Below are 72,089 nucleotides of genomic sequence, written 5' to 3' on the forward strand. Positions count from 1 at the left end.
GGGGCCAATATTTGGCACACTTGTGCATGGTGGTGTGCCCCACCCTTTTTTAATTTCTCTTTGTAGGTTGGTTTTTTCATTCATGGTGATCCCATGGTTGGGAGGTGCCGATACTAGGGTTTTAGGGTCAAAATGGGTCTACCATGGCCTAAAACATACCAAACCACCTTGGATGGGGCCAATATTTGGCACACTTGTGCATGGTGGTGTGCCCCACCCATTCGCTCTTTGTAGGTTGGTTTTTGCATTCATGGTGATCCCATGGTTGGGAGGTGCCGATACTAGGGTTTTAGGGTCAAAATGGGTCTACCATGGCCTAAAAAATATCAAACCACCTTGGGTGGGGCCAATATTTGGCACACTTGTGCATGGTGGTGTGCCCCACCCTTTTTTAATTTCTCTTTGTAGGTTGGTTTTTTCATTCATGGTGATCCCATGGTTGGGAGGTGCCGATACAAGGGTTTTAGTGTCAAAATGGGTCTACCATGGCCTAAAACATACCAAACCACCTTGGATTGGGCCAATATTTGGCACACTTGTGCATGGTGGTGTGCCCCACCCTTTTTTAATTGCTCTTTGTAGGTTGGTTTTTTCATTCATGGTGATCCCATGGTTGGGAGGTGCCGATACAAGGGTTTTAGGGTCAAAATGGGTCTACCATGGCCTAAAAAATATCAAACCACCTTGGGTGGGGCCAATATTTGGCACACTTGTGCATGGTGGTGTGCCCCACCCTTTTTGGCTTGGTGTTTGTAGGTTGGTTTTTGCATTCATGGTGATCCCATGGTTGGGAGGTGCCGATACTAGGGTTTTAGGGTCAAAATGGGTCTACCATGGCCTAAAACATACCAAACCACCTTGGATGGGGCCAATATTTGGCACACTTGTGCATGGTGGTGTGCCCCACCCTTTTTTAATTTCTCTTTGTAGGTTGGTTTTTTCATTCATGGTGATCCCATGGTTGGGAGGTGCCGATACAAGGGTTTTAGTGTCAAAATGGGTCTACCATGGCCTAAAACATACCAAACCACCTTGGATGGGGCCAATATTTGGCACACTTGTGCATGGTGGTGTGCCCCACCCTAATAAACTTTCTCTTTCTAGGTTGGTTTTTGCATTCATGGTGATTCCATGGTTGGGAGGTGCCGATACTAGGGTTTTAGGGTCAAAATGGGTCTACCATGGCCTAAAACATATCAAACCACCTTGGATGGGGCCAATATTTGGCACACTTGTGCATGGTGGTGTGCCCCACCCTTCTTAAGTGGCTCTTTGTAGGTTGGTTTTTTCATTCATGGTGATCCCATGGTTGGGAGGTGCCGATACAAGGGTTTTAGTGTCAAATTGGGTCTACCATGGCCTAAAACATACCCAACCACCTTGGATGGGGCCAATATTTGGCACACTTGTGCATGGTGGTGTGCCCCACCCTTTTTTAATTTCTCTTTGTAGGTTGGTTTTTTCATTCATGGTGATCCCATGGTTGGGAGGTGCCGATACTAGGGTTTTAGGGTCAAAATGGGTCTACCATGGCCTAAAAAATATCAAACCACCTTGGGTGGGGCCAATATTTGGCACACTTGTGCATGGTGGTGTGCCCCACCCTTTTTGGCTTGGTGTTTGTAGGTTGGTTTTTGCATTCATGGTGATCCCATGGTTGGGAGGTGCCGATACAAGGGTTTTAGTGTCAAAATGGGTCTACCATGGCCTAAAACATACCAAACCACCTTGGATGGGGCCAATATTTGGCACACTTGTGCATGGTGGTGTGCCCCACCCTTTTTTAATTTCTCTTTGTAGGTTGGTTTTTTCATTCATGGTGATCCCATGGTTGGGAGGTGCCGATACTAGGGTTTTAGGGTCAAAATGGGTCTACCATGGCCTAAAACATACCAAACCACCTTGGATGGGGCCAATATTTGGCACACTTGTGCATGGTGGTGTGCCCCACCCTTTTTTAATTTCTCTTTGTAGGTTGGTTTTTACATTCATGGTGATCCCATGGTTGGGAGGTGCCGATACTAGGGTTTTAGGGTCAAAATGGGTCTACCATGGCCTAAAACATACCAAACCACCTTGGATGGGGCCAATATTTGGCACACTTGTGCATGGTGGTGTGCCCCACCCTTTTTTAATTTCTCTTTGTAGGTTGGTTTTTGCATTCATGGTGATCCCATGGTTGGGAGGTGCCGATACAAGGGTTTTAGTGTCAAAATGGGTCTACCATGGCCTAAAACATACCAAACCACCTTGGATGGGGCCAATATTTGGCACACTTGTGCATGGTGGTGTGCCCCACCCTTTTTGGCTTGGTGTTTGTAGGTTGGTTTTTGCATTCATGGTGATCCCATGGTTGGGAGGTGCCGATACTAGGGTTTTAGGGTCAAAATGGGTCTACCATGGCCTAAAACATATCAAACCACCTTGGATGGGGCCAATATTTGGCACACTTGTGCATGGTGGTGTGCCCCACCCTTTTTTAATTGCTCTTTGTAGGTTGGTTTTTTCATTCATGGTGATCCCATGGTTGGGAGGTGCCGATACAAGGGTTTTAGGGTCAAAATGGGTCTACCATGGCCTAAAAAATATCAAACCACCTTGGGTGGGGCCAATATTTGGCACACTTGTGCATGGTGGTGTGCCCCACCCTTTTTGGCTTGGTGTTTCTAGGTTGGTTTTTGCATTCATGGTGATCCCATGGTTGGGAGGTGCCGATACTAGGGTTTTAGGGTCAAAATGGGTCTACCATGGCCTAAAACATACCAAACCACCTTGGATGGGGCCAATATTTGGCACACTTGTGCATGGTGGTGTGCCCCACCCTTTTTGGATTGCTCTTTGTAGGTTGGTTTTTTCATTCATGGTGATCCCATGGTTGGGAGGTGCCGATACTAGGGTTTTAGGGTCAAAATGGGTCAAAATGGTGATCCCATCCAAGGTAAAACATATTTTATTAATGTTGTCCATATTTACATATCAACATTGTTCATGATAAGTATAGACTATAATTTTGTTGTTTAATTTCGTTGGCCCAACATGGACCAACCAAAATGCAATATGCAACAATAATGAAAGTGAAAAATGTTATTAACAAAAGGCACAACCCGAAACGGCGGATGGAAACGCACCATTACGATCTTCACGCGCGCCACGATCTTATCGTGCATGGTTTGCGCATGGCATGTTCCGGAAATGACGGACGACGTGGTCGGCCTATAAAAAGGTGTTCGTGCTGCCGTCATTGAGATCGTGCAAACCCTAGCTACAGCCGCCGCCACCGCCACCGCCACCGCCACCGCCCGCGATAGCCGCTCTCTCTATTCTTCTCGCCTCCTCCGTCTCCAAGGCTCTCATCCCCGCCACCGCCGCCATCTGCAAGGCACCCTCACCCGAGACCGCCGTACCCGGGAATCTTCTCCACGCCAGGCCCAACACCGTCACCTATATCTCATCGGAGACAGACCAAGACGGTTCCAACACTGCCTCTTCAAGTAAGTACACATCAAGACCTTCCTATCTACATCGTATGAAGCAACTAAAATTTGTATAGTTAGAGTCGCCGCTCCTCTAGAGTCGCCGCTCCTCTAGAGTCGCCCTCCTCTAGAGTCGCCGTGTGTCTTCATATTTGCGCTTGTTAGAATAATTTTCTTAAGTGTTGAATCTGATTAGGACTTGGAGTTGTTGTGCTGGTTGTGTGCATGCATGTGCACACCTGTAGTCAATTCGTTTAGGTTAAGTAAAACTTTAAACCTAAACGACATGCCCGAATACGTCGGATCCAGTCGATCCTTTGTCAGCAGTTTTCCTATATATGCATCGCTCTTGTAGCATGAAAATAGCAAACACTGCAATTATCGGTTTTTAAGATGTAAATTTTATTGAGGGGTTTCATATATAGGCCGGGCAGATGTTTGCTCTCAATTTTTTTGTATAAAATTTCACCATGATTTGTCTGTTGAAAGCATATCATCTCACACATCGTATGTACAATTAATAATGTCATCCCACGCATCGTATGTAAAATCATGTTGTATTCAAGTCTCCCTCTTGCACATTTAATTTAGTTTTTTGTACGTGACATATTACTTTCGTAATATAGTGTTTTTCCTTGATAGAATGGACGAGCTTAGGGGTGAAGTTTGCTGCAACATCGAAAAATGGTGTAGGCTCATGGCCCGTCTTACCGTGGATCAACGTGCTAGACTAGCTCTAACTAATTTAAGAAGTATGATGATGATTCCTTCTGTGAAGATGCGTACAATATTGATCAGGTACACCTTCTCACATGTATATTACGTAATATTTCATCACATGTTCATATGTCATTTGTAATTCGTGGATTATTTTTGCATAGTACTTATTGATTCATCTTCATTTTTGTTCCAGGTTCATGCTTGATGTTTTTGACCCTGCCACTGCTACATTCGAAATAGGAGAGAACAATGGCGTGGTGTCTCTTGGTTTTGTTGATGTTGAGTGTCTCCTTGGTCTGGTTAATGAAGGATTTTCTGCTGGGGAAATACTTACCGAGGAAGGTGAAGACGTGAAGCATCGCATCCCACCACAGTTCATAAGCAAATCAACCGGTAACATCGTTATCGACGAATTAATTGACGACATCATTAAAAGTAAACTTGCCGATGATGACTTCCTGAGGAGGGTAGTGCTAGTGCTTCTGGGAACAGTACTTGCTCCTATGGCGACGAAGATTGTCCCACACAAGTTCTATGCACTAGTAGAAGATGTGAACCGAATCTCAAAAATCAATTGGAATGCATTCACTCTTAGGGTTCTGTTGGATAGCATTAGGCTGGTAAGAAAAGGTAGACAAATCCGTCAGTGGCCAAAAGGGAACTTAGGAATGTTGCAGGTATGTATGGTCTTATGTCGGAGTGTTGTGCATACTACATCTCACTGCATTTTTCACGTATAGATAATTAATTTACTCTCCTTTGTTTACATGCATGCAGTACTTGTACTGGGAAAAATGTCAGCCGCTAGAAGGCGACTGTGCATTTAATCCTAAACTGTCCATGCGCCCTCTAATGAGGAACTGGAATGAAGCAATGCCACGCGGAGAGACAATTTTGACTATGAGAATGGTCGAGGTCGTGGTAACGTGAAGGTACTAATTTCAGTGTTACGAATAGGCACACTTAATTTTGTAAATAATCAATTCAAAACTGTAGTACTTAACTCTTGCATTATATAACGTGCAGATTGATGAAAATATCACTGAAGAGTATCGGATGATGGAGCCAGTTGTGCCAGATCCTGTGGCTGCTCATCGAATAACGCCAAGCCCGCGAGTCTTGTTCCAAAAAAGAAACCGGCTCCAAAACCCATTGATAACGGTCGACGGAAATTCGATAAATCGTTTAACGGGTTACCTAGATGCACAATTGCGTAAGATGTTGGCTACCATCCCTGCCTTATGTGCTCAGGTGAAACGCCTAATTGTTGTGTCATTTTCTTTTGTTATTGAAAATGCAATCGTTCATGAACTTATATATTTTTGTGTTGCAGAGAACATTGGAGATGTTTAATAAGGAAGGCGTGACTTACAAACCAGCAGCCGCACCGGTTTCCGGTAACATGGAGGACCAGGAAGATGTCAACTCTTTCCGGAACGGCCCTCGTGATAAAAAAGAGTTCATGTACAAGGAAGAGAGCGATTCAGCAGGAGGTGGAGATTCTATTCGTATCATTGACATGAACCTGGCTGATGAAGTTGATAAATTGGAAAAAAAATTAAAGGAGCCTGCTAAGAATGGTACTACCAAGAATGCAAATGATGCTATGCGCACACCTGACAAGGCTGGTGGACTGAATGGTACTCCAGCAGGAAAGCCATTTGGCGATGTTGGTAGCACACCGGATAATCCGTTCATCATTGAAAATGCTGATCCGGTGACATCAGATTCAGAAATTGATCTCGACGCAGTAAGTATTAGCAAGTTCTTATGTAAATCAAAGGAAGATGAGTTGGCTGGGAAGAGGAAGCGAACAATTCCCAAAAAATTTCAATCTCCCTATGCTCTGAAACAGACGCACCAAGCGTCAAGTCCGTGGTTCATCCACAAAAGGTAGTTTATTTGTCCCATTATTTTTAATATTCTCTATAAGAAATGTTGTATTTGCTAATCATTTTCATATGCATGCAGCTCTGAATTTCGATGATAAATCTGGAGCAGATAAAACTGCAAAACCGGATGCATCATGCGATTTGACGGCTGAACTTGTAGACGCAGCTATAGTCTTCCTCGAGATTGCATCTCGCTCAGACCAGCACAAAAAAAAGAATGTTTACCGGAGTGCCAGGGGCGATGAAGTTAACGCTGAGCGGCTACGTGTTGTTCTCGACGAAAAATGGTTGTCCGATGATGTAAGTGTGTAGAACACATCTATTCCATACATTTAATATTTACATGTATGTTATTAACATATAATGTCATTATGTTATTCGCAGGTCATTGATGGTTACATTGGGCATTTGAACCTCCGTGTTGGGGATGATCGCTTCTTGTGTCCGCATGGAGATCAAAATATCTAGTAGACCGGGCAATTGCCGGAGACAAACCCAAAGAATCCAGCAAGAACATGGATAGCGCGATGGTAAGATCTGGCGCGGTTGGTAGAGTGTTGACGGAATACACCGTCCGTGACAAGGTACGTAATATATGATTGTTATAAAATATTGTAGTACTCTGCTAATAAACTTGCCGAATGACATCTCATTTTTTTCATATGTTCTAATTTTTTGCAGGTTTATTTTCCACTCAACATTGGCAATACACACTGGACGACCGTTGTCATGCACACACCGAAGCAAGAATTCCAAGTTCTCGACTCGCTTTATCCTCTAGAGTTTACGTTGGAGACTGTTGAGGCACTTGTAAGTGAAAAACAAATTGTCCACATTACTTCTAACACACTGAATTGCGCAAATTAGCATAAGCTGTTATCTCTCTACAAAGCGCCAAAGTGCAGATGACATGCAAGTGGCCAACGAAGTCACGAGTGGAAATCATCCCGACGTTTCAAAGTGGCCGATATTAGAGTACGACATGCCGCAGCAACATGACGGGTGAGTTAATGTTACACCAATTTAAGTTTATGATCAATACATGAGAGGATTAACGTTATCGAGATTTTGCATTTACAACAGGAACTCTTGTGGATTGTTTGTGATGGAATGCATGGAGCATTGGGATGGGGACCGGATGACTGCAGAGATTTCACAGGTTTGTTAAAAATCGTCTGTATGTACACCCTTGGATTAACAAAAATGTGTTACATCTAACCCATATTTCGTAATATTGTTTAGATCAAAATTAATGGAAGGCGAAGACGAATTGTCGCTGAAATGATGTTATCACCTTCGAACACGTTAGAGATGGTGAAAGAGAGAATTCGGTCCGTCGCTTCCAGGATCAACAAGAAGACATAGAAAATGGTAGATAAAAGTTTGAGTGGTTAGGTTTTAGTCCCGAAGAAGGTTTCCTGACCATGAATAGCTTTTTTCCTTCTATCAACTATGTTATGTTGTCAAGTGACCATGAATACTTTTTTCGTTTTGTTCAAGACATATGGCTATCCTATTATTTTGTTTGCTTAATCATATATTCTTGTTTCTTGTTTTATTGAGGTGCACATACGTACACACACGTACATATTTTTTGATCATGATTTCTTGATGATTTTTCGATTGCACACAAACACCGAAAGTAACATTTAAGCTACATACACAAACACAAAGTGTACCAAGTCGGTATCATTTTCGTTGTGCGATTTTTTTCAGGTGTAGACACACGCTATGCAAAACTAAAGAATCATACACCAACATAGTAGCCATTTTTCAGCTACACACTCACACACACAAGAAATTTACACCTACACACATCAATTTCGTTGAAGATTTTTCAGGTGCACACACACACTTTGCATTTAGTCAAGTAGTTCAACCCATTTACAAAACCGTAGTATAAACATACACACTTCACATAACATAGATCTATCTAGGGTGTGTTTGGGGCAGCACCACTCCAATCTATCTTCGGCTTCTTCTCCTCTGGCCACTGTCCCAAAGTGGCCCCCACGAAACGAGGAGGGCTTGTTTGATAACACATGGGAAAACTCCAGGACGCGGCAGTCCAATATTCATGCCCATCGCTGATGCGAGTGTGTGTCCACGCTTCATCCCCACTTGGGCGCTTGGTGCCAGCCAATTCTTTTCCTTTGCCTTGCTCGATGAAGAAGCCTTTGTGCCGCCCGTTGAACTGGGTTGCAATGCAGTTGGTGTTGCTTGCGGAGGTAGCCGGTGGCGCTGTCCATAGTTGCATTGACGGATTATATGGTACAGTTTGTACGCCACAAACCCATCTCTGGCTGCATACTCCAGATTAATTTCATCGAGGGGATTCTTCTCCCAGAACTTGTGCTGGACAGATGGGAATTCTTTCTTCATTCCTTTGTAGCTCATATCGATGAGTGCGGCTGCCATGTCAGCCATCCCAGTCCTGTCGCGTTCAAGCTGGAACAAGTCCTGCAGATCGATGTGGTACTCAATTGGTATCTCAATATTCCAACTTCGCTGCATTGCTATTCTGTCATTTCTGATATCGACGCTAGCAAAGTGGACACCACTGCGTAGGAAATCCATGAGTTTGGGACACCACGGTTGGCTACTGCTCCACCATAAAAATGGAAAAGATTAACTGGTAAAATATTGTTGGGAAAAAATGCTGAAAATGAGTTGTGAAATGCAATGAAATTATGTGATAATATTTCATTCCTACGTGTCATTTAACATTTTTTGTCTGAACTTGAATGGAAGTACATATCATGGTTCATATCAGTACATTCAAATGGATTTAGAAGTTCAGATTTTATCCTTAAAGATGAATGAGTACCAGTACTATGTTTGTGAGGGGGATTTACCATAACTACAGGCACATGAGTAACTAAATAACAACTAAGTAACCACATCAAAAATATCAAATCACAGAAATGAACTAGCATGAAGCATCAAATCAAGATGATAGAGGTTATGTAAAACCGGGTTTCATATTTCAAGTTTGCAAGAGCCACTGTAAAAATCAAATATACATACCTTGACCATTGGTAGACCAATACGTGTTCTTTCATCGCCAGTTGGACGACGGCGATCCGATAGTCACCTTTGTACTCCGGGTCGCAGTACTCGAAGTCCAGGCCCATGAACTTGTATTCATCCTTGCTCAACCACTGCTCGTACATGTCCACAATCTCGGCTGCTTTATGGTTGTCGTCGGTGTAGACAACCTCAATCTCAGTTTGATGTGCGACAATCTTCCGGATTTCAGTTTTGTGACTGGTAACCTCCCATTCCTGATCCGTGTCACTGCTCTGATTGCTAACCTCCCTTTCCTGATCCATGTCAGTGCTGTGATTGCTGAACTCTCTTTCCTGATCCATTTCGAGAGGTAGACGAAGAGGGCAGTGTGGAGAAAGGAGGAGAAAGAAGGGGAGGGAAGATGAATCGGTGGGAAATGCACTGCAGAATAAATGGCAAATGAGGAGGAGAAAGAAGGGGAGGGAAGATGACTCGGTGTGAACTGCCCTGCACAAAAAATGGCAACTGCCCAGCCGAAATTAAATCACGTAATGTGGGAACACACCGAAATGGGCTACCTTTTTACGCGGGCCCTGCACAATATGGCCTAGATTTGGTGCATGATGACGCCACTTTTTATGCAGTGCTTATGTGATCGATTAATAGGAAACACCACTATTTCATGACAATAAAACATGCGTAAATCATTATTGAAACATAATATGCAGCACACACTAATGTCATGACAATAAAACATGCGTTAACAATTAATCAAACATAATATGTAGCACACACTAATGTCCATGTTTCATGACACAGTTGTCATGTGTAAGCATTTAAAATACGTGGTGATTTCATAGTTGATCAACTAGGAGCTTCAGACCACCCTCCTTGCTACCACGAAACCAGAATATGTAGATGTCACCAACTTGCATCTTATTTTGCTTCACAACATCCATCCAATTTGAGGTAATCATGGCAGTTTTCCCTACTTTGCTCAAGACCATCCTAACTTTAGCAACTTTTCTATTCCTGGAAAAGACTTGAATTTCGGATGGTAATTTCAGATTCTTCACAATGTACTCCATGGTGTAGGCCTTTGAGAAGTACTGCAAAAGGAGTCAATGAGCAATCATTTGTTAGCAAAAAATTTTGACATACGCTTGGACAATAATGATGGCTTATGATTTATTCAAAAATTGATTACCATTTTGGCTTTGCCCTTGATGATGATTGAATTTTTTATGGTGAAGACATAGAGGGGTCTACTTGGGTTGTGCTTACAAACTACACGCTTCAGTCTAGCAAGTTGTTCATCATCCATCTCCACCAGATTGGCAAACACACAGAAGGAGTCAAAATCTGCATTCCCCATAATTCCTGGACCTGAATGCATAATTTTGGATATTAATGAACAATAATATATGTACTGAAACATTTTTGTTGGAAGGATCATTCTTACCTCTCATAGTAATTCTTTCTCGCGCATCCCCAGGAGCAACAACTTCAGTACGTGAGCGTCCATGTTCACCTTCATACCATTACGAGTGATCAAACATAGTTATAAAAAATGCATTTAATGTAACATTCATGATGATCTATGACATATGTTACATGACAACTTCAATAGTATGACCTCAAAATGTACAAGATTCAATCTTTTAGTACTGCATGTTACTGTAGCAGATCTAGGTGTTGTCGACAAATAGATGAGAATCTGATTGCAGTTACTGTAGCAGATCTAGGTGTTGTCGACAAATAGATGAGAAACCGATTGCGATTCATCGTAGCTAATGTAGGTGTTGTCGACAAATAGATGACAAAAATGAATGCATATTAGGCCCGGGACATCGATGAAAAACAGATCTAACATGGCGCATGTCTTGGGCAATAATTGCTGCAGCCTAATGTATGAGATCTATGTGTTGTCGACAATTTGATCAATTGTCAGAAACAACCGCACGGAGAATAGAGGGGAGATAGATGAGCAACAGAGGGGAGATAGATGATCTAGTTCCGGACGGATATGCATAGGGTTTTATCATACCTCTCACCGACGACAGCTCCACAATGGTACGCAGGGTTCTGAGGCGGCGACGGCAAAAAAATGGGAATAATTTATCAGGCAATCCCACGATTAGGGTATAAGAAAGCGTTGAGCTTGTATATAGGTGCGGGATGGGCCGTCGGCCATTATTTTTTAGCTTTTCAATTTGGGTATCTTTGGGCCACCGGAACTATTAAGTTATCCTAATGCGGCCCGATCGACTCAACTCATTTATATTTTTATTCTGTAATTTTGTATTACAACTATGCACATTACGGTGCAGACATAGCTACCGTGGAGAGGAGGGCAACCAAGGCGACGCAAAGTGCTCAAAGATGCAACCACCGCATTCCGAAGCCATCAGCAATTTTCTCGGCACAATTATGCAGATGACAAGTTGCACCAGATGATGCATATGGATGTAACATGCAACCACCATCATTCCAAAGGCAAGACATAGCTAAGCATCAAGACACCAATACATACATTATACTTAATTACATAACTTAGTTCCACACATATTCACAAAATAAGACCATCAATATAATAGATGGTCACACTAGGTAAATAACTTAGTTATTTACAAAACTAACTTTGTTCAACACTCATTACGACATAGTTCAACGCCATAAAGCAAAAGCAACAACATCACATCAGTCCACAACATCTAGGCATCATCCTCGACAGAGAGCACCACCAGCAGTCCATAATGCTGTACCCTAATCTGCCTAGAGGTGCCAGAGATGGCTAGCTCCTCGGCATGCTGCCTCAGATGATCAAGCTTGCCACCCTTCGGCTTCGACTGTGCCATGGACAAGTACTTCCCACGCTTCTTGAAAGGCAGGTCCCCATTATGCAGCTTCTCCAGGAGCTTCCTTTTGAATGACCCCATGTTCCTGCGTCGTCAACCGACTCCGCAGAATCCCGTGAGTCATACTAGACAAGAACAATGTGTACAAATTACAATTACAGATGCAAACCAAACAAAATGAAATAGATGGAAGGGTACACAACTAAATATATTGCTCACCTCCGAGCCATCAGATTCCTCCAAGTCCTGGTATGGACCATCCACAGCACCACCACCTCCTCCTGGTTTGCGGCATCGCATCGGCAGGTTCTTCCTCCTCCTGGTTTGGTGGAGGCACAGGTTCCACCACCTCCTCCTGGTTTGCTGCATCTGCAGAACAGGTTCTTCCTCATGCTGGTTTGGAGGAGGCACAGGTTACACCACCTCCTCCTGGTTTGCTGCATCAGCAGAATGTGTTCTTCCTCATGCTGGTTTGGAGGAGGCACAGTGTTCCACGTCCTCCCGCTTCCTCTTCCTAGACCCTTCGCCAACCTACATACCAAAAAGATAAATCCACACATTAATCCCCTCAAGGAAAAAGTCATCAAAATAGTTTGCATACCAAAAAATCAAAAAGGAAACAATAATCCATATCATATTTAACATTCTTTCATTGTATCATCTTATGTATACTCCTAACTCCTAAGTCCTTATTATTAATTACAAACAAGTAATGGTAATCATGTCATACAGAAATGCTTTATTTATTATTCTCGTAATAGAAATGATTTTGATCAACATTTATAAGTTGCTGTATTTTCCTACGGCGCGATAAATAAATTTGATAATAAAGTACCGAAACATGGAATTTATAAGCTAGGTTATGTGGACCATATCATGCAATTAGTAGTACCTATTGCAAAAGTAAAATACTTAAAAGGGTTAGACCTAGTGTAAAAACTAAGAATCACTATCATGATTTGAGATTCTAACTTGTGTTATGCATTTGTAATCAGGCATAGTTCATTTACATCAACTACTCCCTCTGATTTGTACAATAGAGATCCTTGTGCAACTATCCAGCAGACATGAACAAAATGAACAAACATCACTAAGACAAAGCATAGAACATTAGTTAAGCTCCATAGTTGCTACCGTGATAACGTCGTAGTAAACCCCGAGCATAACCTACCCAAAGTATCAACATTATCGTAGCAAGTAATTAAGATGTTGTTTGGATAAGGTAGCCTGGTAGACCCGTTAATCCACAGGAAAAAAGGGGCAGAACGAGCGATTACCTCCATATGCAAGTCCGCTTCACCTCCGAGACGTCGCCGGACGCCGGCGCAGCGAGCAGATCCGGCACGGCCTTCTCCGCCAAGGACGACGAATCCTCCTCCGCAGATTCCTCCGCGTCCAGATCCGCCCGTGCCGCGACCACCGGGCCGACGACGACCGACCCGATGACAGAGGCATCGACGACGGTGGACCTCGCAGCGACCGCCGTAATGCTGGACTCTCCACCACCGCCTTCGCCTCCAACCGCCTCCGCCGATGCAGCATCATCGACGGCCGCCAAGTTCTCCAGATCGTCCGCGCCAACTGCTACTCCCGCAGCTTCCATCGCCGCCGACCCATCGGATCGGCGATGAGATAACATAATCTAACGGCGGAGCGAGGTAGATGGAGAGGGAGAGGGGTTTTTTGGCGGAGAGATTCTCGGAGAGGTGGGGAACGGGGGGAAATGGCCGCAGATGTGGGAGACGAAGCTTTTATATGCGCGGACGCCTCAGGTCCCTCGCCAGGTAGCTTTACACGTCACCATAGCCTCCTCTCCCTTGCCACGTTGCTCTACAAGTCATCGGTTTAGGTGCTTTTTTTTTTTTTTTTTTTTTTTGAGAAACACAAAGACAAACGCGTACGCTCATATACACGCACATACACTCACCCCTATGAACGCACACACGCACACCCTACCCCTATGAGCACCTCCTAAGATCGAGCCGGCGGATATGTTTGCCAAACATTACTTCAAATACACGATTAATATTTGTATTAGATTAGTATCATTATAAAGTGTATTTTCAATGTGAATCCAACGATACTATATACATATATTATAATCAAGATTTTGTTACTCAAATTTTAGGGGAAAAGTTTGTATTGGCGCGTGCACCTTATCCCTAGTATCGGCACCTCCCAACCATGGGATCACCATGAATGCAAAAACCAACCTAGAAAGAGAAATTAAAAAAGGGTGGGGCACAGCACCATGCACAAGTGTGCCAAATATTGGCCCCATCCAAGGTGGTTGGGTATGTTTTAGGCCATGGTAGACCCATTTTGACCCTAAAACCCTAGTATCGGCACCTCCCAACCATGGTATCACCATGAATGCAAAAACCAACCTAGAAAGAGAAATTTAAAAAGGGTGGGGCACACCACCATGCACAAGTGTGCCAAATATTGGCCCCATCCAAGGTGGTTGGGTATGTTTTAGGCCATGGTAGACCCATTTTGACCCTAAAACCCTAGTATCGGCACCTCCCAACCATGGTATCACCATGAATGCAAAAACCAACCTAGAAAGAGAAATTAAAAAAGGGTGGGGCACACCACCATGCACAAGTGTGCCAAATATTGGCCCCATCCAAGGTGGTTGGGTATGTTTTAGGCCATGGTAGACCCATTTTGACCCTAAAACCCTAGTATCGGCACCTCCCAACCATGGGATCACCATGAATGCAAAAACCAACCTAGAAAGAGAAAGCCAAAAAGGGTGGGGCACACCACCATGCACAAGTGTGCCAAATATTGGCCCCATCCAAGGTGGTTGGGTATGTTTTAGGCCATGGTAGACCCATTTTGACCCTAAAACCCTAGTATCGGCACCTCCCAACCATGGGATCACCATGAATGCAAAAACCAACCTAGAAAGAGAAATTAAAAAAGGGTGGGGCACAGCACCATGCACAAGTGTGCCAAATATTGGCCCCATCCAAGGTGGTTGGGTATGTTTTAGGCCATGGTAGACCCATTTTGACCCTAAAACCCTAGTATCGGCACCTCCCAACCATGGTATCACCATGAATGCAAAAACCAACCTAGAAAGAGAAATTTAAAAAGGGTGGGGCACACCACCATGCACAAGTGTGCCAAATATTGGCCCCATCCAAGGTGGTTGGGTATGTTTTAGGCCATGGTAGACCCATTTTGACCCTAAAACCCTAGTATCGGCACCTCCCAACCATGGTATCACCATGAATGCAAAAACCAACCTAGAAAGAGAAATTAAAAAGGGTGGGGCACACCACCATGCACAAGTGTGCCAAATATTGGCCCCATCCAAGGTGGTTGGGTATGTTTTAGGCCATGGTAGACCCAATTAGACCCTAAAGCCATACAACCCGCACCTCCCAACCATGGGATCACCATGAATGCAAAAACCAACCTAGAAAGAGAAAGCCAAAAAGGGTGGGGCACACCACCATGCACAAGTGTGCCAAATATTGGCCCCATCCAAGGTGGTTGGGTATGTTTTAGGCCATGGTAGACCCATTTTGACCCTAAAACCCTAGTATCGGCACCTCCCAACCATGGTATCACCATGAATGCAAAAACCAACCTAGAAAGAGAAATTAAAAAGGGTGGGGCACACCACCATGCACAAGTGTGCCAAATATTGGCCCCATCCAAGGTGGTTGGGTATGTTTTAGGCCATGGTAGACCCATTTTGACCCTAAAACCCTAGTATCGGCACCTCCCAACCATGGGATCACCATGAATGCAAAAACCAACCTACAAAGAGAAATTAAAAAAGGGTGGGGCACACCACCATGCACAAGTGTGCCAAATATTGGCCCCATCCAAGGTGGTTGGGTATGTTTTAGGCCATGGTAGACCCATTTTGACCCTAAAACCCTAGTATCGGCACCTCCCAACCATGGTATCACCATGAATGCAAAAACCAACCTAGAAAGAGAAATTTAAAAAGGGTGGGGCACACCACCATGCACAAGTGTGCCAAATATTGGCCCCATCCAAGGTGGTTGGGTATGTTTTAGGCCATGGTAGACCCATTTTGACCCTAAAACCCTAGTATCGGCACCTCCCAACCATGGTATCACCATGAATGCAAAAACCAACCTAGAAAGAGAAATTAAAAAGGGTGGGGCACACCACCATGCACAAGTGTGCCAAATATTGGCCCCATCCAAGGTGGTTGGGTATGTTTTAGGCCATGGTAGACCCATTTTGACCCTAAAACCCTTGTATCGGCACCTCCCAACCATGGGATCACCATGAATGCAAAAACCAACCTACAAAGAGAAATTAAAAAAGGGTGGGGCACACTAGCATGCACAAGTGTGCCAAATATTGGCCCCATCCAAGGTGGTTGGGTATGTTTTATTCCATGGTAGACCCATTTTGACCCTAAAACCCTTGTATCGGCACCTCCCAACCATGGAGCATCCACTAGGTCTTCCAAAATATCTAAAAATGAAAAATATCTTCACATTCCATGATTGTTTGTGTTACATACCATGTCTACAAAATTTGAGGTGATTTGGAGGAGGTCGAAAAAATCACTTGCTTAAAAAATGGGGATAAAGTTATACCAAACGGTCCGTCGTAGAGCAAGTGAATTTTTCGACCATCTCTAAATCACCTCAAAATTTTTTTATAGGCTCCCATGTATGTAATATCAATTATTAATAAAAAACATTTAAAAATTAAGTTTACAAGAATATTGTGGGGTACACCATGGTTAGTTGCACCCAGACACCCGAAACATGCATTTTTTGGGTAAATCAGGTAGATGGGCATGCTAGGGTGAGGCCACACTTGCACATGCCTGCACCATTCACTCTACAAGAATATTGGCCCCATCCAAGGTGTTTGAATCTATTTTAGTGCAAGTTAGACTCATATTCACCATAAAACCCTTTTCGCCACATCCTAATTCAAAAATATTCATAATGATAAAAATATCATCACATTCCATGTTTATTTCTGTTACATACCATGTGTGAAAATTTTGAGGACATTTGGAGGAGGTCGAAAAATAGGTTGCTTCAAAAAATGGGGCTAAAGTTCCGAGCGGATATGCATAGTAGCCTTTTTTCAGCTACAAACTCACACACAGTAGCATTTTTCAGGTACAAACAAAAACACACTTCCATTTCATCTGAAACCACATTTAATTTTTCATCCACACACCGAAACACACTTGCATGATATTTTGACATGACCACATCATTGGAAATAATTTTTTCATCTTGACATTTCCAATTACACACCTGACTAATTTGAATATGTTGCAAATAAAACAACTACTTGAAATGCTTGCATATTATTCCTACTACTAACCCAAACATTGCAACACACATTGTTGCTAGAAAGCAAATAATATTGTCCTTAGACTTCAACACTTTTCTCTGCATTTTCAATTGTATCTTCAAGGTTTTTTCTTTGTCTTCATTTTCGTTCTGCACCTTGTTGATCTTCTCGGATAGTTGCCCTATCACATATCTTTCTCTTCCTTTCCATTCACTGTCAACCCACTCTACATACGCGCATGTATGTATTCCCTGAAAGAAAACATATCATATGAAAACATAGCATATAAATAAAGTTCAAACATGAAATTATATGGTTTGAAAGTATACCTCATATGGACAACCCAAAAACCGTCTTCCAGTGTCGTAACCGTCGTTGCAAACACGGCGAGCAGGGAACACCGAGTGGCCACACCTGTTCTTTGTGTTCTTCTCAATACCGTAGTACAATGGATCAAACTCGTACTGCGGCAAAACATCAACAAACTGAACCATGCCTTCGTCATCATCCTATATTTCATCATATCAGATTATGGGTTATGGAAGAATTCTTTTATAAAACAGCAAATAATCAGGTACTAACCGGCTCAACTAGGGTATGTGCTGCCGCAGTCTTCATCTTCCCTCTGTTGTAATGCACAACAGATGTAAGCTTCGCCCATCCGTGGTCGCCGTCCATCGGATCCGCTCTATCCGATGAGTTCACGATCGCGTGCAGCCGCCGATCACCCCCGCGGCGAGACATAGGCAACACAGACGAACCCTAACAGCGAGTTAGGGAACACTTTGTTAAATAGAAACGGCCCATCGAGTTAGGCTTTATATTTAATTGGGCCGCCAACTCTATCGGCCCAAGACATGCTATACCCACCACGTAAAGCTCAACATCCACGCATGCAAAAAAAATTGTTGGTTTATTATTTTAACATCATTTACGAAAGATAATTCTTTGTGTTATCACAAATTTGTAATGGAATCGAAAATATTACGATTTATTGTGAAACATTATAGGAAAGAATAAAACTATAGTACAGAGAACCAACATGAAAGCAAACAATAATATAGAAAAAATTGAAGAAAAAAACAGGATACATAAAAGAGAAGCCACCGAGTAGAAATCAGCTTTACAAGAATTGAGTTAATTGACTCATAAAAAGAGAACATAGTTCAGTACAAATCACTCATAAAAACATAATAAACACAGTAATCCTTCCATGATTATTGAAGTTCAGCAAAAGAACATACAATTTCACATAAAAAGAGAGAGGTAGTTCAAATAGTCGCGACGATTACATAGATTAGCACAAAAGACACCAGAGTGAACATATCCACCACTTTACAAACAGTAGGTTCGAGTAGTGTAGTAGGTTCATCGTCTGAAACTTAAACCCCTACATCTTACTGGAAATATATAACAAAGTACGTGAAGTAATCAGTCGATCACCGCTCCTCCTCGATCACATCCTCGATCACATCAACAGACATAAAAAGCATGCCCTCCATCTTAAAGAACAAACACAGGACTAACAGGCCAGCCACCAAGTTATTCTTAACACAGAAGTCAATCCAACCCGACTTAAACCTGATTCTGCCATCAACGGATGTGTAGTAGACAGCATGGCTGTCATCATCATCCTCACCCCTCAGAAAGTAGATATCACCACTACGACGAACGTCAAGAACAGATACAATAGTCTTCGGGATACGCTGTGATAGAATCAAAAAAAAAACCACATCAAAAAGACAATCATTCAAAAATGAACAGAAAAAAACATATATCAAGGAAATTACCAGTGCATTGGAAGCAACATCATATGTAGATAGGCGATGTACAAAAACACCGCCAAGGCCCAGACCACGGTCGTAAACACGGCTGTTGATATTGATGATCTCAGAATTTTTAAGTTCAACAGTTTTTGAGATAAAGATGGATTTAGCATCTCCTTCAAAATAAAAAACTTCTGCAGGAAAAAACAATGAGAGAAAAATCCATGATAAAAAGAGCAGTTTGTTAAACACAAACAACAGATGAACAAAAAAGTGACAGCAAATTACCTTTGAATAATTCCTTGGAGTAATCTTCAATGTCTAGTGCAGTAACAAACACATTTTCTTCTTCCTCTATGATATCAAATCTTATCTTCTCATTCAGATGCATATCATAATCAGTGAGGAATTTCTTGTAGTCAGGACCAAAAATACGAGTCTTCTTGTCCATCTTGTCCAGCAGAAAACTGTAAACACCCCTGTCCCCAGACTCAACAGTCAAGGCATTACCAGTAGACTTGTTTATATACTTCCTAACATAGCAAGGGATGTTCTGCAACAAAGTTCACATTAGTAATCTTCCAAACCTATTTTCCGTGCATAGAATATTTAGCTGCATGGCAAATTAAGATTGTGGATGCTAAATAAAAATGCAAATCTGCTGGTTGTGTGAAGTGATCTCATTTCACATTGTCTACAGTACTGTCTACAAGCTAACACCACAATTTCCAGCAAAGAATGAAGCTAGCAAACCTAAAAAAGCCAACCACCAAAAATTTCTTTATTCAAATATATGTGCTATATTACAAAACAATCAGTTCTTCCATCCACCAAAATGATACTGATGTATAACAACAACAGTCACACACTTGTGATGTTTGTTCAATCTGAAAAATAAATGGGGAATTGATTCTAAATACACCAGTAACACAACAAGCATATCAAAATAACTTACAGAGTATTCTTCAAAGTTTGTACGCATAGAAATGCAGAAGAACTCTGGTTCCTTCAGCTTCATGTGGCAACCACCATCAGGGTTTCCACAGATTGGACACTTCATGTAATATATGAATACAAAATTATTATAAATGATACAAATGGGCATATCTAAATTCATACAAGAAACCATATTCAACAAATGAACAACACTCTTGAGTACACTGGAAAAAAATGAAATATCATAATTTCTCTGCATACCAAAAAGAGGTGAACAACATCTGAATGCTTACTTTACTACATTGTTCATATTGTTACTCAAATAAATCCTAAACCATTATGAAGTGCAAAAAATATAAATTAGACTCAAACCCTAAAGTAACAATCTAATTAAGAATTCATGCAGACCATAATTACTAGAAAGAAATGCAGACCACAATTTAAAATGGTTATAAGTGATGCTATAAAAAAATATTAAAACATACATAATCCCATTATGAGTAAGAGGAAAAGTAAGAGGATAAGTTTTACGATTTTTCTCATCTTAAACACACATGCTGCATACAGAGAACAGCTCCATTAGGACCCAGCATAAATAATAGGGATAGAAAAGTAGGGGAAAGTAATACAAAGACAAAGACAAAAAAACAAGTACGAGAAAAGGACCACACCAGTAGGACCGCACAGCACGTGCACATACAAAAAGAAGGACTTCCAGATCTGGGTGGTGGATAGAAAAGGAAAGAAAAAAGAGGGCTTCCTCTGACAAGGAATTGATGAAAAGCGTCACAGTCACTAGATCGAGTACTAAAACCGTCCGATCTGCTTGGATTTACCTTGTTCCCTCCTCTGCAACAGCCGGTTCAGACGGCCACCTCCAGAAGCTCCGACGTTGACCAGGAGAGGAGAAGAACAGTCGACACTAGTGGATGGAGAAGAACCGACCGGTCCAGGAATGGGAGGCTTGAAGCAGACTTAAATATGAACGGCCCAACAAAATGAAAGACAAGGCCCGCCGGTAAAAAAGCCCAGTAAACACGCAGTCACAAAAAAACCCAACCCAAAAGCCTGTCCCCGGAGCCCAACCCACGAGATAATGATGAAACATTTGCTGAATTTTTGTTTATTTGTCATTTCTGTTTTATTTACTGAATAATGGCTAAACCTTCAAAATATTTCAAAAACTTCACCTGGCCACGTTAACTGTTTACGTGCATAATTAATTAGTAGTGCTGATTGTAGTTACATGTAGACCTGAAAAGGTATTGATTTTATCACAGTGTACAGATATGCATGCTCACTACTTAGGCCACTATTAAATGCAACTTAACATGGAAAAATCTTCGTGTACAAGCTATAAGAGTTGCCATTCAACATAAGATGATGCATGAGTCCACTGCTGATGCCGCCAGTACATATATAATGGTAACAGTTCTTGTACTACCTGCATTGGAAATTACATGCTAATTATAAAATGCTACTTTTGTTGAATTATGTAAGTAGGACAGCTTATAGGCACTCACTTGTTGTTAAGTTTGCATTTCTTGCTGCGCCGGTTGTGACCTGGCTCTTTGCAAGCCCCGCACTTAATTTTGTGCTCGTCGTACGATAGAGGTCTTCCATTTTTAGACTTGGGACGGTTGTCATCATCTGAATTATGTGTACCTTTGCTCGATACTTTAATAGGATCCTGGACCTTAACCATGTTTCCTTCTCGGTCCTCCACATGTTCAACTGCTAATGAGCTTAGACAAATCGGAACAGCACCCACCGTACCCTCCTTGTCGTACTCAATCGCCTTTGCTATCACGTCCTTTAAACTGTCCCAGAATCGAGCCCAAAGTGTTGGGTGTTTGCATGCCGCATGCATAGCTTGCGAGGATAACACACTGACCTTGCTATATTCAATTCTATCCGCTGTACCTGACCAACCTACTCCAAACATATCACTCGTTCGCCTAGCAGGCAGTCCATTTCTTGCGTCTTTTGATAACCGACGAAGAACACAACACTTTGGAATTTCAGATATTTGCAGAACACATAGAACATGGAATATATGTTTGCAAGGGAGTCCTTTTCGAATCATTCTCCTGCAGCTGCACTTTATAGTTTCTTTAGGATTTCCCGGTGTATATTCCACGGTGAACTGCCTCTTTGGTTTATTATGCCATGCCACGACAAAAGTTTCAGACCCACATCCCAGCTTTCTTTCCAAAGTCACTATGCCGCCAACTGACCTCAAATCTAGCTGCAATATATAGAAGTTTGCCGGCGTAAACACGTGGGTAGCAAATACCTCCAGATCCCTGCAGCTTGTTACGGGCACAGGTAATGTCTGTGAGGCCGTGCAGTCATCATGCGCCTCGTTCTCACGGATGCGGGTAATGCAATTCTCATAGTGCAATATCATGTCCACCAAAGTCATTTCTCCATCAAGGTGCAGGTGAAGGCAGGAATTCAGACTTTCACTCCGCTGGTTGCTCTTCATACCAAGCCAAAAACCCTCTGTCAGAAAAGCTGCAGCCCACAGGTGCCTCTTCCTGTACATCCTCCTCAACCAAATTTCCGTGTTCTCTGTCTTCCATCTTTTTAAAAAAGCCTGCCATCTCTGCTCAAATTCGGCTATGGACGTGCTATAGTACAACATAGACCGGAACTCGCCCAACGACTTGTGATCGAGATGGATCTTCATATTTTTTTCAACATGCCAAGAACATATGCGGTGCCAGACATCGGGAAATACAGTGCGGATTGCCCTAATCATCGCTGAGTCGGCGTCCGTAATTACACTCAAAGGCTTCTTCTGACACATTGCCTTCAGAAATGTTTGCTGGAACAACACATAAGTTTCTTCTTTCTCATCTGAAACTATGGCACAACCAAAAACCGTAGTCCTACGGTGATTGTTCAGACCAACAAAAGGTATGAATGGCATACGATAGCGATTCATCTTGTACGTGCTGTCAAACACAAGCACATCTCCATAGTCCTCATAGTCCTGTACAGACTGCGAGTCACACCAGAACATTCTCTTCAGCCGTCCTTCTTCATCCAAGTCATAGTCGAAATAAAAACTTGGGTCCTTCTCCTTTCTGCTGAGCATAATGCCTATGGTCGTGGCAGCATCACCCTTCGCAAGTAGTTTCCTCTTTTCCTTGCCGCAAAGGTTGTACAGATCCCGTCGGACGTACCCAACGCCGCCATACCATCCACTTCTGCTAATCATGGAATCCATTATGGTGTGCTTCCTAATACCTGCAGCTCCCATAGCTAAGATCTCAGCCTTCTGATGATCTCTGATTTTTCTATGCGACCAAAGAAAAGGTGTTTCATCCGCTCTTGCTAACGTATGACTGTGCTTGTCATCAAAACTATCAACATACCAGAAACCAAGTTTTTCATTCAGCTTCACAGTCATGTGCGCCTCACAGTTGCATCGAGACAAGGTCCGAGCCTCCGGCTATGTCCCTCTTCGGTCATCAACTTTGGATCACGCTCACCTTCCCTTGAACACAAAAAACGCCTGTAACGCCTATGTTTCGTAATTTTTTTGCTATATCTGACCTTATCCAATCTGATGCTGAATCCATTATCGTTGGCATAGCTGTTGTAGAATTCGAATGCAGCTTCTTCACTAGGAAAAGTCATCTCCTTTATCATCATGTACAACTCTATCGTATCCTCTGCCTGACAAGCTTGACTGAGGTTCGCGTCATCACCATCATCAACATGGGACTGTCACATAAAAACATAGCAGTCAAACTCTAATTTTTTTATGTGGCTATTAAAAAAAATTTGGTTTCCACAAATAATTAACCAATACGTACCTCATTGCTATTCGACGGCTTTGCTTCCACATAATGTTTGCCAACTGCTGACTCATCATAAAAACAATTCTCCCTGTCGGATTCACCATAATAGTCATACACATTTTCAAGTCCAAATATTTCTGCAAAAATTTAAGACAACAAGTAAATGTACCTCATTACTGTTTCCCACTTTCTAATGGTAATCTCATTTCATTGCATATCAAATAACAATTACACTACATGTACCTCATTGCTGTTTTCATCCAACTCAACATCATCACTAATATCTCTCTCATAATCATTGTCAATGTCGTCCATCTACATATTCAATGATAACATGACAATGTTAAAACATTTATCCTTCGCATTTGCTTTCCATGAAAAAAATTGAATATATCAAATACACTTACATTAATAATTGCTTCCATCCCATGCTCTGAGCTCATGGAATTATCTGACCTTGAACCAACGAAAATATTCTCCCTCCCTGACAAAGATTCATTACCAAGCCCCGTTCTAGAATTATCTGACTCATCTCCATCAACTCCAATTCCAGGAACATTCTCTACCTCACAAACAACAGACATCGTCTCATCCATTTCCTAGCTACAACAAAAATCTCAAATTCAGTACATCCGCATCAAATTCTTTCACAAGTTAAAATGACCCAACAAGAGGTGAGTTATCATGTACGTACCTACCAATCGATCGATGCGCCGGCCGGAGTAAATCTACACCCACCACAGGGGTCGATCGATGCGTCCGAGGAGGAAGAAGCCGCTAGGCCACGCTCAAGGGCAAGAGGAGCCGGCCCTAACCCTAGCCGCGCTCGCCAACACTTATCTGGTTGGAGCGATCAACGGCGACGGCGGAGACGGCCGGCGCGCCAGCGGCAGATCCCACCCGGGAGGAAGAGGAACCCTACCCCCACCAGCTCGGTTGATGCGTCGGGCTCGCGCTAGGGTTCCAACTAGGAGTAAAATGCTCACGGCGATCGCGGCAACAGAAGGGGACGTGCACGACGGCGGAGACGGCCGGCGCGCCGGCGGCAGATCGATCCCTCCCGAGAGGAAGATCAACCCTACCACCACCAACTCGTGCTCGCGCTAGGGTTTCCGACGACGGAGGAGTACAACTTCTTCTCACGACGATCGCGGCAACAGAAGACACATGCACGACGATCGGCGAGTTTAAAGCGGATTAGATCTTAATTAACTGCTCACGTGATCACCTTTTTTTTTTAAAACGTCACGTACATATACCGTATCCATACATATGGGTATACACGGGCTGGATATGGGTTCGGGCTAGCCCAACGCTTTAAAAAAAAAAAAATCAATATGACCCCTCAACTTCACTTAGGGGGGAGCACCGGAGCATCCCTCCTCTGACTGATCGACCAAAATCACATACCAACGACGAATTATCGCGATCAGGTGTGTACGGTGTACCTGATGAGCAAGCTAAGAGCACGTTGTCAGCTAAACAGTCATCATGGGTGCATCTGCGTTCGCGCAAGCCAAAGCTGCATGGACGGACGGATGTGATGTGATGCGTAATAACTGAAACGTTCGGCTTAAAGTGAAAGCTTACAATGCATGGTGGCATGCATGCTCTGACTCCACACTGTGTGCGCTGCGCTGCCCTGCGTGCTCTTTGACCATCGTCGTAGTACTACCATCTTCGCAGCCTCGGGATCCCATCTAGCTATGCAGCCTATGCTACTGCAAGTTGAGAGAGAGTGTGATGAACAATGTGACCATGGATATACGCATCCGAGGATATGGTGTGGAGTTGAAGTAGGAGTTAACTAAATAGCAAATTAGCACAGATCTTACATGCTTAAGTAAACCTCATTCTCTGCCTGCCCATGGCCGTCAGCATCGATCTTGGTCGCTGAACTGGCCATCTGGTAAAGCAATTTTTAGGTATCCTGCTCTTGTCTGAACATAACTTTCGAGCTTTTCCTCAGGGCAGAGGAAATGGAAGTGGGCGTAGTACATGCATCAGTGAGAACTGCACATGCACACAGACGCTGCTTAACGCTGGTAAGCAAACAATGAAGACTATTTCGTTTTCCTGGAGCAAGCGAGCCCGTACGGCAGACACACAGTCATCTCAGAAATCTCGACATGGTTGCAGCCAAACCATCTACGATCTATGCACCAACTCTGGAACAAAGGGGCAGCGTCGGGAGATACAGCAGAAATGCTGAGCATAGCTGCTAGGGCAGAAGAAGAAGAGATCTCTGGGGGTCTCGAAGGCGCGTAGAACGCTAATCCTTCTTCATGCATGTGACTATGTGAGGGCATCTCCAACCGGGCGACCCATCCCGCGCCCGCGCGTCCGGATGGGTCGAAACGGACAAAAACCCGGCCCAACGCGGGGACGCACCGCAAAAGCGGACGGCGCGGCGTCCGGAACGACGCAAACCCGGCCCAAATCTGGGCTAGGTTTGCGTGGCCGCGGATGGCACGCGCCGTCCGCTCGTGTCCGCGCGCTGGTCGCCTCGTCTCCCTTGGGCCCACCTGTCGGTGACCAGGGAGTCTAATAAATGGGGACTGGAGGGGATCTGGCCCTCCACTCCAGTCCCCACTCCACTCCCCGAGCAAAACCGCCGCCATGGCCCCGAAGCGACGGTTCGCTCCCAGAGCCAATGACGACGAGGCCAGCAGCAGTCGGCGTCGGCCGCCGGCGCTGCGGGCCGGAGGGAACCGCGGCGGCCTCCACATCGGAGAGGCCGCCCGCGGCGGTGCGGCATTGCCGCAACCGCCGCCTCTCCTCATCGAGCCCAAGCCGGAGTCCTCGGAGGAGGACCCGGACCTCCGCGCCGCCCGATCATCTCGGCGGTGGAGGAGGAGGCGAAATGGCCGCACCTCCATGCGGCCATTCGCACCTCCGAGATGGAGGAGGCGGCCCGGCAGAGGTCGAGGAGGCGGAGGGCCGGGAGCTCTACGCCCAGGCCCGCCAGCGCGACGGGAGGAGGAGGAGGCGGCACGGCGGGAGGAGGCCAGCGCCGCGCCGACGAGCAGCGCCGCCAGAGGACAGTGCCGCCGCCGGAGGAGGCGGCGCCGGGAGGCTGTGCGCCGCCGCCGGGCAGAGAGGCGCAGCGCCTCCAGAGGAGGCGGCGCGGGTGGCTCCGGACCCCCACTCGCCGTGGGAGGAGGCCCCGTGGTCTCCGTGGCCGCAGCCCCGGCGCGGTCGAGCCACAACAGCGCCTCGCCGCCCGGGGTCGTCGTCCACGACGACGACGTCGCCGACGACGCCCACAGGGGCTAGGCGGCGCACCGGCGGCCACCGCGCCGCCGACCAAACCCTAATAGAGGGTTTTTAAATTAGTTTAAATTTAAAAGCCCATATAGGGGCTTCTTTTGTTAGTTTTATTTGCCCAAAATAGGGCTATGTACTAAATTTGCCCAAAATAGGACATATGTTTAATCAAATATCGTTTAAATTTGCCATTTTCATTTTGTTTTCGTGTTTCTCCAATTTGATGCGTCCGCGCGTTGGGCGCAGCGCGCGACCCAAACGGACACGCGGACGCGGGGCGCTGTCCGCGTGTTCGGGCGGCGACCCAAACGGCCCAAAACGGACGGCCCAGCGCGTCCGTTTGGGTCGCGCGGCTGGAGATGCCCTGAGACACCCACGACGCAACGGTACGCTGCCGAGGTTCCTCCTGCATCCATGTCGTGCGACGACGTCCACACGACCACACCACACGTACTACCTGATCGCGCGAGCTTTCAGAGATTCACAAGTTTGCATGTGCGCTCGCAGGCGATGATGCGCTTTCATCTTTTGGCAGTGGTGCCTCGTCCACGGGGGACAGGCAGATTGATTGCCAATTGTTGGGGGACAGAGTTTTTATTTTTTGAGAAACAAGGTACAATCGTAGACGTTCACGTACACGCGCATACACTTACTCCTATAAATGTATGTATGCATACTCTACCCCTATGAGCATCTCCGGAAGACTGAGTCAACGGATTGGATCTTGAAATTGACGAAGACATCACGTGCGCCTCGCTGTCGACGGAAACATCATCTCCCACTGAACGAATATTTCGCCTTTATGAGACACACAAATGTCAAACCTGAGGTTTATATTCTGGTGGGTTAGGGGTACAACCATCCTCCTAACCACCCAATCTAAGGTTGGTTCTCTTCCCCCGACTCCTAAAATTATCATGCCGTTGTGGGCTTGTGGCGCAACGATTCACCTATTTACGCCACTCGGAAAATCTCAAAATCATATGTAGACATAAGCATATGCATAAAAATGATACATGTGTGAATTTTAACATGTTTGCACGTACTACGAGATTTTGAACTTCGATTTGAATATTTTATGTTAAGAATTTAAATTATTTGCATTTTTCTTACGCTGAAAGTACTTTTTGGAGGCCGTTTTAAGGGGCGTCGGTGCTCCAAACCCGCGACAATTTTTTTCCGGCTGCCTCAAAGCGCTTGTCCGGCACTATCGTCGGATGGCATTTGGGATATGCTCCAGCCTCCAAGAGATCATTCTCCATATGAGTCACAAGGGGAGAAGATTCCGTGCATAATAACATCTTCACTCGTAGGTGCCTCCCAGGACGAAATCCGACGCTATTTTGCGCTGAACTGGAGGCAGGTTTTACGAGCTTCCAGACACTTGCATCGGTCGGCCCTAGCCGGTGAGTTATGGGCTGAATTGAGGTAAAAAAAATGACACATAGTTCGGCTGGTTTTGAGCCAAAAGTGATACATAGTTCGGCATACAAAGTAATACAAAGCAAATAGTTCAACAAAACAAGCTTATAATTTAACAAGTTTGTAAACACTAGTTAGAACACATCAAACTAGTTTCTACCTTTGCGGCTCCACAAGCAAGCACACATGGGCATTCATCACCTCCCATATTTGAGTTTTCGACCATGTCATGGCGGGAAACCGGACAACTGCAAATCTCTATTGGAGCACACCAAATGCCCGCTCGACATCCTTTATGCAAGCTTCTTGTTGTGTGGCATAGTTGGAATGTTTTGGACGAAGAGGGCTCGAGATAGTCTTCACAAATATTGACCACCTTAGATAGATGTCATCTGCTAAATAGTATCCCTTGTTATAGTGGTGCCCATTGATCCCAAAGTCCACTAGGGGAGCATGTCACTCAAGAAGCTTGGCAAAGATAGGGGAACGATCCAACACATTGATATCGTTGTGCGATCCGGCCATTCCGAAGGAGTGCCAAATCCAAGTAATCTTGAGTGTCCACTGCTTCAAGTATGACACTGCAACCTCCCTTGTGGCCCTTGTACATTCCCTACCAAGCAAATGGACTTCCGGCGACCTCGCGCTGAGCCGCCACGGTGAGGCTTCTCATTCTGCGCACATAGGCCGGCCAGGTAGGTGAGGATCTGCATATGTTCCTTGTCCTCCGCGATGTTTACCTCGGCCTCCTCTTCCATCAGCTCGGCGAAAGCCTCCTTGTCATCGTCGTCAGAGCCCCATTCCATGGCCTAGCAAGAAAAAGGCCGAACATCTCGCGGGCATGGCGAAAACGTGGCCGACCGTGGAGTTTCTGCACCGGCGAACAGCCGCGGGTAGCAGGGCGGAATGTTGGGGCGGCGTTGAACAACTTTTCTATGGAAGGGGGAGAAGCAGAGGGGAGGCGGTGGTGGAGGCAATGACGCGGTGGCGGAGAGGTGGGGAGAGCGAATCTGGGGTGGGGGTAGGGGGAGTGCGCTAGGACGCTGACATCTCGCCAACTTGCTTTTTTTACTTCCTCCGGAGCCCCTGACCCCCCCCCCCCCCCTAACTCGTTGGGTTTGGTCTACGATCGCCGGCGGAAAAATGGCCCAATCCGGCGAAAATTTGGTTGTTGGTGCGGGGGGGGGGGGGGGGGGGTGAGAGAAAAAGGCAGCCAGCGATTAAAAGGGGTTCTAGATGGCCTCTTGTAGGGTTGAAAATGAAACGGAAACGGACGAAAACATGTTTTATTGTTTCTATTTCCCTCTATCTTGTCGAAATCGAAAATGGAATCGGAATCCCCGGAAACGAATGTGAAAACGGAAATCATCGGATATGAATACAAAACGGATACGTAGCGGATACATTACGAAAACGAATATTTGCGAATACACAATGCGGCATGATACCTTGGTTTGTAGACCAAAAGACACACATAAGGAAAAAGACAATAAAACAAGATATAACATTTAACTTCGACAAGCGGCAATTCACATAAAGTAACTCACATAGTTTAACAGCTGCATGCACACACACAATTGTACATATTGATTAGGGTTAGAGTACTTAGTGGACTTGATACGTGGCCAAGCCTGGTTTCATGTGTAAATGTAGGCCTGCTAAATGCACAGGCCTTTCTAGGTTATATTTCCGGAAATTTTCCGTATTTATTTTTCCGGAATTTCCTCTGCCGTTTCCGTTTTTGTCGGAAAGGGCTCCCTCGTTTTCTTTTCCGTTTCCGTTTATGATATTGCCATTTCCGTTTCGTTTCCTCAATATGCCGCTTCCTTTTCCGTATTTGTCCCTCCATTTCCATTTTCTTCGGAAACGGATGGAAAGTTTCCCTTTCGTTTTCAACCCTAGCCTCTTGGGGGAGAGGGTGGAGATGCTCTAACAGCTAGCGGGCTTGTTACGTAAAAGGCCCAACCCTAGGCCCAAAGCGGTCTTGTCAGCCTTCTTACTGTGATTGTAACATTTAAAAAATGTCAGTTGTAGACTTGTAGTTATATTTCCAGATATCCGCAGGGCTGGAAGCAAAAAATGATCGACGTGTGGAGAGGAGTGCGGTTAAAGGCTGAAAAAGAAGGCCAATCATTTTGATTACAAAAAATGAAAAACAGTATGCCAATGAAAAATATGATGAATCATGTCATAGCAGAAACTATAATCTCTACAATTATATTTAGACACGCATCTGCATAAACAGAATACATCCCTGTTGATCTCACTGCTAGACTAGAGAAAATGCAAACAAATTACAGATGCCACTTGGCACTGGAAGAATAATATGTAACAGCGTACAAATGGGTAAACAATGGAATGACACATAAATGCCCATCAAGGAATGCGGGACGTGGTTTAGGAGCACCATCCATGCTGTGCCGGTCATGATAATCAAACAGAAAAGAAGACTAATAATCTTGGCTCACGTGTGTGGTCATCGAAACCATGTGAAATTGTTCATATCAGTCATCATTAAGATAGCGGCAACTGCAGCCAGAGTCTCCATAGAATATATTACATATAAATTTAGCAAATAAAGCAGCTACTAGAAGTAGAACCCTGCCCAACAGGACTGTCAACAAAATGCAACTTTGTCTAGTCTTCAGAGAGCATACTCCTACACCTGAAACCAGCGCCTAGTCTTCAGAGAGCATACTCCTACACCTGAAACCAGCGCCTAGTCTTCAGGAAAGGCCTCAAAAGGATCATCAACTGACAAATCTGATCCCGCTTGGAGGCTCCAAGAACCACCTCCTATAGGATAGCAACTCATCTTCAATTGCACTTTGCAGTCCTTGCTAGCCCAATTAGTAGAATAAAGAGCCCCCACTCTGGCAACCACCACTTGCCTCTCGGTGTCGTTTAGGCCATTTTTCATCACGATGAACATCCTTTCCAACTTCGGCGCATTCTCCGCGATAAACATGAGGAAATCGAACTCGTTATGATCCCCTTGTACCTCATGGAAAGCCAAAGTCTTGAGGTGCGATTGGACACACTCAATAGAACTTGTCTTCCGCCAGATCTTCGGACTAAGGTTGCTGCTAGTGGGATCGCGAAGTACCAGAGACTGCAATTGAAATCCGTAAACAGTTCAGCTACACATAGTGGAGATTATGCAGCAGCAATCTTATGCAATATAGTGATGATGATCCGAATGTCAATGAAAGGGCTACGCGATGGTGTTACCTCGACAACCAGCGTCTCAACCCTAGGAAAGCATTTGAGGAAGCTGGGAAGCATCTTGACTTCACTGCGGACTCCAAATTGCAGTTGTACAGCCAACATCTGGACGCTTGACACAGTGGTGTGTGTGCTCGCCTTTGTTTCAGCCTTCGACGCACAAAAAGAGCACAAATCAATCACACTCGAAATTGGTATCATTTTTTTACTAAAATTCAGCGAAGGATATTTGCTCGGCCACCTAACCATCCTGCAATGTAGCGATTATACGGTGATCGACTCGGTACTTGGCCTTTTACTCGATTCGTCTATTTAGAATAGCGGATCAACATATATCACTCTGTCCCATAATATAATATGTTAACATCTTATATTATGGGACAGAGGGAGTAGTTTTTTAGGTGCGTGCAACTTATTTTGAACTATCCAATTTATACGATCCTCAGGTATGGCCAGATGATGAACTTACGTGAGCCAATTTTGACGGAGTGAGTAATAAAATATGCATCTTTCTATAAAATGATGAAAATGCTATAAATAGAATGACCAGATGGTGAACTTACCCTTGATCAATCAACAGCTAAGATATATATGTAGAATCAAAAAAAATTAAAACGATTATACTATTTGGATGTATACTGGAGGTTTATAAGTAAAACACACATTAGCTTGGTCCTCCTATCATGAAAAGTGAGGCCACCTCATGAAAAAATGGGTAACTGTATAGCAATGATACAAATTTTCAACTGAACAGAAGTAGTGATGAAGGATCAGAACTTGAGCAAAATTATTATAATCTACCATGTGATGGTAAATCGGGATGAGGAAGCTGACTTATAAATGCAAATCAGTACTATGTCTAATAAATGTAAAGTTAAAAGTTCACAACATATACTATTTACATGGAAACACTATGCCTTCAACGCTAGGATAGAACACGAAAGTTGTATATATTATTAGTCTCTGAAAGATACATTACTAACATTACCATATCAAATACAAACATAAAATATGATTAAAGGTAAAGCACAAAATTTATAGAATTTTGGAATCTTAAAAATTAGAAACCAATAGCATTAAAATGAAGTTCAAGAAAATAAATATCTGGAATTCAAATCTCCAAATAATTTAAAAATTCTTCGGATAATTCAGTGGTACCAAAGAAAGTATCAATACAAAAAAATAGGATAAACTATTCCTTAGTATCGCATAGGCAGATAACATATGTTACTTTCAAGGACAGGAGTATTTAGGTCTTTTGACTTCGAGCACTCCATGAGAAGTGGTAAAGACTAAAGAAGCAGTATAAAAACCCTAGTTACCTCCAAGGAACTAGGAAACTTTTCATTTACAGAACGAATAAGCATCCAAATATTAAAGAATATATGATCTGTACAACTTAGCAACTATATTGTGAATCATGTAAAAAAAACAAGATAAGTCGCCTGGTATTTAAGAAAAAACATAAGGGAATCCATAATACTATATTGAAAGATGTAACTAAATCCATTTCAAAGATATGCATCTTTTTATAAAATGATGTAAAATGCCATAAATAGAATGACCAGATGGTGAACTTACTCTTGATCAATCAACAGCTAAGATATATATGTAGAATCAAACAGAATCAAAATGATTATACTATTAGGATGTATACCAGAGGCTTAAAAGTAAAGACACATTAGTTTGGTCCTAGTATCATGAAAATTGAGGTCACATAATGAAAGAAATGGGTAACTGTATATAAATGATGCAAATCTTCAACTGAACGGAAGGAGTGATGAAAGACCAGAACTTGAGCAAAATTATTATAGTCTATATCATGTAATGGTAAATGGGGATGAGGAAGCTGACTTACAAATGCAAATCAGCAAAAAATGCATGTCAAATTTGAGATGATAAGTTTGAACCATCAATCCATATCATCCAAAGGCAAAAGTACGATTAGCAAATGTTCTAAATCCTAAACAGGCAGCCATGCATGCTCATCTAATACTCGGCCTGTTAACTGATTTTTTTCCTAAGCAATTGACTGGAATTTTGGCTTATCCTGTTAATTACTTGTCTTTGCTAATCTTACTCGTGCCGCACCTAGTACGACTACTAGCTTGAGTAAACTGAGTTTTAGAACATTGTTGCATGTAAGCATTTAAGTCAAATGCTGCACACGAACTAGACCTTGTTCTGTCCATGTATCATAAAATGAAATTCAATCTAAGGATGTATGCATAGTTGCACAAGGCGTTGGTCATACCTTGATGATGGTGTTACCGATCTGCAGCATATGCACCCCTGGCTCCAGGTATCCCAGCACACGCAGCTTGGGGACATGGCCAATCTTGATGCTAATTTTGACGTGCCGCTCATTCCAATTTCTCCAGAGGAAGAAGCGCTCCAGGCTTGGCGAATCCAGCACAGCGACCTCCTCCAGGCTGGACAAGCAGAACTGCGCGCACCGTAGGCTGTGGTTGGTGAGCCGAGCGCGCAGTGGGGTGAGGCTTCCGAAAAGCGAGAGGATCTCCAGCACGGGGCTGACGGCGAGCACGAAGTCGAGGTCTTTGTCCTCCATGACGACACAGCCAAGGGCCAGCTGGTGGAGGTTGGGAAAGGCGACGCCGCGCGGGAGCGCGGTGGTGTCCGGGAACGCCCAGGCGCCGATGTAGAGCCGGCAGAGGGAGGCGCAGCTGAAGAGCGAGGAAGGGAGGCGCAGGCCGCGCACGGACCAGGGGCGATTGACGATGACGAGCTCGTCGACGCCCTTGGTGGCGAGGAGCTGGAACCAGCGCGCGAGCAGGCGGCGGTCGGCGGTGTTCATGAAGCTGCAGGTGAGGCTGGCGAAGGGGAAGGGCCCGGGGTGTGACTCGAGGGCGGCGGAGACGGCGCTGGTGACGGCGCGCGAGGCGGCGCCCGCGCGGGCGGGCCGGCGCTCGCGGTCACCGCCGGGGAGGAGGTGGGTGTCGACGAGGACGAGCGGGGCGGAGCGCCAGAGGTGTCGCCAGCGTGAGGATAGCACGGTGGTGCGCGCGCCGTCCTTGGCGGGGAGGAGGGAGACCACGCGGAGGAGGATGTCGTCGGGGAGGCGGCTGACGCGGTCGTTCTTGTCGTCGTCGGCGGCGGCGGCGCAGCAGAGGGAAGGGGATGTGGAGACTGGCGGCTTGGGGAGGAAGGCGTAGAGGAACGTGAGGCGCGCTTCGTCTTCAGTGCTCCGTGGCTCCGGTGCCAGCCCGTGCAGCATCGTCGGAGGCATCGTCGTGTCCTCTCCGACGGGGCCGCCGGTCGTGGGGCAGGACATGGCGATTGAGGGAGGCGGCCGCACAGCACGCGGAGGAGGAAGGGGAGAAGGAGGGTTTGGGCCTTTGGCTTTGGGGCGACTGTGGACGGGGAAAGGGCATAGAATTTAGCCTCGGAATTGAATTGGACTGAAATTCTAAATTAAGATGGAAAGAAAATAGTTTCCATTTTAATTCTGTTGTTTGCGTGTATATGGTATTTGTTCTTGGCATTAAAGGGTGGCACCCAATTTCAATACATGTTCGGATGTGCAAACCGAAATGTGTGTTTGACACATGAACACCAGTGCCTCTAGTTTTAAAAATCATAATTTTGAATTTCAAAGAAAAATGAAATAAATACCTGCATAGATATAAATATTCTGAAGGTACGGCAGAAATTTTGAAGAAAATATGTTGTATTTTAAGCTACAAAAAAGAATTTCTTTTTGACAAATACAATGCAATTTCTACCGAAACTTGACACGAGTATTCAGGACATGTGTACATATTCATGAAATAAATATAACAATTTTTTGAAAATAAATACATGATTTTTAAATATTTTGAAAACTAGGAGCACTGATGCTCATGTGCACCAAATGTGATTCCCGTGCAAACCGTGAAATTTCATGTTTTATTAAGCTTAGACAATATAAAGTTGTCTACATGTAAGAAAATAATATGTTTATATTAAAATATTTATGTATTATTTTTTACCCATAGTAATATTAAAAAACTCATCATCTAATAATATTTTTCACACAACTTTTCTATCAAAGGCAGCACCGATTGCTTTACAAAATCTTCCAAAAAAATGGCAACAAGATCGTCATTTACCATCAATCATAAACAAGGAACAAAAGATGTTATCTAACAATGATAAGGGGTGGCCCGATCTTCTCAGTAAGCAACGGTGGTGATGATGATCACGGGGTGATGGCAGCGGAGATACACGACGATGAAGTGGATGATAACTTGTATGACGCAACGAGATCTCTCGATTGGTCCCTGTCGCCAATGCAACAGCTCTCAACCCTGCAAGATATTCGCAACTCCACACACTTGCGCACGTAGCCGCCGACCACGAAGCGGTAAGTTGCAACCGTCTAATTCCCAATGGAACAGCAGATCACACAAGACTTTTTCAGGATCTACACAATATCAAGCAATATGGTGTAGGGATTCAATAGTTTTGCTAGAGCAAACAACTAAGAACTAGGGTTTATCTTAAACGTGGTCTAAAACAGCTAGGGGGCGTCCTGGGCACTTATATAGGCATCCGGGACGAGTTCTGGTCGAAAAGATACAAAAATAACCGACCCAGAATAGATCTGGTCGAGACAGACTCGGACGAATCCGGTCTGGAATCCGGTCAACCGGGCCAGGGACCGGATCGGCCGGTCTGGGGTCCGGTCAACCGGGCCAGGGACCGGATCGGCCGGTCTGGGGTCCGGTCAACCGGGCGGCAACCGGATAGTTGCGAGGTTTTCCGGTTTTCATCCGGTACGATAAATCGCGTCCGGTTGGCACCCGGTCAACCGGGTCAGTGACCGGGTTGGCCGGTCTGGCGGCCGGTCGGACCGGGTGCTGGACCGGCCTGGACGTCTTCTTCTCCTCTCGTGCATGCCTCCCGCTCCTCCCTCGCGCGTCCATGAGATATCTTCATGTCCAGCTCCATGTCCAGCTTCACGTCCATCTTGACGTCCGTCTTCATGTCCAGCTGCTCCTCTCCTCCTCGTGCGATGCTCGTCTCCTCTTGATACCTGATGATACATAAGTAATAGGACTTAGGCAGTATAAAGTTCTCATCAATCAAAGTATCGTTTAGAAACAAGTTCACCTGTTGTTTAAGTAGCTTCGCACGAGCCCTTGTAATTGGTCCAATCCGAACTTCAGTGGACTTGAGCTTCACAGCAGGTTCATCTTTATTTATCAGTGATGGAGGTAATGGTGTAGTAGGGATATCCTCATCAAACAATTGCCTTCAAATGGGCCATAAAAATATCAAATAATTAGCTCCAAAAATATCAAAAATCAACCACGATTTAGAGGAACCGAATGGGGGAGACGAAGCCCAGAAACCACACATGGAGCCCGAGCTACATGGTGACCTTTTTTTGGAAAAATTGAAATGGCATTTGTAAGTTTCAAAAAAATTGGAAACAAAATTCCTGGTGGAGACATTGTTGAACTCTACCATTGTGAAAAACCTCGATTAAAAATTTGTTATATTCTAGGCTACACAAAAATGACGAATTTTCAACTTTTCAAATTGTGTACTGTTCATCACACCTAGATCCACGCATTTGTCACTTTTGCTGAGACAAAACTACAACGAACTTCTGACTGATTTTTTGCACACTAGTAGACTTTATTATTATTTACATCAAGAATTTTTGTTCTATTTTTTTGGAAAATTTCAAATGTCATTTTTTATTTTTTATTTATAAAAACTAGCTACATGTAGCTTGGGAGCCATTTGGCCACTCTCAGATGAAGCCTAGCTAAGATGTCGACTTGGGGAGCGACAAGGAGAGGGCTTCGTTCCCCTTCCACCACTGTTAACCATCCCGCCGTCATTCCCCATCGCATCTAGGGCGAGGGCAGGGATGCGGAGAGGAGGGAGGGGTGCGGAGAGGAGGGCAGGCCTTGGAGGAGAGCAGGGATGAGGAGAGAAGAGCGAGGAAGAGGTGAAGAGGATGAGAACGGGAAGAGGCTTACAGGAGTTGTCGCCATTGCCGAGAATCTCCACGTCGGTCGCATTGAGTTCGTGAGGGAGAACCGCTCGCTCGCCAGACATGGACGAAGCGGTATGCGTGTTCGCGACACAATTATGTGCGTTGCCGAGCTCTCCCCCTCAGAAACTCGCTAGGCAGAGCGGGTGGGCGCTCGAGGTGGGCTTGGAATTGGGTCAACTTTGCGAGCCCTAATTGTATGGCCACCCAAACATCCGAATTGGGCCTATCCAATTCGAATTCCGCCTCCGAGGCTGAATTCTGTGCATCCAAAAAGGTGGAATCGCTGGGGAGGGGGGTCCTCGCCACCAAACTGGTCAATAGGTGCGGGACGCAGCACACCCTCCGTGCGAGCCCAACAGGTAACACTATTTTTTTGTTTTTTCCTCTTTTTCTGTATTTTTTTGAAATATTTATGCTTCCAAAAAAACTAATATTTTTTAGAAATCTGAACGGTTCAAAATGTTGTAAATTTTGAACAAAAAGGAAATATCCGAACAATTTTATGAATTGAACAATTTTTCAATTTGAACAAATTACAAAAATGATGTTTTAAAAAGTTGAACAAATTTTAAATTTCAAAACTTTTCAAGTTTGAATATTATTGAAATATACACATTTTCAAATTTAAAATTTTTCCAAGTTTGAAATTTTTTCATGTATTTGAACAATTTTCAATTTTTTTTTTCAAATTTAAACAATTTTCAAATTTAAATAATTTTAAAATTTGAACATTTTTTATTTTAAAAATTATTCGAATCAGAAAATAAGCAAAAAAGAAAAGAAATAGAAAAATAAAACATACAACAGAAAAGAAAAATGAAAAAAGAAAAAGTGGGAAAAAACCTACCTGGGCCAGGCCCACACCCGCGCGAGGGGGTGTGCGGTGCCTACCAGGCGCCGACCTGGTCATTGCATAGCTTTACCGAATCGCTAGACTGAGAACGAAGTGCTGAGTAACATCTGGAAATGCTCGATGTTGTTCTCACATGATTCATACTAGTTAAAATGTCCGTGCGTTGCCACGGGAAAGCAAGACGTAGAGAAATGCGATTTTTTTTAGGATTTACATACCATACACAGTCATAATATATGCTAGAATATTTATAGTATTCAAATACTCCACACTAAATATCAGGCATGCATATAGGTATGCCCAATTGTCATATATAGACTTGTACTAACTTCTTATTACCAATGCTGCATCTTTGTACATCTTTACATTATCATAGGAGATGCTATTTTACTATCATTTGTTCCTTTTTGGCAAGTTAAATGCCCGTGCGATGTCACGAGTCTCAATTTTTTCCTTTTATCACACATGAAAACATAATAGACACAAAAAATATGTATAAAAGCCATAGTCATGTTATAATTCTAAAAATAATACTCTCTCCTACCCATATTACTTTACGGATTTAGTACAAAGTTGTTCTAAATCTACAACAAGTAATATGGGTCAGAGGGAGTAAGATGCTGCTCCACCAGAATTATTTTCTCACTGCACAAGACAAGCTTTGTAGGTTTTTCTCATCCTTATATATGATCTTTCACCTTTGGTCAACTCACTCCACCTAAATTTACAAATTATCCTCCTTGTTCAAATTAGAACTCTCATCAATCCTTATATATGATGTTCCACCTTTGTTCAACTCACTCCACCTAAAGTTACAAATTATCCTCCTTATTCAAATTAGAATTCTCATCAGCCACTACAACATATACATTTAATTATTTAATTAACTGTTAAATATTCAAATTGGTTCCTCTCATTACATGTACTGTAAATCGAGTAGAGATAAAATGTTGTTTGCTGCTAATCTCATATTCAAAACTATCAACACTTAACAAACAATATGTCAGCATTTTTGAATAAAAAGGCCCACACAGGATTTTCTTTCCCAAATGTAGTTCACACTACTTCTCCATTTTGTCTCTCGGGACCCTTATCGGCTTCAATGGCCTTTTTCTTGTCACAGATGAACACTTTATGCCCCACTTCCCTGCCAAATTTACTTCTAACATACAAAATATCTTCTTAAAGCCCAATCCCAGAGATAATGCTCTTATTAATTCAAAATGTTACCAGACAAAACTGATCCGAGGTCATCAAAACATATGACTCTAATCACCTCAACAACACCATAGAGGAGAAATGATAACTACATGAATCATCGCCCAAACGACAGCCTAAGAGGGAACCCTGTTGGAGAAAGGCATGGCTCGGCGCTCGACAAACCATGCGAAGAGGCTAAGAGGGTCAGGAAGAGGAGCAAGAGGCTGCTCCACCATGACCTCGTTGAAGAACTCCAGCGTGTCCTTGGCTTGCAGCTTCTTCATCCTCTTTGTAGTATTTCCAGACAAACTGACGAACACCTTGGTACGGTAGCAGTTACCTCTCTGCTGCTTTATGCCTTTGTCTACATACCTATCTTCTATTGTATGTGACCTTTCCCTGGATTGCATGAACTAGCTACCAAAGAATTCTTGCATACAACCCTGTTGCTCGTGGGGATTGGAGAAAGATTGATCCGAATGTACATGTCACACCCACAAGTGGCAACCAGAAGCTCTCTGATGTTGGTATATCCTCAGGATGACAGAATTGTAGCTCATCAACTGCTACACCTGCAATCCAAAGACAAACAACATGAAAATCCAACTCAAAACATCGTCATCGTAGGCATGGAACAATGCTAATAGAGCATGTGGCATTTCCTGATTGCTCACACTAAATTGATACAGAAGAGCAGAGCTCTAAACATGGTCTCTAAGCTCCATCTTTATGGATAGCAGCCCCGTCATCTGTGGAACAAATAGCATAATTATCATTAAATAGACAGCTTGTCATCACAAGTGCTTTGTTTCATAGTATTACGTATGAAATGATTTGAGAAATGTTGGAAGTAATGAAGCATGCATTTTCAGGCAGAGAATACTGATTACCTGTGTAACTCTGTGAACATGCTTGAACCCGTCGTGTTGTCTATGGCCTCCAGGTGTATTATATTGTAACAGATCTGCTATAAGCCATGTAGACAGGTTCTTTGTGGTTTTCATTTGCTTTTCAGTCCCAGTGCATTCCTATGTTTGTGCACATCGGCCTCAGCAGCTGAGAAGTTTCCTACACAAGGTTAGAAGGATGAAAGTTCAATAGGTGCGGGTAAAATATAAGTGCATATATGTGCAGGAAAATTGTTGCATTATTAATATATTTCCTTTATCGAAAAAATAAAACTATTGCATTAGCCAATTACAAATTATATAATATCAAAGATCTAAGAAAAATCAAAGCATGATGTAAAACAGAAGACAAAATAAAAGAATGTAATGGGATTTCAGAACTCATTGAAGCTCTGCTATTCCTGTTAGCTGATTATTTTTTGAAACTTTGATGCACAGTACAGTAAAATATCACACCACTATTATTATGATCATCAATAAATTTCAATTGTAAGCCGTAAAATCACAAATCCAGAGTTACACTGCACAGTGAGGCAAGGCTAGCATTATGTTGTTTTCTTATGTACTAAGCTTTTTCAAATACATCAGATATCTAAAAGCTGTAAATACTTCATGACTCCTTGAGACAGCCCAACTCCGTTATATATTTGGCCTAACAATTATTAGTGTTTCCGATATTGACCATCATCGAACATTGGTGTTTCCGATATTAGAAAAGGTTGCAATAGGTAGACCAAGTATAAACACAACGGGCAGTGAATAGAAGAAATAAGCTGAAAAGGAGGTTTTTGCGATGTGGAAATAAGTATATTTTCAGTGTTGTGATTTAAATACACATGGCTGACATATCTAACTGGTTAGTGCCCAAAAGTTTCAAGATAAAACAAGTGAAGCTTCGCTATTTCATCAAGACACTAGCTTGTGTCTTCGGATCTCCTGGATAGTCAAACCTATATCAACGGAAACTCAACAAAAACAGTTTCTTTGTTGTATCTTGCAAAGTAAATAAGAGTGACCCAAGCAGAAATGATAGCTAAAAAAGACCATGTGAATGGTACAAAAAGAAAATGCAAAGAAACCTCACCTACTGGAACCAGGTGTAGTTCTATTTGGATCCAGGATAATCAAATTTCAGACAATACATCGACACCTGTTGCCAAATAATCAATGTTTCAAAAAGCTAGCCTTCAACAACCTATAGAGATCATCTTTCTCCATCTCTTGTTGAACATAAAGTACGAGGTAAACCATGCAGTAAATATGACATGATTATATGAGAGATCTACCACAGTATGGCAATTGAGTAATAATTATCTGAGAATATTTGAATAAGTGCGATGCACATGGAGAATTTGAGTTGTTTTGGCAACTATATAGCCATACACTACAACAATATGTGAACCTATGCATCAACTAAATATACTACATTACTTCATGTCAACTCCAAATTAGAACGGTAGATAAGAAGAAGTATGTAAGAGGATACAAATCATTCCTGGATACAACAAGAGAGTTCAACTTCATCAAGTCGATAACGTGATGGATCTCTTGATACAACTGAAATTTTCTTTTCCTGCTCATCCACCTTCAACATAAACAATAACCAGTCAGTCTCAAATAAGTATAGGGCTCCACTGAAACTTCAGACTCGATATGTCATAAGATTATGATTCAATAGAAGTAAAAGAAATTTTAACAAAAGGGATGAATATACGCATCATTTTTCCTGTGTTTCTATTTTCATACCTTGAACATCTTCTCCGGTGATTGATGCAACTTGCTCCCATAAGTGGAACGTAGTCTGCAGCTGACAAATCTGCAAAAGAAAGGTCCTTATCCTCAGACCAAAAACAAGAATGCCCAAGATACATGTAGATTGTAGATTAGCTTTCTCTTCAGGAATAACATAATTAACCAGATAGATAAATACATGAATATTCTGAAACTATAAGAGACTTAGTAGCTTCCACACATAACAACTCTCCTTCTAAACTATCTAGTCGAAGAGGCCTTAGATTACCAGATAAAGCAGCGGACCAGTTAGGTGTATATTGTATCTGGTATTAAGAAAGCACAGCTAAAATCCACATGTATATACTTACGCATATATCCCCATTCTACAGTACCCCTAGACAATCTAGCAACAAATCATTTCAAAACCTTCCTCGTAATTCTTCTTCTCTCAAGTCATCAAAATGATCGCAGAGATAAACGAGACTGTCGAGCATACAACAAGAGAACCTCCCTTACACACCCCATTCCACAAGCCCATCAGACAGTGGATAATTTGATTGTTTAAATTGGATCGACATTATTTGTACCAGCATATAGTCTGCCTACAAATTTCTGATCCTATTCCAGCCATCATAAATCTTTCCATATGTCCATTGGGTGGTTCCCTCATGCCTCACTCAGCCATACATTACCAAAGAATCTGACGGACTACAAAACTACAGAAGTTACAGAACCAGTATTTACATGTCAGTAACTCAGTATGCAAGTAGCAGCTACAAATAAATGGGCATTGGCAACAGATGGGCATGACAAGCAAACATGAACAAACACATGCTCCAATTATTATGTTGTCATTGGTGAACATACACATGAACATAAGACAAATTTTCAGTAACTGACGAGAGAGAGGAGGGTTACCAAGCGGAGGATCTCCTCCCAGTCGATGTAGAACAGGTCCTGCGGGAGCCCATGCCGAGGAATCCGTGGGAGGGCCCTGCGCTGCGGAACGCTGGGTGCTGGAAGTCGATTCCTGGCCACGAACCCTAGTGATAATATTTGGGCGAGGGATGTCATGAACTTGGCATGTTTTGGGGAGAGGGGAATTGGATTGCGTGGTGACGGTGGAATTTGAACTCCGCCCTGGCCATCGCTAGTCTTGCCGTCGTAGTCCGCTCCCGCGCTGACACTACCCCTCCTGAGCACGTCCCTGACGAACTCGACAGCGTGCGCCCTCTCGCTGCGGTCCCAGTAGAGCACGGTGGCCTTCACGACGCGGCTGAACCCAGGGTGCAGGCCGACGCAGTCCACCTCCCCGAGCAGCGCGGAGACGTCGAAGACGTCGCCGCCGGCCCCCACGAGGCGCTCGATCCAGCCGCAGGCGATGGCGCGGTCATGAGCTCCATGGTCTCGCCATCGATGCAGTCGGCGCGACGCAGCCAGTCGAAGACCTCGAGGAGCACGCAGTAGGGGCGTCACGGCCCTACTGCGTGAAGTAGACGAGCACGAGCTGGAGCTCCCGCGGGGAGAGGTCGGCGAGCGGGGCCTTGTCGTCGGCCGCGCGGCGGGCTTGCGCTCGAGGTTCTCGATGGCGGCGGACAGGAGCCCGCCCGTACCGAGGCCGAGCTCGGCGGCGTCAGCGGGGATGACGTGGTCGAGGCGCACCGAGCGCGGGGGCAGAGGGAGACGGCGGCCGGGCGTGGGCATGGGACCGAGACGTGCGGCAAGGCGGCGGTAGGATGAGGAATTTTGCGGCGGTAGGGTTTCGGGTGCGGTTGGGGTTTCAGCCCAGGTGAGCCCGTGCGGAAAATAAATGCTCCACGAAGGGTACGATGAAAATTTAGACGTATTGAAAGGTGGGCAGAATAAGGAACAAGTTCCTCCTTTTTAAGTAGTGTAGATTTTGTCTGTGTTTTGTATTGGTTGGCCCGTTATCCTGGTTTTCGTGGGCTTATTTATTTTGGGTTGTCTATTGGGCTGCTATCTTGTCTTGGTTGGCATGTTATACCCGATTCGTTTTCCCTTTTGGATTGAGAGCTGGAAGTTCCTAGCATGCTAGGTACACAAGGTGTAGGGATTCGTTGCATAGAAAATAAAAAAAATTTCCTACCGCGAACACGCAATTCAAGCCAAGATGCAATCTAGAAGACGGTAGCAACGAGGGGATGATCGAGACTCACCCTTGAAGAGTTCCAAAGCCTACAAGATGAGGCTCTTGTTGCTGCGGTAGACGGTCACTTGCCGCTTGCAAAAGCGCGTAGAAGATCTTGATCACGGTGCCACAATCGGGCAGCACCTTCGTACTCGGTCACACGTTCGGTGTTGATGAAGTCGGCGTCCACCTCCCCGTTCCAGCGGGCAGCGGAAGTAGTAGTCTCCTCTTGAATCCGGCAGCACGACGGCGTGGTGGCGGTGGTGCTGGAGAACTCCGGTGGAGCTTCGCTAAGCGTGCGGGAGCGTTGGAGGAGAAAGGGGGCGGCTAGGGTTTGGGAGGGGGTGGCCGGCCACTAAGGGGGTGCGGCCAGGCTGTGGTCTTGGGGTGGCCGGCCCCCTCCCCTTGGCCCCTCATTATATAGGTGGAAGCCCCAAGTGTTGGACTACAAGTCTTCGAATAAGACCCGAACCCAAAACCTTCCATGTGATAGGGAAACCTACCCAAGGTGGGAATCCCACTTGGGGTGGGATTCCCCCCTTCCATGTGGGGGGTTGGCCGGCCACCTTGGTGGAGCCCAAGGTGGACTCCCCCCTCCTAGGGTTGGCCGGCCATGGGAGGTGGAGTCCCTCCGGGACTCCGCCTTCCTTAGTGATTTCTTCCGGACTTTTCTAGAACCTTCTAGAACTTTCCGTAGAACCTTCCGGATCATTTTAAATCTTATAAAATGACTTCCTATATATGAATCTTATTCTCCGGACCATTCCGGAACTCCTCGTGATGTCCGGAATCCCATCCGGGACTTCGAACAAATCTTCGAACTCCATTCCATATTCAAGTTCTACCATTTTAACATCAAACCTTAAGTGTGTCACCCTACGGTTCGTGAACTATGTGGACATGGTTGAGTACTCTCTCCGACCAATAACCAATAGCGGGATCTGGAGATCCATAATGGCTCCCACATATTCAACGATGACTTTTAGTGATCGAATGAACCATTCACATACGATACCAATTCCCTTTGTCACGCGATATTTTACTTGTCCGAGGTTTGATCATCGGTATCATTCTATACCTTGTTCAACCTCGTCTCCTGACAAGTACTCTTTACTCGTACTGTGGTATGTGGTCTCTTATGAACTTTATTCATATGCTTGCAAGACATTAGACGATATTTCACCGAGAGGGCCCAGAGTATATCTATCCGTCATCGGGATGGACAAATCCCACTGTTGATCCATATGCCTCAACTCATACTTTCCGGATACTTAATCCCACCTTTATAACCACCCATTTACGTAGTGGCGTTTGATGTAATTAAAGTACCTTTCCGGTATAAGTGATTTATATGATCTCATGGTCATAAGGACTAGGTAACTATGTATCGAAAGCTTATAGCAAATAACTTAATGACGTGATCTTATGCTACGCTTAATTGGGTGTGTCCATTACATCATTCATACAATGATATAACCTTGTTATTAATAACATCCAATGTTTATGATTATGAAACTAATCATCCATTAATCAACAAGCTAGTTAAGAGGCATACTAGGGACACTTTGTTGTTTACATATCACACATGTATTAATGTTTCGGTTAATACAATTATAGCATGGTATATAAACATTTATCATAAACATAAAAATATATAATAACCACTTTTATTATTGCCTCTTGGGCATATCTCCTTCAGTCTCCCACTTGCACTAGAGTCAATAATCTAGATTACATTGTAATGTACCTAACACCCATGGCATTCTGGTGTTGGTCATGCTTTGCCCTAGGGAGAGCTTTAGTCAACGGATCTGCTACATTCAGATCAGTGTGTACTTTGCAAATCTTTACTTCTCCATCTTCGATGTACTCGCGAATCGAGTGGTAACGCAGCTTGATATGCTTCAGCCTCTTGTGTGACCTTGGTTCTTGTGCATTGGCGATGGCACCCATGTTGTCACAGTATATGACTAGTGGGTCCAATGCACTAGGAACCACACCGAGCTCTACAATGAACCTCTTCATCCATACCGCTTCTGATGAAGCCTCTGAAGCCGCTATGTACTCTGATTCTGTTGAAGACTTCGCCACCGTGCACTGCTTCGAGCTTGCCCAGCCATCGCAGCACCATTCAATATAAACACGTACCAGCACCGTGACTTAGAGTCATCAGGATCAGTGTTCCAACTTGCATCGGTGTAACCGCTTACAACGAGCTCTTGGTCACCTCCATAACAAAGAAACATATCCTTAGTTCTTTTCAAGTACTTCAGGATATTCTTGACCGCTGTCTAGTGTTCTATTCCTGGATCACTTTGATATCTGCTAGTCAAACTAACAGCATGTGCTATATCCGGTCTAGTACATAGCATGGCATACATGATAGATCCTACTGCCGAGGCATAGGGGATATTACTCATCCTTTCTCTTTCTTCTGCCGTAGCCGGTCCTTGAGTCTTACTCAAGACCTTGCCTGGTAACATAGGTAAGAAACCTTTCTTACTTTCGTCCATTCTAAACTTCTTTAGAATCTTGTCCAGGTATGTACTCTGTGATAGCCCTATTAGGCGTCTTGATCTATCTCTATAAATCTTGATGTCTAATATATACGATGCTTCACCAAGGTCTTTCATTGAAAAACTATTATTCAAATAACCTTTTACACTGCTTAATAGTTCTATATCATTCCCAATCAATAATATGTCATCTACATATAATATCAGGAATGCTACAGAGCTCCCACTCACTTTCTTGTAAATACAGGCCTCTCCATGACACTGTATAAACCCGAAGTCTTTGATCACCTTATCAAAGCGTCGGTTCCAACTTCTTGATGCTTGCTTCAGTCCATAGATTGAACGCTGAAGTTTGCATACTTTGTCAGCATTTTTAGGATCGACAAAACCTTTGGGTTGTACCATATACAACTCTTCCTCAATGTCTCCATTAAGGAACGCCGTTTTGACATCCATCTGCCAAATCTCATAATCGAAAAATGCAGCTATTGCTAACAAAATCCTCACAGATTTTAGCTTCGCTACAGGTGAGAAAGTCTCATCGTAGTCAACTCCTTGAATTTTTCGGAAACCCTTTGCGACAAGTCGAGCTTTATAGACAGTAATATTACCATCAGCATCTGTTTTTCTCTTGAAGATCCATTTATTCTCGACAGCCTTGCGGCTATCAGGTAAGTCTACCAAAGTCCATACTTTGTTATCATACATGGATCCCATTTCGGATTTCATGGCTTCTTGCCATTTGTTGGAATCTGGGCTCATCATCGCTTCTTCATACGTCGCAGGGTCCTCATCATTGTTGTCCACAATCATGACATTTAGACAAGGATCATACCAATCAGGAGTGGCACGTTCCCTTGTCGATCTGCGAGGTTCAGTAGTTTCCTCGTTCGAAGTTTCATGATCATTATCATTAGCTTCCTCTGTTGCCGGTGTAGGCGGTACAGGAACAGCTTCCGGTACTGCGCTACTCTGATCAACGAGTAAAGATTCATCAATCTCATCGAGTTCTACTTTTCTTCCAGTCACTTCTTTAGTGAGAAATTCTTTCTCAAGAAAGGTTCCGTTCTTAGCAACAAAGATTTTGCCTTCGGATTTGTGATAGAAAGTGTACCCTATAGTTTCCTTAGGATATCCTATGAAGACGCATTTCTCCGCTTTGGGTTGTAGCTTGTCTGGTTGTAACTTCTTTACATAGGCTTCGCAACCCCAAACTTTAAGGAACGACAGCTTAGGTTTCTTATTAAACCATAATTCATACGGTGTCGTTTCTACGGATTTCGATGGTGCTCTATTTAAAGTGAATGCGCCTGTCTCTAATGCATAACTTCAAAATGATAACGGCAAATCAGTAAGAGACATCATAGAACGAACCATATCTAAGAGAGTTCGATTACGACGTTCGGATACACCGTTTCGTTGTGGTGTTCCCGGCGGTGTCAATTGTGAAAGTATTCCGCATTTCTTTAAATGCATGCCAAACTCATAACTCAGATATTCACCTCCACGATCAGATCGTAGAAATTTAATCTTCTTGTTACGTTGATTTTCTACTTCACTTTGGAATTCCTTAAACTTCTCGAAAGTTTCGGATTTATGTTTCATGAAATAGATATACCCATATCTACTCAGATCATCTGTGAAGGTTAGAACATAACGATAACCACCGCGTGATGCTACGCTCATTGGTCCGCACACATCAGTATGTATGATTTCCAATAAGTCAGTAGCTCACTCCATCATACCAGAAAATGGAGTCTTAGTCATTTTTCCCATTAGACATGCTTCGCATCTATCAAGTGACTCAAAGTCAAGTGATTCAAGTAATCCATCGGTATGGAGTTTCTTCATGCGTTTCACTCCAATATGACCAAGACGACAGTGCCACATATAAGTAGAATTATCATTCAATTTAATTCGCTTAGCATCAATGTTATGTATATGCGTATCACTACTATCGAGATCTAACAGAAATAAGCCATTCTTTTCAGGTGCTCGACCATAAAAGATATTATTCATAAAAATAGAACAACCATTATTCTCAGACTTGAATGAATTACCGTCTTGCATTAAACAAGATCTAGATATAATGTTCATGCTCAACGCGGGTACAAAATAACAATTATTTAGGCTTAATCCCGAAGGTAGATGTAGAGGAAGTGTGCCGACAGCGATCACATCGACTTTGGATCCGTTTCCAACGCGCATCGTCACTTCATCTTTCAGTAGTCTTCGTTTATTCTTTAGTTCCTGTTTCGAGTTACAAATATGAGCAACCGAACCAGTATCAAATACCCAGGTACTAGAACGAGAACCAGTGAGATAAACATCTATAACATGTATATCAGATAAACCTTCTTTCTTCTTCTTGACAAGGCCGCTCTTCAGATCAGCCAGATACTTGGAGCAATTACGCTTCCAGTGTCCCTTCTCCTTGCAGTAATAGCACTCAGCATCAGGCTTAGGGCCGTTCTTAGGTTTCATAGGAGGCGTGGCAGCTTTCTTGCCACCCTTCTTGAATTTTCCCTTAGACTTGCCCTGTTTCTTGAAACTGGTGGTCTTGTTGACCATCAACACTTGGTTCTCTTTCTTGATCTCAATCTCAGCAGCTTTTAGCATGCCAAAGAGTTCAGGTAACTCATTGTTCATGTTCTGCATATTGTAGTTCATCACAAAGTTCTTGTAACTTGGTGGCAGTGATTGAAGGACACGATTAATCCCCGGTCTATTAGGAATCACTATTCCCAAGTCACTGAGTTTCTTCGCATGCCCGGTCATAACGAGCATGTGCTCACTAACGGAGCTGCCTTCTTCCATCATACAGCTGAAGAAGTGTTTCGATGCTTCATAGCATTCCACGGCCGCATGAGTCTCAAATATAGCTTTCAGCTCATTGACCAACTCATGAGGATCGTGGTGCTCAAAACGTTTTTGAAGATCGGCTTCCAGACTGCACAGGAGGGCACACTGAACTTGAGAGTACCGAGTTTTTCGAGCCGCATAAACATTCTTTACTTCATCGGTTTCAGTTTCTGCAGGAGGGTCACCTAGCGGTGCATCAAACACAAATTGCAGATTTCCGCCAGCGAGGAAGATCCTCACATGACGGAACCAGTCGGTGAAGTTGCTATCGTTGCTCTTAAGCTTTTCTTTCTCTAGGAACTGGTTAAAATTGATTGGGGACGCCATCTCTACAACATATATTTGCAAAAGTTTAGACTAAGTTTATGACAAATTGAGTTCAAATTTTAATTCAACATAATTAAAAATCTAGGTGAACTCCCACTCAAAACAATATCCCTCGCATTGTCTTAGTGATCACACGAACCAAATCCACCACACCTAAGTCCGATCATCACGAGACAAGGTGTAATTTCAATGGCAAACACTCAAAGTGTTCATCATATCAACCATATGATTCATGCTCTACCTTTCGGTATCACGTGTTCCGAGACCATGTCTGTACATGCTAGGCTCGTCAAGGCCACCTTAGTATCCGCATGTGCAAAACTGGCTTGCACCCGTTGTATGCACTTGTTGATTCTATCACACCCGATCATCACGAGATGCTTCGAAACGACAAGTCTTGGCAACGGTGCTACTAAGGATGAACACTTTATTATCTTGAGATTTTAGTGAGGGATCATCTTATAATGCTACCGTCGTGATCTAAGCAAAATAAGATGCATAAAAGGATTAACATCACATGCAGTTCATATGTGATATGATATGGCCCTTTTGTCTTTGCGCCTTTGATCTTCATCTTCAAAGCACGGACATGATCTCCATCATCTTCTGGCATGATCTCCATCATCGTCGGCGTAGCGTCAAGGTCAATGGCGCCGTCTTCATGATTGTCCTCCATGTAGCAACTATTACAACTACTTTGAAATACTACTCAACATGAAATTTAAAGACAACCATAAGGCTCCTGCCGGTTGCCACAATACAATAATGATCATCTCATACATATTCATCATCACATTATGGCCATATCACATCATCAAACCCTGCAAAAACAAGTTAGACGTCTCTAATTTGGTTTGCATATTTTACGTGGTTTAGGGTTTTCGAGAGAGATCTAATCTACCTACGAACATGAACCACAACGGTGATACTAATGTTGTCAATAGAAGAGTAAATTGAATCTTCACTATAGTAGGAGAGACAGACACCCGCAAAGCCTCTTATGCAATACAAGTTGCATGTCGAACGAGGAACAAGTCTCATGAACGCGGTCATGTAAAGTTAGTCCGAGCCGCTTCATCCCACTATGCCACAAAGATGCAAAGTACTCAAACTAAAGACAACAAGAGCATCAACGCCCACAAAACCATTGTGTTCTACTCGTGCAACCATCTATGCATAGACACGGCTCTGATACCACTGTAGGGATTCGTTGCATAGAAAACAAAAAAATTCCTACCGCGAACACGCAATCCAAGCCAAGATGCAATCTAGAAGACGGTAGCAACGAGGGGATGATCGAGACTCACCCTTGAAGAGTTCCAAAGCCTACAAGATGAGGCTCTTGTTGCTGCGGTAGATGTTCACTTGCCGCTTGCAAAAGCGCGTAGAAGATCTTGATCACGGTGCCACAATCGGGCAGCACCTCCGTACTCGGTCACACGTTCGGTGTTGATGAAGTCGACGTCCACCTCCCCGTTCCAGCGGGCAGCGGAAGTAGTAGTCTCCTCTTGAATCCGGCAGCACGACGGCGTGGTGGCGGTGGTGCTGGAGAACTCCGGCGGAGCTTCGCTAAGCGTGCGGGAGCGTTGGAGGAGAGAGGGGGCGGCTAGGGTTTGGGAGGGGGTGGCCGGCCACTAAGGGGGTGCGGCCAGGCTGTGGTCTTGGGGTGGCCGGCCCCCTCCCCTTGGCCTCTCATTATATAGGTGGAAGCCCCAAGTGTTGGACTACAAGTCTTCGAATAAGACCCGAACCCAAAACCTTCCATGTGATAGGGAAACCTACCCAAGGTGGGAATCCCACTTGGGGTGGGATTCCCCCCTTCCATGTGGGGGGTTGGCCGGCCACCTTGGTGGAGCCCAAGGTGGACTCCCCCCTCCTAGGGTTGGCCGGCCATGGGAGGTGGAGTCCCTCCGGGACTCCGCCTTCCTTAGTGATTTCTTCCGGACTTTTCTAGAACCTTCTAGAACTTTCCGTAGAACCTTCCGGATCATTTTAAATCTTATAAAATGACTTCCTATATATGAATCTTATTCTCCGGACCATTCCGGAACTCCTCGTGATGTCCGGAATCCCATCCGGGACTTCGAACAAATCTTCGAACTCCATTCCATATTCAAGTTCTACCATTTTAACATCAAACCTTAAGTGTGTCACCCTACGGTTCGTGAACTATGTGGACATGGTTGAGTACTCTCTCCGACCAATAACCAATAGCGGGATTTGGAGATCCATAATGGCTCCCACATATTCAACGATGACTTTTAGTGATCGAATGAACCATTCACATACGATACCAATTCCCTTTGTCACGCGATATTTTACTTGTCCGAGGTTTGATCATCGGTATCATTCTATACCTTGTTCAACCTCGTCTCCTGACAAGTACTCTTTACTCGTACTGTGGTATGTGGTCTCTTATGAACTTTATTCATATGCTTGCAAGACATTAGACGACATTCCACCGAGAGGGCCCAGAGTATATCTATCCGTCATCGGGATGGACAAATCCCACTGTTGATCCATATGCCTCAACTCATACTTTCCGGATACTTAATCCCACCTTTATAACCACCCATTTACGCAGTGGCGTTTGATGTAATCAAAGTACCTTTCCGGTATAAGTGATTTATATGATCTCATGGTCATAAGGACTAGGTAACTATGTATCGAAAGCTTATAGCAAATAACTTAATGACGTGATCTTATGTTACGCTTAATTGGGTGTGTCCATTACATCATTCATACAATGATATAACCTTGTTATTAATAACATCCAATGTTTATGATTATGAAACTAATCATCCATTAATCAACAAGCTAGTTAAGAGGCATACTAGGGACTCTTTGTTGTTTACATATCACACATGTATTAATGTTTCGGTTAATACAATTATAGCATGGTATATAAACATTTATCATAAACATAAAGATATATAATAACCACTTTTATTATTGCCTCTTGGGCATATCTCCTTCACAAGGATCCCCAAACTAAAAGCAGCGATCAGCAAAACAACAATGCATACTAGCTAAAAAAGCACTAAAATTGGTATAGCGATCGTTCACACCCCCTCCCCTCCCTAGTCGTGCCACGATCATTCACATATCTTCATCGCTTGTCATTTGATGATCAAGATTTTCTCTCATTTTTTGTACTACCAAATTGACATTATTTAAACAAACATGGGAGTGTAGTTCCATATTTGATGTCTCCGGTATTGTAAACTATAAGATATTTTCTTCATGTATACCTAGTCAAACTTTATAAAGTTCAGCTTTGATCAAATCTAAAATACAGAGTAAACTTAAATGGTTGGAATAGGCGTAATCTCGCCATCTCAACCAAGAGTCCAAGAGGTCACCACAACATTCTCCATATCGCCAAGCCTCCCCTTAACCTTTCAATCAAACAATGAATTAACTCATCTAACCCAATCAACCAAATAAAATGTGACTATTACTAGCCATGTGTGAACCAATTCCCCAACCAAACACGTTCTTAGTAGAAATATACATTGTAGAACCCTCGACTAAGATATCTAAAGATACTCAATACTCAAATAGACAAAAGAAAACTTATAAGGCATCGTGGTGCACCTAGGTGCTGCAAATTAGTAGAAAGTGTCTTATCAAATTTATTTGTTTTCCTTAGATTTAGGGTAAATCTAGTTTAGCTAAATGTATGTAACTAGAAGTCTTCTTCCTAAATTCAACTTAATTATGTAGTAATGTTTTCACACAACAACGAACTTTGGGTAACATTATACCAATACAATTATATGGTTTGTATTGTTAGACACACAAGAAACAAATACTACATGAAATTGTATATGTAAATACTATGATTTCAAAAGACTACTTAACATTTAGTGATAACTCAATGTCAGATAAGTAATAATTTTTAGTATAAATACCTTCTGGTTGAGTCCATGATGTTGTTATTGTTGTACTAACACGACACAAAAACTGTGTTGCCAACTGCAACACTCAGATGACACTTCTAAGTCTTCTTAATAAGCTTGATGATTAGCCCACTCTTAATGATATGTGTAAATCAGTCACACGAACTAGACACAACTTGCAATATAACCAATGGGTTCAAGTGGTTCAAATAACTTAATACTGAACCAAAGGAAGATGGTGCTAAAATGTAGTCCAAATCCAAGATCATGACACGGGAGCTCTGATTTAAAAGGTTGCTTCTGAGAAAAATCAGTCTACCAGGTTCTTTTGAAAACAAAAAATCATATGCGATCTTGCTACTGCAAATCTAGAACATGTGGTATCCCTCCAATACAAGATGGCTACTTGGTTGTTCGTACAAGGGAGATTCTCTGGACTACGGATAGACTTGAGAAGCGTGGATAACCCCACAATGACAAATGTGTTCTCTGTAACTTTGATGTAGAAAATGCACTTCATCTAACTACTGGGCGTGTGACCATAACTATTATTTGGAGCAATATATTAAATTGGAATTTTTTAAAAAAAATCACGATGGGCATGGACCTCTATCGTACTCATGATCAGGTTTTCTATCTCTGAATTTGGAAACTAGTTTGTACTATGTTTTGTAGCTGAAACTTCCATGACATTACTTTGTTGTAAGTGTTTTGCTAGCAGGCTTATTTATCTAGATTCACGTCGTTCTCTTGCAACAACCTGTAGCAAAGTTTCATCTCTTAATAAGAGTGTGATGTAGCATATGTTAAGGTTTGATACAAGTGGTTTGGTCTAGGATACATGCATACTGCATTCATACATCTCTTCTATAATTATGCATAAGTTAATATGTGAGTTTAACTATATCATCTTATATTCATTTCAGGCCTTGGTTTATGCTTGCGGCCGAGGAGAAAGGCCTAAAAGCATAATATGAATGGGGTAATGTCAACCTTCTCTTAGAGTTGCCACGTGTTTTTGATTAGTTGGAGAAGAGAGAAATATAGAAAAATATTTGTCTTGCCATAGCTAAGGGGTGATCCCTTAACAAATAAGACAAGGCTATTTATGCATTGTATGATATGTCTTCCCATATAAAATTAATTTCTTATTAAAATTTAGTTAATTCACATTGATTTATATGGAAGACAATATGAGATAATACATTATACAACTTGAACTTGTGTATATTGCTTTCTGTAGATGGTGTGGAGGTATAAGATAAGGCACGTCTTCTCTACCATTGTAGGTGTGATGACCCACAAGTATAGGGGATCGCAACAATCTTCAAGGGAAGTAAAATCCAGATTTATTGATTCGACACAAGGGGAGCCAAAGAATATTTATAAGCTTTAACAGATGAGTTGTCAACTCACCTGCACCTGGAAATAGACTTGCTCGCAATGGTTTATCAGTAGTGACAGTTTTATAGTAGTGGTAGTAGTGAAGTAACAACAGTAATGAAATAAAAACAACAGTAGCGATGATTGCAGTAGACAGCATGATTAAAATATTGTAGGCATATGGGTGGATGAATGAGGGCTGCATGGATAAGATAATTCATATAATAAGCAAGACATGGACATTGCAAGTAATAATGATAAAAGCATCATAGTATAAAATAACCATAGGCATGTGTTTCTATTTAGTCGTGCGTGCTCGCAAGGAGAAACGTGCACGACATCTTTCGTCCTACCAGCCCGTTTGCAGCGGGGCCTCAAGGGAATATACTGGTAATTAAGGTACTTCTTTTAATAGAGTAACGGAGCAAAGCATTATGTAAGGGTATATTGCCCCTATGTGTGGTTTTGGTAATTAAGTGACAACCCCTATGGACTAATGTTTTCATTGAGTTTATATGAAGGAATATTCCATAGGTACTACTTGTAGTCCATGTGTTGGATTCAAGTATGGATGCCATGAAGATAAAGATATATCTTCTGTATTGGCATCAAGATCATCGATTTGAAGATATATATGTGATATGATCAAGAAGAAGAACTGGAGATGGAGTTCCTATGTGGAACTCAATATTAGCCATGCTCTAGCTTATGTGATAAGCAATGGATGATCAAGATCTTGAGTGCTTAATTCCATGTGAAGAATTCAAGATATGGCTCTAAGTCGGTGTCATGATAGTCTCATGAGTTGAGTTACGGTTGACTAAGATTTAGAGCATGCAAACAAATAAAGAATTGTTTATACACCTCAAGATAGTATGATAGAGCATGAGAAGATACAAGGTTGACCAATACATGGAGTGAAGAATAGAGTCAAGTTTGGTCAACACGTGAAGCATGAAGAATGTGCCACGTGAAGTCATGTGGTATGGTAAGCCTTGTCAATTATGCTTTATGAACTAACCCATCATATATGTGCCCTTGTGTTGTCTATGTGGGTTAGGTATCTTTCCATGGGCATGCATCAAAAGTGAGATCTCATATAGCCCATGAGAGGATGACGTCAAGTGGTGATCGTCATCAAGGTTGAGTTGGGCAAGTTCAAGTTGAGCATCTCGAGAGGATCATATGCTTGACACTTTCCGTCCATTTGGTGATAATAGACATGTGAAGATGTGCATCAATGGAGCTTTCCCATCATGATGTATGGGGGAGCATTTGTGAGTCTTCACGAAGCAACAATGATCAAGTGAGGCATTCCAACTTGAGTGGAGCTTGAAGTGATATCATCAAGATCAAGCGGGATTGATGCGTGTGGTTGGCACGTCCGTTGGGAACCCCAAGAGGAAGGTGTGATGCGCACAGCGGCAAGTTTCCCTCAGTAAGAAACCAAGGTTTAATCGGACCAGTAGGAGTCAAGAAGCACGTTGAAGGTTGATGGCGACGAGATGTAGTGCGGCGCAACACCAGTGATTCCGGCGCCAACGTGGAACCTGCACAACACAACCAAAGTACTTTGCCCCAACGAAACAGTGAGGTTGTCAATCTCACCGGCTTGCTGTAACAAAGAGTTAACCGTATTGTGTGGAAGATGATTGTTTGCAGAAAACAGTAGAACAAGTATTGCAGTAGATTGTATTTCAGTAAAGAGAATTGGACCGGGGTCCACAGTTCACTAGAGGTGTCTCTCCCATAAGACGAACAGCATGTTGGGTGAACAAATTACAGTTGGGCAATTGACAAATAAAGAGAGCATGACCATGCACATACATATCATGATGAGTATAGTGAGATTTAATTGGGCATTACGACAAAGTACATAGACCGTCATCCAACTGCATCTATGCCTAAAAAGTCCACCTTCAGGTTATCATCCGAACCCCCTCCAGTATTAAGTTGCTAACAACAGACAATTGCATTAAGTATTGCGCGTAATGTAACTAGTGACTACATCCTTGAACATAGCACTAATGTTTTATCCCTAGTGGCAACAGCACATCCGTAATCTTAGTGGTTCTTGTCACTCCTCCAGATTCACGGAGACATGAACCCACTATCGAGCATAAATACTCCCTCTTGGAGTTACTAGCATCAACTTGGCCAGAGCATCTACTAATAACGGAGAGCATGCAAGATCATAAACAACACATAGATATAACTTCGATAATCAACATAACAAGTATTCTCTATTCATCGGATCCCAACAAACGCAACATATAGAATTACAGATAGATGATCTTGATCATGTTAGGCAGCTCACAAGATCCGACAATGATAGCACAATGGGGAGAAGACAACCATCTAGCTACTGCTATGGACCCATAGTCCAGGGGTAGACTACTCACACATCACACCGGAGGCGACCATGGCGGCGTAGAGTCCTCCGGGAGATGATTCCCCTCTCCGGCAGGGTGCCGGAGGCGATCTCTGGATCCCCCGAGATGGGATCGGCGGCGGCGGCGTCTCCGGAAGGTTTTCCGTATCGTGGTTCTCAGATGCGGGGGTTTCGTCACGGAGACTTTTTATAGGCGGAAGGGCAGGTCAAGAGGCGGCACGGGGCCCCACACCACGGGCCGCGCGGCCAAGGGGGGGCCGCGCTGCCCTATGGTGTGGCCCCTCCGTGGCCCCTCTTCGTCTCTCCTTCGGACTTACGGAAGCTTCGTGAGAAAATAGGCCCCCGGGCTTTGATTTCGTCCAATTCCGAGAATATTTCCTTACTAGGATTTCTGAAACCAAAAACAGCAGAAAACAAAGAATCGGCACTTCGGCATCTTGTTAATAGGTTAGTTCCAGAAAATGCACGAATATGACATAAAGTGTGCATAAAACATGTAGATAACATCAATAATGTGGCATGGAACATAAGAAATTATCGATACGTCGGAGACGTATCAGCATCCCCAAGCTTAGTTCTGCTCGTCCCGAGCAGGTAAAACGATAACACAGATAATTTCTGGAGTGACATGCCATCATAATCTTGATCATACTATTTGTAAAGCATATGTAGTGAATGCAGCGATCGAAACAATGTATATGACATGAGTAAACAAGTGAATCATATAGCAAAGACTTTTCATGAATAGCACTTCAAGACAAGCATCAATAAGTCTTGCATAAGAGTTAACTCATAAAGCAATAATTCAAAGTAAAGACATTGAAACAACACAAAAGAAGATTAAGTTTCAGCGGTTGCTTTCAACTTGTAACATGTATATCTCATGGATATTGTCAACATAGAGTAATATAATAGATGCAATAAGCAAATATGTAGGAATCAATGCACAGTTCACACAAGTGTTTGCTTCTTGAGGTGGAGAGAAATAGGTGAACTGACTCAACATTGAAAGTAAAAGAATGGTCCTCCATAGAGGAAAAGCATCGATTGCTATATTTGTGCTAGAGCTTTGATTTTGAAAACATGAAACAATTTTGTCAATGGTAGTAATAAAGCATATGCATCATGTAAATTATATCTTATAAGTTGCAAGCCTCATGCATAGTGTACTAATAGTGCCCGCACCTTGTCCTAATTAGCTTGGACTACCGGATCATCACAATGCATTGTTTTTACCAAGTGTCACAAAGGGGTACCTCTATGCCGCCTGTACAAAGGTCTAAGGAGAAAGCTCGCATTGGATTTCTCGCTATTGATTATTCTTCAACTTAGACATCCATACCGGGACAACATAGACAACAGATAATGGACTCCTCTTTTATGCATAAGCATATAACAACAATTAATAATTTTCTCATTTGAGATTTGAGGATTGTTGTCCAAAACTGAAACTTCCACCATGGAGCATGGCTTTAGTTAGCGGCCCAATGTTCTTCTCTAACATATGCATGCTTAACCATATGGTGGTAGATCTCTCTTACTTCAGACAAGACGGACATGCATAGCAACTCACATGAAATTCAACAATGAATAGTTGATGGCGTCCCCAGTGAACATGGTTATCGCACAACAAGCAACTTAATAAGAGATAAAGTGCATAATTACATATTCAATACCACAATAGTTTTTAAGCTATTTGTCCCATGAGCTATATATTGCAAAGGTGAATGATGGAATTTTAAAGGTAGCACTCAAGCAATTTACTTTGGAATGGCGGAAAATACCATGTAGTAGGTAGGTATGGTGGACACAAATGGCATAGTGGTTGGCTCAAGTATTTTGGATGCATGAGAAGTATTCCCTCTCGATACAAGGTTTAGGCTAGCAAGGCTTATTTGAAACAAACACAAGGATGAACCGGTGCAGCAAAACTCACATAAAAGACATATTGAAAACATTATAAGACTCTACACCGTCTTCCTTGTTGTTCAAACTCAAAACTAGAAATTATCTAGACCTTAGAGAAACCAAATATGCAAACCAAATTTTAGCATGCTCTATGTATTTCTTCATTAATGGGTGCAAAGCATATGATGCAAGAGCTTAAACATGAGCACAACAATTGCCAAGTATCACATTACCCAAGACATTTATAGCAATTACTACATGTATCATTTTCCAATTCCAACCATATAACAATTTAACGAAGGAGAAACTTCGCCATGAATACTATGAGTAGAAACCAAGGACATACTTATCCATATGCTACAGCGGAGCGTGTCTCTCTCCCATAAAGTGAATGCTAGGATCCATTTTATTCAAACAACACAAAAAACAAAAACAAACCGACGCTCCAAGAAAAAGCACATAAGATGTGATGGAATAAAAATATAGTTTCAGGGGAGGAACCTGATAATGTTGTCGATGAAGAAGGGGATGCCTTGGGCATCCCCAAGCTTAGACGCTTGAGTCTTCTTAGAATATGCAGGGGTGAACCACCGGGTGCATCCCCAAGCTTAGAGCTTTCACTCTCCTTGATCATGTTGCATCATACTCCTCTCTTGATCCTTGAAAACTTCCTCCACACCAAACTCGAAACAACTCATTAGAGGGTTAGTGCACAATATAAATTGACATATTCAGAGGTGACACAATCATTCTTAACACTTCTGAAAATTGCATAATGCTACTGGACATTAATGGATCAAAGAAATTCATCCAACATAGCGAAAGAGGCAATGCGAAATAAAAGGCAGAATCTGTCAAAACAGAACAGTTCGTATTGACGAATTTTAAAATGGCACCAGACTTAATCAAATGAAAATGCTCAAATTGAATGAAAGTTGCGTACATATCTGGGGATCATGCACGTAAATTGGCTTAATTTTCTGAGCTACCTACAGGGAGGTGGACTCAGATTCGTGACAGCAAAGAAATCTGGAACTGTGCAGTAATCCAAATCTAGTACTTACTTTTCTATCAACGGCTTAACTTGGCACAACAAAACACAAAACTAAGATAAGGAGAGGTTGCTACAGTAGTAAACAACTTCCAAGACACAAAATAAAAACAAAGTACTGTAGGTAAAAACATGGGTTGTCTCCCATAAGCGCTTTTCTTTAACGCCTTTCAGCTAGGCGCAGAAAGTGTGTATCAAGTATTATCAAGAGACGAAGTGTCAACATCATAATTTGTTCTCATAATGGAATCAAAAGGTACCTTCATTCTCTTTCTAGGGAAGTGTTCCATACCTTTCTTGAGAGGAAATTGATATTTTATATTACCTTCCTTCATATCAATAATAGCACCAACAGTTCGAAGAAAAGGTCTTCCCAATATAATGGGACAAGATGCATTGCATTCAATATCCAAGACAACAAAATCAACGGGAACAAGGTTATTGTTAACGGTAATGCGAACATTATCAACTTTACCCAAAGGTTTCTTTGTAGAATGATCAGCAAGATTAACATCCAAATAACAATTTTTCAGCGGTGGCAAGTCAAGCATATTATAAATTTTCTTAGGCATAACAGAAATACTTGCACCAAGATCACATAAAGCATTACAATCAAAATCTTTAACCTTCATCTTAATGATGGGCTCCCAACCATCCTCTAGCTTTTTAGGAATAGAGGCTTCGCGCTCTAGTTTCTCTTCTCTAGCTTTTATAAGAGCATTTGTAATATGATGTGTAAAAGCCAAATTTATAGCACTAGCATTAGGACTTTTAGCAAGTTTTTGCAAGAACTTTATAACTTCAGAGATGTGGCAATCATCAAAATTCAAACCATTATAATCTAAAGCAATGGGATCATCATCCCCAATGTTGGAAAAAATTTCAGCAGCTTTATCAAAGGCAGTTTCAGCAGCTTTTAGCGCTTTCAGGCAGTTTTTCGCGCTTTGCATTAGAAGTGGAAACATTGCTAACACCAATTCTTTTATTAGTATGAGTAGGAGGTACAGCAACATGTGTAGCATTAGCATTACTAGTGGTGGTAATAGTCCAAACTTTAGCTATATTCTTCTCTTTAGCTAGTTTTTCATTTTCTTCTCTATCCCACCTAGCACGCAGTTCAGCCATTAATCTTATATTCTCATTAATTCTAACTTGAATGGCATTTGCTGTAGTAGCAATTTTATTATGATGATTCTCATTAGGCAAAACTTTTGATTTCAAAAGATCAACATCAGCAGCAAGACTATCGACTTTAGAAGCAAGTATATCAATTTTCCCAAGCTTTTCTTCAACAGATTTGTTAAAAGCAGTTTGTGTACTAATAAATTCTTTAAGCATGGCTTCAAGTCCAGGGTGAACTCCTATTATTGTTGTAAGAATTACCATAAGAATTACCATAGCCGTTGCCATTATTATAAGGATATGGTCTATAGTTGTTACTAGAATTGTTCCGGTAAGCATTGTTGTTGAAATTATTATTTTTAATGAAGTTTACATCAACATGTTCTTCTTGTGCAACCAATGAAGCTAACGGAACATTATTAGGATCAATATTAGTCCTATCATTCACAAGCATAGACATAATAGCATCAATCTTATCACTCAAGGAAGAGGTTTCTTCGACAGAATTTACCTTCTTACCTTGTGGAGCTCTTTCCGTGTGCCATTCAGAGTAATTGATCATCATATTATCAAGAAGCTTTGTTGCTTCACCAAGAGTGATGGACATAAAGGTACCTCCAGCAGCTGAATCCAATAAATTCCGCGAAGAAAAATTTAGTCCTGCATAGAAGGTTTGGATGATCATCCAAGTAGTCAGTCCATGGGTTGGGCAATTTTTAACCAAAGATTTCATTCTTTCCCAAGCTTGAGCAACATGTTCAGTATCTAATTGTTTAAAATTCATTATGCTACTCCTCAAAGATATAATTTTAGCAGGGGGATAATATCTACCAATAAAAGCATCCTTGCATTTAGTCCATGAATCAATACTATTCTTAGGCAGAGATAGCAACCAATCTTTAGCTCTTCCTCTTAATGAGAAAGGGAACAATTTTAGTTTAATAATATCACCATCTACATCTTTATATTTTTGCATTTCACATAATTCAACAAAATTATTAAGATGGGCAGCAGCATCATCGAACTAACACTGAAAATTGCTCTCGCATAACAAGATTCAGTAAAGCAGGTTTAATTTCAAAGAATTCTGCTGTAGTAGCAGGTGGAGCAATAGGTGTGCATAAGAAATCATTATTATTTGTGGTTGTGAAGTCACACAACTTAGTGTTTTCAGCGTTGGCCATTTTAGCAACAAGAATAAAGCAAACTAGATAAAGTAAATGCAAGTAAACTAATTTTTTTGTGTTTTAGATATAGCAAACAAGATAGCAAATAAAGTAAAACTAGCAACTAATTTTTTTGTATTTTGATTTAGTGCAGCAAACAAAGTAATAAATAAAACTAAGCAAGACAAAAACAAAGTAAAGAGATTGAGAAGTGGAGACTCCCCTTGCAGCGTGTCTTGATCTCCCCGGCAACGGCGCCGGAAATTTGCTTGATGCGTGTGGTTGGCACGTCCGTTGGGAACCCCAAGAGGAAGGTGTGCTGCGCACAGCGGCAAGTTTCCCTCAGTAAGAAACCAAGGTTTAATCGGACCAGTAGGAGTCAAGAAGCACGTTGAAGGTTGATGGCGGCGAGATGTAGTGCGGCGCAACACCGTGATTCCGGCGCCAACGTGGAACCTGCACAACACAACCAAAGTACTTTGCCCCAACGAAACAGTGAGGTTGTCAATCTCACCGGCTTGCTGTAACAAAGAGTTAACCGTATTGTGTGGAAGATGATTGTTTGCAGAAAACAGTAGAACAAGTATTGCAGTAGATTGTATTTCACTAAAGAGAATTGGACCGGGGTCCACAGTTCACTAGAGGTGTCTCTCCCATAAGACGAACAGCATGTTGGGTGAACAAATTACAGTTGGGCAATTGACAAATAAAGAGAGCATGACCATGCACATACATATCATGATGAGTATAGTGAGATTTAATTGGGCATTACGACAAAGTACATAGACCGTCATCCAACTGCATCTAGGCCGAAAAAGTCCACCGTCAGGTTATCATCCGACCCCCCTCCCGGATGAAGGTGCTAACACCAGACAAGGGCATTAAGTATTGCGCGTAATGTAACTAGTGACTACATCCTTGAACATAGCACTAATGTTTTATCCCTAGTGGCAACAGCACATCCGTAATCTTAGTGGTTCTTGTCACTCCTCCAGATTCACGGAGACATGAACCCACTATCGAGCATAAATACTCCCTCTTGGAGTTACTAGCATCAACTTGGCCAGAGCATCTACTAATAACGGAGAGCATGCAAGATCATAAACAACACATAGATATAACTTCGATAATCAACATAACAAGTATTCTCTATTCATCGGATCCCAACAAACGCAACATATAGAATTACAGATAGATGATCTTGATCATGTTAGGCAGCTCACAAGATCCGACAATGATAGCACAATGGGGAGAAGACAACCATCTAGCTACTGCTATGGACCCATAGTCCAGGGGTAGACTACTCACACATCACACCGGAGGCGACCATGGCGGCGTAGAGTCCTCCGGGAGATGATTCCCCTCTCCGGCAGGGTGCCGGAGGCGATCTCCTGGATCCCTCGAGATGGGATCGGCGGCGGCGGCGTCTCTGGAAGGTTTTCCGTATCGTGGTTCTCGGTACTGGGGGTTTCGTCACAGAGACTTTTTATAGGCGGAAGGGCAGGTCAAGAGGCGGCACGGGGGCCCCACACCACAGGGCCGCGCGGCCAAGGGGGGGGCCGCGCCGCCCTATGGTGTGGCCCCTCCGTGGCCCCTCTTCGTCTCTCCTTCGGACTTCTGGAAGCTTCGTGAGAAAATAGGCCCCTGGGCTTTGATTTCGTCCAATTCCGAGAATATTTCCTTACTAGGATTTCTGAAACCAAAAACAGCAGAAAAACAAAGAATCGGCACTTCGGCATCTTGTTAATAGGTTAGTTCCAGAAAATGCACGAATATGACATAAAGTGTGCATAAAACATGTAGATAACATCAATAATGTGGCATGGAACATAAGAAATTATCGATACGTCGGAGACGTATCAGGGATGCACAAGGCAAAGGTATGGCCTTGCTAGGTTTTCCTTTTACCGGTCTCAACGTGGTTGTTGGGAGACCGGATTATAGGATACATAGCCACACTATCAAGAGGGGCTTCCGGTTGGGTAACTTGATCACATCGTCTTAGGGAGCTCAAACCTTTGCATGCTTTGCATTCCATAAATCTTGTTGCTTCTTGGTGTTTCTCTGTGTGAGGTTCTTGATCTTGTTGCTAGCTTTACAACAAGCCCAAGTTCATCGAAAATGGAATTCGTATGCATCTTCTATTGCGTTTTCATGGTTGGAGGTTTTACCGGTTTGATGTTTTTATAGATAGGCAAAACTTTTTATATTATTTGTCTTACTCAATGGATGGACTATGATGTTTCTATGCATAATGTGGTAGAGCTCGTTGTCGTTGAAAGATGGAGAAGTCGCCTAGAGGGGGTGAATAGGTGATTAAAAACTCCTACGGATTTGTCTTGTAAGAATGCGGAATTAAACTATTGTTTAGTTTACAAGCACAAACCATAAATATGCTAAGATCAACTAAGTGTAACAATAACAACTAGAGCTAAGCAAGATAGGCACAAGATATATGTAGCACAAGTGATAGCAAGATATATGTACTTCAAGCACGATGGCTATCACAAGGAAAGAGAGCTCGGGTATAGAAATAACCGAGGCACGCGGAGATGAGGATGTATTCCCATGTTCCCTTCCTTTGCAAGAAGGTACGTCACGTTTGGAGGAGTGGAGGTCCACGAAGGATTCCCCGCGCCACGAAGGCTCACCCTATTCTCCGAACCACACCCACGAAGGATAATGGCCCTTTCCTTATGGTTAGCTTTTCCTCCGCTCCGGAGATGGCAAGCTCCACAACCACTTCACAAGCTCCACGAAGGAGAAGCCCGGGCCTCTTCACAATCTTCTTAAAGAGATCACCGGAGCACCAACCGCCAAGCCAACTAGAATGTGTCCCTCCAAGAGTAACAAGCTCACGGTCTCTCACTCGAACTAATCATGGTGGAGAGCTCAACACTATGCAATGATGCAAAGCAAGAACACTAGAGGTGTTCAAATCCTTCACACTCAAATCCCACCCAAACAACAAATGCTAGGATGAGATTGGAGAGGAAGAACAATGGGGAAAGTCAACAAAAGACTCCAAGATCTAGATCCAAAGGGTTCCCCTCACTTAGAGGAGAATTGATTGGTGGGGATTGTAGATCTAGATCTCCTCTCTCAAATCCTCAAGAATGGGCAAGAATCATGGGAGGAATCAAGGGGGGAAGGTAGTTCTTCAAATAGCAACAATGGAGGTGAAGAAAGGGGAAGAACTACCTCAGCTCAAGGTGGAAGAAGGCTATTTATAGTAGGGGAGAGAAAATAACCGTTGGGGAAAACAACACTTAAAATCGCGCAAAAAACAGCCCAGCCGGTGGCCCAGGACGGCTGACCGGATGCTGGGCTGGGGAGGCCGGCCAGCAGTCCGGCTGGGCCGGGGCACCGACCGGCGGGGAGCAAGCTGTGCCGTGGGAGCGAATGGGCCTGGAGGTGGTGATACGTCTCCAACGTATCTATAATTTCTGATGTTCCATGCTTGTTTTATGACAATACCTACATGTTTTGCTCACACTTTATAATGTTTTTATGCGTTTTCCGGAACTAACCTATTAACAAGATGCCGAAGTGCCAGTTCCTGTTTTCTGCTGTTTTTGGTTCCAGAAAGGCTGTTCGGGCAATATTCTCGGAATTCGACGAAACGAAGACTAGACATCATAATTCACCGAGACGGACCAGGACACTGAAGGGGAGTCAGAGGGGAGGCCTGGGGCCCCCACACCATAGGGCCGCGCAGGCTCAGGCCTGGCCGCGCCGGCCTATGGGGAGGGCGCCCTGGTGCCCCTCCTGCGCCGCCTCTTCGCCTATATAAGCCCTTTCGACCTAAAAACGCGATACGAATTGACGAAACTCCAGAAAGACTCCAGAGGCGCCGCCGCCATCGTGAAACTCCAATTCGGGGGACAGAATCTCTGTTCCGGCACCCTGCCGAGACGGGGAAGTGCCCCCGGAAGCCATCTCCATCGACGCCACCGCCTCCATCATGCTCCGTGAGTAGTTCCCCCATGGACTACGGGTTCTAGCAGTAGCTAGTTGGTACTCTCTCTCCCATGTACTTCAATACAATGATCTCATGAGCTGCCTTACATGATTGAGATCCATCTGATGTAATCGGTGTTGTGTTTGTTGGGATCCGATGGATGATACATTATGATTAGTCTATCTATAAAGTTTGTGAAGTTATTGTTGCTGCAATCTTGTTATGCTTAATGCTTGTCACTAGGGCCCGAGTGGCATGATCTTAGATTTAATCTCTATAATTATTGCTTAGATTGTATCTACAAGTTGTTTGCACATATTGCTGTCCGGAACCCGAGGCCCCAAAGTGACAGAAATTGGGACAACTGGAGAGGAAGGCTGTGATATGAGGATCACATGTTTTCACCAAGTGTTAATGCTTTGCTCCGATGCTCTATTAAAAGGAGTACCTTAATAGCCAGTAGATTCCCTTGAGGCCCGGCTGCCACCGACTGGTAGGACAAAAGATGTTGTGCAAGTTTCTCATTGCGAGCACGTACGACTATATATGGAAAACATGCCTACATGATTAATAATCTTGATGTTCTGTCTTAATGCTTTCAATCCTATCAATTGCCCAACTGTAATTTGTTCACCCAACACTTGTCACTTGTTATTGGAGAGTTACCACTAGTGTAGATCGCTAGGAACCCCGGTCCATCTCTCATCATCATATACTCGTTTCTATATGACATTGGAAGTAGTATCAACTATTTTCTGGTGCCATTGCCTCTGTGTTACTGTTACTGCTGCTGTGTTACTGTTACTATTGCTCTCATATTACTGCTGCTTTCACATCACCCCTGTTACTAGTGTTTTTCCAGGTGCAGCTGAATTGACAACTCAGTTGTTAAGGCTTATAAGTATTCTTTACCTCCCCTTGTATCGAATCAATAAATTTGGGTTTTACTTCCCTCGAAGACTGTTGCAATCCCCTATACTTGTGGGTCATCAGGCGGCCTAGCAGGGGCGAGCGATCGCGCAGGGGCGCACAGGCCGCGCCGGGCGAGCGAGCCGCGCTGGGGAGAGCAGGCCGCGCGGGGGAGGCGGCCCAGTAGGGAGGCGGCCGGTCGGGCCGGGGCGCAGGCCAGGCAGGCCGGTGGCAACCGGACCCTGGGCGGGACCAGACCGGGGCCGCCTCAGTAAGGGGCCCGGCTGGCATCAGCGCCATGGCCGGTGCGGACCGGGTGGGCCGGCGGCTGGGCCGGTCGGCCGGCTGGCCCCTTCCCCCTTTTTATTTTTATTTTGCTTTCTCCTTTTCTTTAATAACAAATGCCCCCGAACTCCGATTCGAATGAAACCAATTTTGTTTGGAAGATAACAACAAATGCTATCCTATAGAAAGTGAAAACACAAGAATCTGTAGGAGGGGATTTTATCATGAATATAAAAGGTAGAACCTTATATCATGAATAACCGGTAAAATCACCCAACCTCGAAAACGCAATAGAAGATGCATGCGGATTCCGTTTTCGATGAACTTGGGCTTGTTGTAAAGCTAGCAACAAGCTCAAGAACCTCACACAGAGAAACACCAAGAAGCAATAGTGATATGCAAAGTATGCAAAGGATTGAGCTCCCTAAGATGATGTGATCAAGTTACCCAACCGAAAGCCCCTCTTAATAGTGCGGCTATCTATCCTATAATCCGGTCTCCCATCAACCACCTTGAGACCGGTAAAAGGAAAACCTATCAAGGTCATACCTTTGACTTGCGCATCCCACTTGATCTTGATGATAACTCTTCAAGCTCTACACTAGCCGGAATGCCTTACTTGATCATCGTTGCTTCGTGAAGACTCACAAATGCTCCCCCATACACCATGATGGGAAACTCCATTGATGCACATCTTCACATGTCCAATATCACCAAATGGACGACAAGCTTCAAGCATGTGATCCACTTGAGATGCTCATCTTGAACTTTCCCGACACAACCTTGTATCTTTAAATCGATGATCTTGATGCCAATACACAAGGTGTATCTTTATTTTCCTGGCATCCATACTTGAATCCAACACATGGAATACAAGAAGTACCTATTGACGTGGGCACTACCCTTCGAGTAACCGACGTTGCCCTATCCTGTATTGACTAATTGGAGGCCCATGAAGACACCCGAAGGTTAAATGGGCCACCTGGACAGCGCACCAGAGGAAACCTTGGCGGGCAAGACAAGGAAGCAGTCAGCAAGGAAAGATTAGATCTAAAAAGTACTGTAAACCTAGTCGTACTCGGTTAGGACCCTTGAGACCTGGCCTCCTATATAAAGGCCAGGAGAGGGGCTGCCGAAGGACACGAACAATCTTAGCAATCTTAGCCCAGAAAAGCTTAGAGCTAGGTAACCCTAGCAATAGCAATCTCGACTAGATCTCAGCCGAAGTATTCGGCACCCCATTGTAATCCATTGTCATCATAATCAAAGAACAGACAGGCAGGACGTAAGGGTTTTACCTCATCGAGGGCCCCGAACCTGGGTAAATCGCTCTCTCCGCTTGTCTGTGAACCGATGCCTCGTGTCAGCCTACAAGATTCCATCAACCCTAAGCCCCTATCGGAGGGCATTGGCGAAGAGTACCCTCGACAATTGGCGCCGTCTGTGTGAAATCTGTCGGCACAAGGCAGGTCATCGGCAGCACCAGTTACGTCTGCGGCGTTCTTACTCGAGTCACCGACGCTAGCAAAGTCAAGAGATCCGATCCGCTGCGGATCCTTCGAATTCGTGCCGTGCCGCGAAGAGCTTCACCCGAACTCTATGGCATCGTCTCGCAACACGGAAGCTGTTTTCGGTGGCGTCCACTTCGTCATCGACTCCGGAGGTTTTCTTCGCCTCCCCGGGGCCGGCGCGTCCCACTCAAAGGTTGTGCCTCAGGAGGGTGTCCCTTCGGCAGCAACCTTAAAGGCTTCGCCCAGAAGCATACGAGAGAGCAACCGGGAAAATCTCGACGCCGCAGCTGGACAAAGAAAGAGACGAAGGAGTTCGCACCGTGAAGAGGAAGGCAGAACAGTAGTCCACTCTCGATGCTATGACATGTCATCAATCAGAGGACGCACCCGTTCTCCGCACCTCTCAGCTACAGAGCAACTTGAAGCGCCATGTTATCTCCACTCTTATTTCGATCCTAAGGATGGTCGGGAGAAGTCCAGCCATCTGTTAAGGAACTGCCGACACTTCCTAGAGATTCGGCAGTTCTGCGACGATCTTAGAGCTGAAGCCACATCAAGAGTTCGCATAATGGAAGAGAAAGCAAGGTCCTATGGTCATCAGCCAGAGCCATATGTACCAGAACCATACGAGCCAATGGAAAAAGATGAATATGAACCAGTCGAGGCATTCCCAGCACTGCGTGGACAGATCAACATGATCCACAAAACCAGCTTTTCGAAAAGAGAAATCAAAAAGTTCTCCCGAGAAGTAAAATACGCGGAAGTTGCCATGGTTGATATGCCGGATTTTATCGATTGGTCAGATCAGAGCATCACCTTCAGCAGGGCGGATCACCCGAAGGCCGTCCCAAGGCCCGGTCACGCGGCCCTTGTCCTGGAAGCACAAATTGGAGGATACAATATGGGCAAAGTATTTATGGACGGTGGAAGCGGCTTGAACCTGTTATTCGCCAGCACAATGAGGGCAATGGGTTTAACAGTCGACATGCTAAAAGAATCCGACACAGGGTTCCACGGCATTATACCGACTCGACCCGCCTACTCGCTGGGTAAAACATCGTTGGACGTAGTCTTCGGCACGCCCAGTAATTTCAGGAAAGAAAGGGTTGAGTTCGAGGTAGTCGACTGGGAATCTCAGTACCACGCCATCCTCGGCAGACCTGCGTTTGCCAAGTTCATGGCCGTGCCTCATTATGCATACCTGAAACTAAAGATGCCAGGCAACAACGGGACCCCAATAACCGTTCACGGCAGCTTCGCTCGGTCAGACAACTGCGACAGGGAATTTCAGAAGATCGCCTCGAAGTTTGGAGCCAAGGAAGAACTCAACACGATCGACGCCATTACAGATCACACATAGCCACCAGCCGACAATCGAAACGCAAGATCCGATGAGTTCGATACTGCAAAGGAAACCAAGAAACTGCAGGTGCACCCTACTGATCCGAAGAAAACGGTCAACACCTCGGCTGACCTAGATGTCGCATAGGAAAGCGCGCTCATCGAGTTCCTCCGTGAGCGCTGGGAGATATTTGCATGGGAGCCATCCGACATGCCAGGTATCCCCAGGGAACTCGCTGAGCACGCCCTAAATGTTGACCCGACAGCCAAGCCAGTACAGCAGTCGATGCGGCGATTCTCCGAACCTAAAAGAAGAGCAATCGGCGAAGAAGTTAATCGACTCCGCAAGGCGGGATTTATCCGAGAGCTTAAGGAATCTGAGTGGGTGGCTAATCCAGTCATGGTGCCGAAGAAGGACACAACCGCCCTCCGCATGTGCATCGATTACACTAGCCTCAACAAGCACTGCCCGAAAGATCATTTCCCACTGCCTCGAATAGATCATATAGTCGATTCTACAGCCGGGTGCGATCGTCTCTCTTTCCTCGATGCGTACTCCGGGTACAACCAGATCAAACTGAAGAAGGAGGACCAGGAGCTAACCGCATTCATCACTCCACACGGCATTTTCTGTTACAACGTCATGACCTTCGGGTTAAAAAATGCAGGAGGTACCTACCAACGCTGCATGCAAGCCTACCTCGCGGAGCAGATTGGAAGGAACATCGAAGTCTACATCGACGATATCGTGGTGAAAACAAGGCACGCAGCCACACTCATCGATGACTTGCGGGAGACCTTTGACAATCTGGACAGATACAAAATTAAGCTAAATCCCAAGAAGTGTTTCTTTGGAGTGCCAGGAGGGCAAGTACTCGGGTACTTCATATCAGCCAGAGG

At 43.6% G+C, this 72,089-nt stretch overlaps 4 protein-coding genes across 5 annotated transcripts; 1 reads left to right on the top strand and 3 right to left on the bottom strand.

Moving 5' to 3' along the window:
* Positions 1–6,612: 6,612 nt before the first annotated feature.
* Positions 6,613–7,807, top strand: LOC139832393 (ubiquitin-like-specific protease ESD4). Its single transcript, XM_071822142.1, has 5 exons — positions 6,613–6,669; positions 6,767–6,895; positions 6,978–7,087; positions 7,169–7,244; positions 7,802–7,807. Exons 1-5 carry the CDS (start codon positions 6,613–6,615, stop codon positions 7,805–7,807), a joined length of 378 nt encoding a protein of 125 aa, XP_071678243.1.
* Positions 7,808–22,159: 14,352 nt separating this feature from the next.
* On the bottom strand, positions 22,160–23,959 carry LOC127310482 (protein FAR1-RELATED SEQUENCE 5-like). The gene is made up of 5 exons (XM_071822144.1): positions 23,955–23,959; positions 23,801–23,873; positions 23,538–23,708; positions 22,717–23,379; positions 22,160–22,279 (listed from the first exon to the last, which is right to left on the bottom strand). The coding sequence occupies exons 1-5, from the start codon at positions 23,957–23,959 to the stop codon at positions 22,160–22,162; spliced, it is 1,032 nt and encodes a 343-aa protein (XP_071678245.1).
* Positions 23,960–30,950: 6,991 nt separating this feature from the next.
* LOC127307984 (FBD-associated F-box protein At4g10400) lies at positions 30,951–35,077 on the bottom strand. Its single transcript, XM_051338739.2, has 3 exons — positions 33,954–35,077; positions 31,706–31,849; positions 30,951–31,586 (listed from the first exon to the last, which is right to left on the bottom strand). Exons 1-3 carry the CDS (start codon positions 34,989–34,991, stop codon positions 31,194–31,196), a joined length of 1,575 nt encoding a protein of 524 aa, XP_051194699.1. The 5' UTR covers positions 34,992–35,077; the 3' UTR covers positions 30,951–31,193.
* A 4,521-nt stretch (positions 35,078–39,598) lies between these two features.
* On the bottom strand, positions 39,599–44,196 carry LOC127307985 (uncharacterized). 2 transcript variants are annotated; one of them, XR_007856116.1, is made up of 5 exons: positions 43,323–44,196; positions 42,417–42,486; positions 40,653–40,818; positions 40,437–40,511; positions 39,599–40,334 (listed from the first exon to the last, which is right to left on the bottom strand). XR_007856116.1 is itself a non-coding variant. In XM_051338740.1 (3 exons), exons 1-3 carry the CDS (start codon positions 44,106–44,108, stop codon positions 42,248–42,250), a joined length of 864 nt encoding a protein of 287 aa, XP_051194700.1. In that variant the 5' UTR covers positions 44,109–44,196; the 3' UTR covers positions 41,970–42,247. The 2 variants fall into 2 exon arrangements, 1 of the variants encoding a protein (XP_051194700.1); XM_051338740.1 differs by lacking the exons at positions 39,599–40,334; positions 40,437–40,511; positions 40,653–40,818 and adding an exon at positions 41,970–42,255.
* Between the last annotated feature and the right edge of the window lie 27,893 nt (positions 44,197–72,089).

Source organism: Lolium perenne, chromosome 6 (assembly GCF_019359855.2).
Source record: "Lolium perenne isolate Kyuss_39 chromosome 6, Kyuss_2.0, whole genome shotgun sequence".
NCBI lineage: Eukaryota > Viridiplantae > Streptophyta > Magnoliopsida > Poales > Poaceae > Lolium > Lolium perenne.

Bases quoted from the DNA above. Each gene is read 5' to 3' on its own strand.
- LOC127307985 (XM_051338740.1), bottom strand. From the start codon at position 44,108: ATGCCCACGCCCGGCCGCCGTCTCCCTCTGCCCCCGCGCTCGGTGCGC. The intron at 42,487-43,322 runs GTAACCCTCCTC...TTTCTTTTGCAG, and splicing joins GGGAGGAGATCCTCCGCTTG to ATTTGTCAGCTGCAGACTAC.
- LOC127310482 (XM_071822144.1), bottom strand. The intron at 23,709-23,800 runs GTACGTATTGGT...TTTATGTGACAG, and splicing joins AGCCGTCGAATAGCAATGAG to TCCCATGTTGATGATGGTGA. The intron at 22,280-22,716 runs GTATTTCCCGAT...AACAAGCTGCAG, and splicing joins TGATTAGGGCAATCCGCACT to GGATCTGGAGGTATTTGCTA.
- LOC139832393 (XM_071822142.1), top strand. From the start codon at position 6,613: ATGGTAAGATCTGGCGCGGTTGGTAGAGTGTTGACGGAATACACCGTC. The intron at 6,670-6,766 runs GTACGTAATATA...AATTTTTTGCAG, and splicing joins AATACACCGTCCGTGACAAG to GTTTATTTTCCACTCAACAT. The intron at 6,896-6,977 runs GTAAGTGAAAAA...CTCTCTACAAAG, and splicing joins TGGAGACTGTTGAGGCACTT to CGCCAAAGTGCAGATGACAT.
- LOC127307984 (XM_051338739.2), bottom strand. From the start codon at position 34,991: ATGTCCTGCCCCACGACCGGCGGCCCCGTCGGAGAGGACACGACGATG. The intron at 31,850-33,953 runs GTATGACCAACG...TGTGCGTCGAAG, and splicing joins TCGGTAACACCATCATCAAG to GCTGAAACAAAGGCGAGCAC. The intron at 31,587-31,705 runs GTAACACCATCG...TTTCAATTGCAG, and splicing joins TTGAGACGCTGGTTGTCGAG to TCTCTGGTACTTCGCGATCC.